Source organism: Mytilus galloprovincialis, chromosome 13, assembly GCF_965363235.1.
Source record: "Mytilus galloprovincialis chromosome 13, xbMytGall1.hap1.1, whole genome shotgun sequence".
NCBI lineage: Eukaryota > Metazoa > Mollusca > Bivalvia > Mytilida > Mytilidae > Mytilus > Mytilus galloprovincialis.
This window is the reverse complement of record NC_134850.1, coordinates 55,047,094-55,119,182: the sequence shown is the minus strand read 5'-3', so window position 1 is coordinate 55,119,182 and position 72,089 is coordinate 55,047,094. Positions and strand designations below refer to the sequence as shown.

At 31.7% G+C, this 72,089-nt stretch overlaps 1 protein-coding gene across 4 annotated transcripts; it reads right to left on the bottom strand.

Annotated features, from left to right (window-relative positions):
• Positions 1-35,775: 35,775 nt before the first annotated feature.
• LOC143057211 (O-acyltransferase like protein-like) lies at positions 35,776-56,612 on the bottom strand. 4 transcript variants are annotated; one of them, XM_076230465.1, is made up of 16 exons: positions 56,545-56,612; positions 48,639-50,774; positions 48,341-48,516; positions 47,107-47,197; positions 46,617-46,710; positions 45,126-45,376; positions 44,151-44,348; positions 43,860-43,953; positions 42,602-42,700; positions 41,488-41,668; positions 40,640-40,719; positions 40,099-40,197; positions 39,326-39,455; positions 38,342-38,534; positions 37,303-37,445; positions 35,776-36,618 (listed from the first exon to the last, which is right to left on the bottom strand). In XM_076230465.1, the coding sequence occupies exons 2-16, from the start codon at positions 50,743-50,745 to the stop codon at positions 36,475-36,477; spliced, it is 4,080 nt and encodes a 1,359-aa protein (XP_076086580.1). In that variant the 5' UTR covers positions 50,746-50,774; positions 56,545-56,612; the 3' UTR covers positions 35,776-36,474. The 4 variants fall into 4 exon arrangements, with proteins under 4 accessions (XP_076086580.1, XP_076086582.1, XP_076086581.1 ...); XM_076230467.1 differs by lacking the exon at positions 56,545-56,612 and adding an exon at positions 56,240-56,346; XM_076230466.1 differs by lacking the exon at positions 56,545-56,612 and adding an exon at positions 52,807-52,826.
• Positions 56,613-72,089: the final 15,477 nt, after the last annotated feature.

Here is a 72,089-nt window from a genome sequence, read left to right as displayed (position 1 = left end):
TTTAAAACGGAACGTGAATCTGTGGGACAAAATATGCATGCTATCTATGATTAGAATTTACAACCACCTACTTCATGCCACTGCTGGTTGATTTTCTGAAACGTTGGCATCACTAGCCTAGAAGTCAAGTCACCTGTGTTGTCATAAAATATAATTAAAACGAGAATGTTCTTTAAAGTTACTGTTTATAAAACGCTGAAATATTCGAAACACTAAGATATTTTTCCTTACTTATGTGTTTTGGCAAAACTGTTTTGAATTTATGTCTTTAATGAACAAATAATCACAGGGCCCCACTACTAGACATGTAGTCCTTGCGTGTATCATCAGGCAACTAGTCGAAACTATTGTGCCAAAATTGCAAAAGTTATAAAACGAACAAGTTTTTGTAATCATTGTTTACAAAATATTTTATTATTTGAATCATTAAAATGCCCCCCCCCCCTTTTTCATTCAGGTAAGTTCCCAAAGCGGTATTTGACACAACGTGTCTCGGATTTGTGTGTTTCAATTGTCGTTTAAGTGCATTAAATACACCATACCTTTTAAGCATTTTATAGAAATGTGTGCCCAACGTACTGAATTATATCCCTTGTATCTTTGATTGGTGTTTAGCTCTTTTAAAGAGTTGAACTTGATCATAAGCTATTTTAGACGGTGGAGGATTGAGGGCATAATATAATGTATAGACACCAGTAAATTGTTAAAAACTATTTAAACCATTACGACATCTCCTGATCAAAGACGAAAATCCTACATTTCGTTTTAGTAATTGAATTTAACTCTTTAAAAGGGGTCAATTTTAACCGACTCACGGTATTTATCCTAGTCACCACCGTATACGGCGCTGCACTTGACACATATAACTATACCAACCTCTGCATACTACTAAATAAGCTTACATGTATACATAAATTTTGATAAAGAAAAAAATGCTTAATTTGAAATCGATTAACTGGAGATAAGTTAGATTATAATTGCGTAATAGCAATTCCTAAGTGGTCACATTTAATAAATGAATATTAGATGAATAACTGATTCTTTCATTACCTGTTTACATCAGTGAAATCCCAAATCTCTTTAAGATTTGATTCATGTAAATACTGCGACTAACTATCTTCATGAAAAAGGTTGGATAAATGTTCGTGGAAAAAGCAATACAGCTATGATAAAATGAAAATGAAAAATTAGGCTATAATGGGAAACAAGGGGTTTAACAGCAAAGAGAAGTAATTTACATGATTTAATATGATATGTGATGAAGATATTTTTATTAGATAACATCTCAATGTACTTTGTAGACTATGAAATGGAAATGTTTCAATAGAATTTACATTTGTGAAGAGAGATGATTTCTGAATGAGAGTCAAGGGATATAATTGTGTGTCTCTATACATTGATATCATTGTTTTAACACATAACTATTTCGTCCTTGCCAACATTCAATTTGTTGTCGATACCTTTTTTATCATAACTGAACTATTGCAATGGTCGGTTATTTTGTCGTGTTTTTTATTTGTTCAAACTTTGTAAATATATACAAACAATTTGTTTGTTTGGAAATAAATAAAATCCGACATTAGCTTGTTTTCGTTTGTCCATGATAAAAAGTTTAACATGCATTTGTGTGTTTCTGAACTCTGTTATGGCAATTAACTCTTCATGGAAGTCATTGCACTCTAATCCTCTCTATAAGATCAGTATTTATCTGAATTTAACGGGTTAACAATGTGCTGTTATTTCCTGAACATATACTTTATAGATTATCTATAGTTCATTCTAATATAAAGTTAAGAGGAAAAAATGGGACAATACTATTAAATAAGTCATTTTATAAGTGATTAACAAGGAACAAAGAGCTTTAATATTAATTCTAAATCAATCCGACATTTTCATGGTTTTGCATACATGTATCCGTCTGACGCAACAGACAACGATATGAAATCGACCAATGCATGTCATTTTCATTGCTTTGTTTTGTGTTTTTTTGGCTTTTTATGTACTGATTTTTTGGATTAAACGGTCACGTCATATCCTTTCTTTTTATTAAGATACACATTATGCGGTCTTTTAAAACACAAAAATCAAATTTATAACGACTAATCAATAAATGTTTTTAGTTTGACACTAGAAAGTTTTTTATGAAACGTTGACCAAAAACATTTCAGGAAAAGAAAACATAAAGATAAAAATTTCGACCCCTCAACCACAACTTGGGTAAAAATAGATGTTCGCTGACGCGCAGTATTTTAGGCTAAAATGATGATACCCGTCAGGTTTATTTTATTGCTACTTTTCTCAATCGAAATGAAGAAAATCCCGTCGGTTTGGTCCATATTGTATATTTTATATCGGTATAGACGTGTTTTATATGGATAAGATATCTCAATTTAGGTATTGCGCAAGGATGTAAACGTGTGACAGGGTCATCTAATCATTAAATGTGTTAACCACGATAATAATATTATCAAATTGTCATTGACAATTATACGACACATTCTTCTCTTTATTCAAAAGGAAAATAATGCTAACATTTACAAACTGAACTGGAAATGAAACATTTGTTTTCCTTTTCACAGAAACCAATAAGACTATTGTCGATCAACAAGTTATACCTATCTAACAAATTAGTGGCAGCTATCTGTCTTTTATAAGATTACTATATTTAGAAAAGTCTCTAGGAAGAAATATTGCGATGGATATCACTTCTTGTAAAATGATTGTAGCATTGATAATTTGTAATTCAAATAGTCTACCCAAGGATACATTTATAAGATAATGGACATTGATAAAAAGTAGCAGATATAAAGTGTCAAATTATTTACTTTTTTTTAATTTTCTTAGCCATGTATCCAATAGATCAGCTAAATAAACACTTTGCGACACATACATGAAGAATATTACTTCACCTCAAGGTAACCAAAATGTGCAAAACAAAGATTATTATTAAATCATGTTGCTTCAACACATTGAATCTATTGACTAGAAAGTGTTTTACACCCATAATTAAAAAGTATAAAATGAAATATGTAGAGTCTACTTCAATGACCTATAACCAAACAACAAGGTTAAAACAAAATATAAAATCTAAATATTCAGACACGATCTTGCAAAAACCCAGGACACTTGACACGATCTTGCAAAAACCCAGGACACTTGTTTGTGCATTATGTTCTAAATTAAGAGAAGCCAATAGAGTCTTTAAAGATTAACTCACAAAAATAAAATTTAATCAATAATGAAGATATTTTTCCCATAATTATAATTTCCATTATTAAATCTACTTTAAGGCTTTCAAAATTGTCGCCTCGTTGAAATATTGAACAAATTTACTTTTTACATATAAACTAAAATCGTCTTCATAAGGATGTGTTCACAACGAAAAAAGGCACATTTTTTGTCTCATAATAATAAAATAAGATAGTAATAGATCATTAAAAGATATTTGCATGAACATAAATTATCGAATTGATAAATATGTCCGTGATCAAAACAATTAATAGATAGGATTTATAATCGATATAAAATCAATATACTACATAATTTAGAACCGATAACACTATATTTTGCTTATGCTGAATCTCAATGTAAGTAGCCATATTATTCCTTAAGTATCATAACGTTCACATGTTCTTAAGATGACAGAAAGAAAACAAAGGACTTATCCACAATGTTGAAATTACAGCTAAGTATAACTGTGCAAAAATGCCAATACAATTTTATTTCTCATATAGATATAAATCAAGCATTTAAAAAACATAAATATACATTGAGTAAATATAGTTTAATATCCATTTGTCCACATTATATATATAATTGCTGAAAGATTACTGTCTATTAATTCCTTATAAAGGCTAATCCAATATAATCCAATTGCCGTTTAATGATTTTCTAATGTCCTGCCATCTTGTACATTTGACAAATTAAATATAAGCTAATCCATGCTATAGAACAAATTAACAAAAAGGAAAAAACAGAACAAGTATTTCAATTCAATGTAAAACTATATATTATTTCTTGATTTGGAACGTTAATTTTGTTATAAAAGACTTTGATTGATATCCTTATATTCTCTGTACAATAACGATCTTTAATGATCTTTGTTTTAATTGCCGTTGCAGAATCTAGATCGTCGGATAATGTCATTGTACCTACTCCAATTAAATTGAACAAATACATCAAAGAACCAAGTACAACATTTTGATAAATAACTGTCAGTAGAAAAATATTGGTAATCAGAAAAAAAAAATAAACCACAGACCAAACGATATAGGTGTAAGAAAACATGTGACAGATTTGTAAATGTTTAATCTTTAATAAATCATTTACAAACCAAAGTTCACACTATATCAGGCAAAGTTGAAACACATTTCAAATTTAAATGTTATCTTTATTTCATAATACATTGTCGAGTTATTAAGAAAACCAGATTGAAAACTTAATCGGTAATAGCCAAATAATAAAAAAAGGGGCGGTGAGATCAAAATTTAGGTTTAGTTTTGACTGAGTCTCTTAGTTTTCGTGCAATCTAGAAAATTTTGGATCTCCATTGTATCTTCTATTTTCCATTTATCAAAACAATGGTTATCCGTATTCCGGTTACTTATTTTATTAATTTGACTATTTATTATAGGTAATTTTGACATATAGCTCTTCAACGGTTTCGGTACTTATCCATTTTCGGATTTCAAACGTTTGTCTTTGAGCGTTCCTGATGAAGGTAAATCCAGAAAAGCGCTTCGGACGCAAGAAATTATTTAACGTGTTGTTTTCAATTTTGTACTTTAATTGTTTTTATAAATGACATCTTTTTGGTATGTCTATCAAATGTGATCAGCCTTTTTAGATACTTTTAATAATTTTTGAATTTTCTACTCATAATTTGGCGATATGCATTTCTATTTTTGTTAATGTCTAAGGGAAAGTTTTTGCGTAATCTCATTTTTATCTGTTATAACTAGCCTTAGTAGAAAATTTTAGTCATAAACGGTCATTTTGAACATAACATCGTAAGAACATTCAATGATGTTGCTTTTGTCAGTTAATTTGACGACATGTCCACTGCGGTCATTTTAGTACTGTTTAGTTAATTCGGTAGCAGTCTATTTAGTACTGTTCAGTTTTTTCTTCATAGAACTCAGCGCTCTGTTGATTAATACTGTTTGATCATACCTTCTGTAAGTACACTGATCTAAAATGTATCTTTAATGGATGATTTGAAAGTGAATTGTCCGAACAGAAATGTATTTACTGCAGTGAATAGGTCTGAAAATAGACTGAAAAACTAAAAATGACCTAACGAAGTAGTGTTCACTCTTTTTTGAACTGTTGGTCAGATCAAATTTATTATTTCAGATAAAATTGAGATACTGGTGTGACCCGAACCAATTTTAGTGTAGAAATCAGTTGCTTCTCCTCCTTTTTGTTTTCAATAAATGTATTGGTGCAAAATTTTTAATGCATGATAAAAAAAACGGTAATAAGGCTTTGAATGTAAGTGACAATAAAGCAGCTTCTTTACGATTGTATCGAGTAAAGCTAATGGCAATTTGTAATGATAAACTTACCATATACAATAGAGCATTTGCATTATTTACGTATGTGGATACGTATACGAATCGACGTAAACGTATCGGGCAAATTTGTAGAAAATAATTATTTAGCCGCGACCTCAATTATAATTAATTGAAATTAAATGCAGTATAAATTGTCTTAATCGGGACCAACTTCACTAAATTTATTCTTTCCTCATATAAGTGTTATACGATACCTCGATATTGATAAGCCAGCAAATACGTGAATAATGCAAATGCTGTGACGTTACGCATGATACTGGTGTCACTTTTGGTAACGTCGTATGTTAACGTCAAAGTCGTGTACTTTATTGACGTGATGTTTTATTGCATTCTAGTAAAGTCTTTATATTTAAACACATTGGGGGTATTTTTGTGAGTAAAAGGAGATAAGGGTTAACACCATGTTCTCTGTAAGACAAAAGAAAGTATAAGGTATACGCAGTGTGTTCTATGAACGAAAAAAGATGTTGGATATACAGTAAATGGACATAAGGATTTGTCGCCTACGATTTGTTGCTATATATTTCATGTAAATCTATGTTTTTTCCAAAAAATATTCAGGGACTATTTCCTATTGGGGGTTTAAATCAAAATTGGTACCAATGGATGCAGAACTCTCAAAGGTTTGTTTAGTTTTTTTTTTTGGTAATATATTTGTTGTGAAGCGTTAATTTCAATTTCTGATGATACACACAAAATTGATTTTAATCATAAGATTTGCGTTATATTCCGAATACGTTAATTAAAAAAATAACAATTACTAAAGAAAAAGTATGACCAAATAAACAAAAATATATTCTTTCAGCACATGGTTGGTAAATGCCGTCAAAATGTAGTTTTGCATAAAATTATAATGATATTTTTATTGGCTGACCGATTTATTTGTATGTTGAGAAAGCCAGGACTATTAGAAATATATGTATATGAACATTGGGGAGGGTGGGTATATCTTAAAGGCAATAGGAAATTAAAGTTCTTCTAGCATTGATCCCGAACACAAACAAGTGTGGAACTATCATGTAGCTATAATGATTGATAAAATGTACGTCACACCAAAGTTCACGGTAACACATTCAGAGTTAATTTTTTATACAGTTTTGTAGAATTTTGAAAAGGTTAAAAGGAAGACTAATATGACGTTTTGAACTTAAACTTTTACGAATTATATGCTTTAGGGAATTTTTCTGTTCTTTTTAATACAATTTTATTGGTTATTAAAGAACAGATTTAGCGTTATGTGATTTTGTCGTTTTAAGTATAGGTTTAGCTAGCTATAAAATCGGGTTTAATCTACAATTTTCTATGTAAGAGATTGTCTGTACCAAGTCAGGAATATGTACAATAAAAGACATTCTATAAGACACCAACAGAAAAATAAAAAAAAAAGAATTGCGTCCAAAATTTGTTTTGTTTGGAGAGGAAGCCGCAATGCACAGAGAAAGCAACCGATCTTCGCCCGGAAACCGGCACTTCCTAGTAAATAAGGTTCATCGAATTTACAAACTTGATGTTGACATCTTAGTGATCAGTATAGATATACTTCTTTGATCGCTCGGATAACAAGGTCTCGGAAATTCTTTAAATAATAGAAAAATATGGATATGATTGCCGATGAGACAATTCTCTACCAAAGAATTTAACTATTCAAAATCACAGTACGGCTCTCAGCAATGAGCAAAATTGATACCGCACAATGAGCTATAAAAGGTAGATATATATAAAAAAAATCTCCGAATTTGATTCATTGCATTTCTGCCAAAGTTTGCGTTAATTTATGCTAATTGATACGAATATTATTGAAGTGATATTTAAATTTCCTCTTTATTCTCCGGAAGATTTGTGTAAATATGTTAAATATTTGTTGTTGAGTTGCTGTCTCGTTGAAATGTACTCAAATCAGATTTTATTGAAATATTATGTTATATTAAAAAGAGAAACGCATTTCAAAAAGATGAAATCCAATATCAATTATAAATTCATATTTTATATATATTCTCTTTGTAAAATAAATACGTTACAAAAACACATTAACGCAAACATACGTCGCCTTACAAGTGAACGTCAAAAACGTCAAATTAGCGATGCTGTGACACATTGGTAGACCACCATGCGACCGCTTTACTTTGATGATTTTTAGATTTGCCTACTTTATATACATCAATATGTTCCTTTTGCAAAAGAATTTGACTTTATAGTGATGTTTTTCGAAACACTTATGTTGTTTACTCTTTTTTGAAGATAAGTAACAACTTGTCCTTAATAATTCTATGAAAAAATGAAAACGCTTTCATTGGGACATTTTGGTAGACACCCTTTCAACGCATCGATATTCGATACTAATCGATAAAAATATTATTTAAAGCATCAAATATTTTCTTTTTTATTTGGAATTTATCATGCTGGCTTCAATTCTCCGATCTCAAATGCAGAACACATTATTTTTCGTTGTTTTCTATAACCAACAACGGAATTACTAACGCAAAACGTTGGTTAAAAGTTTTGTGACGGGAGACCTTTGAGGATTCATGTTCTAAATATTTTTTGTTTAATGCTTTAAATGAGATTACTGTCCGAACAGATGCCGTTCAGATGTAATAGATTAGGAGGAATGTTACATTTCATGACTAGTTAAAAAGTTTTCACACATTTTTAATTAATTTTGATAATTTCTTTATAGAACAAGTTTTTTAAACGTTGTTGTGACAATGTACCTTAGGCTAGGTTTTTGGAAATGATGTCGAAGTTTTCACGGGATTTGCTCATTTACATGGGATTTCTATGTTTTCATAGAATTTTCCAAACTTGTTTTACATAAGGATATGCGCTATCATGAATTTGAGAATATAATCTTCTCGCTATGATTGCATTCTAAACTGTTGTGCTGTAAGAAAGTGATATGTTCCCTTGGTGTCTACAATAAAAATTGACTTCTTTCAAGGCCTACTCGGTCCAAAAATTGCGTTATTTACGTTTTAGACACATGTCAACCAAAGCCCTAACGTTCCTCTTCTCAATGGTGTAGCAATATTATATTTTATATACCTATAAGTACCCGAAAAAAAGAAGGAATACTCGAAGAACAACATTATGATGTTACCCGTCTACACGAAAAATACAAGATGTTCTTTGTTAGTATTAGGTAAACAGATTGACAAAACTGAATAAAAACCGATAAGCCATCTGTAACTTAATTTTTGTAGTGCTTTAAATGTTTTTTACACAAAATAACAATTGATCTTTCCTATATTGTTCTTGTTTACGGCCATTTTTTAGTGTCCGGTTACTTAAACCTGAAAACGTCATCAACATTGTGTGTAACGTCTGTATATAAAGTAAAATGTAGATTGATGTATATATGCATGACTGACAATAAGCTGCAGTACGATGATATCAAATACAAACCATGACTAAACATAAGCTGTAAAACAATTACGCTATAATGATGGTATCTAATGTACTCCTTTTTTAGCATTTGACAGTATATAACTGTAATGATTTAAAATGAAGCATTTTATCGACAAAACATGTAGATGTATGTGAAATAAAGCTGCTATATGATGAAACCAAGGAAAACAGCTTCTTAATTTCCAAAAGCGAAGTCAAAGTGATATCAAACGTTGCCCTTATAATATTGATATTTGCGTGTCGGACATTAATGTACTAATATCCTGTATCATACCACGCAAAAGTATTAACTGACGATTTTTGCTATCCTTTAACAAAATGCAATATGAAGAACTGAGGTGACAAATTCTGTCGATGTGTCTTTGATACATCTAACTAAATTATAAAAGATTACTTCATCATTTATTAATGAAAACTGCTATGACATTCAGTTACAAATTATAAGATAGAACTATGTACTTATTAATTCCCACATAGAGCTGAGAAATATCATTGACTATTTATTGTATCCACCTACAACTAAGGGACATTTGTCTTTCTATTTTTCTATTTTAAATTAATTTCATCATGACAAATTTATGTTCCTTAAAAGTCATTAAAATGTAGTTGATGAACTATTACAAGATTAAGTTTCAAACAACAAATGGTCTCATTGGATTTTCTAGGGCTACGTTAGAGTATTTTTAAATCTCACAATTATTCACTCGGCAGCACAGCAAAGATAATTTTAAAATGAACATTGGAACAGATTATGTCGTTTGTTTTCAGCTTTAAAAATTGTATTTATAGCAAAATGAAATCAGTACCGATGCTACTACTTTTTTACTATCAACATAATTTTGATCAAAGCATTTTGTTTGATATTTTATCTCCAATGAAGAAAGTTCAGCGAAAGTTTGTCTAGCTAAGGTTTTTTTATTTGGTCTTTGGTTTTAAAAAAAAAATATAACATCAAAATTTGTTTTTGTTTCAGTTACGTCATTTAAGAAGAAAATGAAAATAATTTATGTCTTATGATGCCTGTAAAATAAGTTGCTTAGAGATTCAATATTTCATGAGACATTCGTATATTTCATCCTGTGGTTATGATTATCGATTGGAATAATACCTTTTTAGTACACCTCAGTTCAATATCAGTTTGCTATCATTCACCTCTTTCTTATTATTTCAATATGAATTAAAAGTGTGCGACTATTTAAGCGATAACCTTCATTGCTAGTGCAAGTTTACATTTTGCAACGTTTTAGATCTATTTTTTCTAAATATGACTGTCGGAACAACTCAATCAATTTTTCAATAATATTGAACTAAAATGTGTTAATGTGATGCTCCAATCACTACAGATAGCGAAGTTTCGTTACATCAGTTTACTAGCGACATGTTTTCGCGATCTTAGATCATAAAATAACAGTATACCCGTCTGATTTGTAACTGAACAAGGGGGACGAAAGATACCAGAGGGACAGTCAAACTCATAAATCAAAAATAATGTGACATCGCCATGGCTAAAAATGAAAGAAGACAAACAGATAAACAACAGTACACATGACACAACATAGAAAACTAAAGAATAAACAACACGAACCTCTTGTGTCCTATTCCTAGTTTTGACATTTTGACTGCGACATCACATTTCGGATGATGCATGCATATCAGGAGATGCTTACCCTATCGACACTCGCACTTGTACCTGTTCCAGTTCATGTACATCCATCAGATTTTGTTTAATGCCTTGATTTGTCTCTTTCTTATCGATTTACACATCAATATTAATATAGGTAAATGGCATTTTATCTGGTAAATTCACAAATTAGGGCCGAATATTTTTAATGAAACATGATTCAAACATTAAGACATTAATATAATATGTGATTATCTATGATGAAATCTTATACTTCAACGATGCAATCTTTTTAATAAAGCACTATACTGTTTCTAATGAATAATACAAAAACCAGACACGACGATATTCAGATGGATTAAAGGTCTGCAATAGTTCAAATTAGAAGAGCATAGGATGACATTTTTTTTTTGATAAACCCTGTGCGTCCGACATTGTCCGAAGCACTTTCGTGGACCTTTATATGGAAGGCGCTAAACCGAATATCATGAAGCAAAAGATGTTAATTATACCTGAACGCATGGAAAATAAGTTGAATAAAAAGGGACCTAAAATAAACCAAATTCAGCAAACTTTAGGAACTTTCGAACCAGCGTTTCTTGCTTGTTTCTATTTTATGACAATGGAGGTTCCTGAAAAGTATGTTGAATATAATACCAGTACTGAAGCACTTAATACTAACCTGGTGTAACTCGCAGGTACAATCAACCTGTAGACCTTTTGAAGCTGTCTTGTAGTTTTAGATCCCCCTTGTTGTTTCCTCTCTTCTGTATTCAACACAGATCACTGTTCTTGAAGACAAGAAACTAGTGCTTGATTTCATTCAGCAATAAATTTAAACCTCTCACAATATTGACGCATAAGATTGTGCAGCAATTAAAAACTAACGTAATTTTTCAATGTGGTTTATTTTGTTTTCAAATAAAATGATCAATATATTGCTCTATTAATAACTAGCTAACTTGCATCATGAATAAAGCTATAAAATGATTTTAATGCCAGGAAAATTAGATTAAAACAGGAAGCATTAATGATTGCTTTGAATTCAGATATTAGAAATTTGAAATATTTGTTCTTGTTACTAATTATTTGAGTGCAATTGATGTTTCTTTCATGGTCATATTTGTTAGGGTGTTTTATAATATTATTATGAAACACTATATGAAAGAACAGATCACACTTTATAAGATAAAAGTTAACTTTTAAGTTGACTCTTTTTCACAAGGAAACTTTAAGAAAGAATCGCATGCCCTCCATAATGATCAGAATTCAACTCATCACAAAAAGCGTATCAAAAACATGTATTGTTCATGTGATTGAACGTATATGGTATTTTAGCATCTTTGTAGAGTTTGTTTTACAAATATTCGAACGATTATTTATAGTCATTTTTTGGGTGTTAATTTAAGAATGTCGTTCTTGATCTATCTGACAATTTATCTTTTTATTTATTCGGGCAACACTGATTATAGGCACCCGTACGGTCTTCGATACTGAGAAAACAACTACCATATAGTCGGCAATAAAAGAATACCCTCATCGATATATTTATGTTAAACATGTGTAGTAAAATATCTGTTTGCATTACGACTTAGCGCATATATACATACCAGCGACAAGATCTAAAAAAAAAGAGATAATTTCAGGCTTTGCAGTTGGAGATGATATTCTAGACATTTGAACCCCTTGAAGTAAACATATAACACAGTTTAAAAATATGTAGAAGCTGATATTTGAGAGACTATTGTTTTTGTAGCTGATATTGATCAGGGGAATTATCATATCCTGAACATTAACATTCGAAATTAAATGCTTCCGTATTTTTTTCCATCTCTCATTTTTTTCTAGTTGTACAAATTTGATGTATTTAGTATATTCTATCACAGCTGAAAACGATAATTGTGGAGTGGCATGTATAAATCTGTAATAAACTAGTAAAATGGTAGCTAGGGGAAGAGGATTAAATAGTTGTTATGATTTGGATAAAGATTGCTAAGAAAGAGTTATTAGTTTGGTGTTTAATTTTCTCTTAATACGTATTGATTTGTTAATAAAACTCACTTGTCATTTAATTTTACATTTTCTCTGTGATATATATTTGAAAATTAATAGATTGTTATAAAGATAAGGTATATTTGTTTTCAATATATTACTTTTGCTATAATATTATTGCAAATTTGTATTAAAAATCGTAAAATCATCAAATAGCATTTGAGAAATGAGGGTGAATCAGTTCATATTAAAATCAGCATTAGTTCCATGATACATGTTCTTTTCTGTATTTTCCCGTTGTGCAGTTCTTATTAATTAATTGATAATTATTCGAAATGTTATAAATAGGCCATGTAAACTTATTGTTATATGGTAACCAGTTGTTTATTCACATGTTTGTGTCATTGTGCGATGTTTGGAGGTATATAAAAGCAAAATTACCACACATGAATAGAAGAATTTCAAAATTAAGAAAACAGGTTATAAGATTTGTGATCAATATGTTATATGCTAGATTTAGGAAGATGTGGTATAAATGCCAATGAGACAACTCTCAATCCAAGTCACAATTTTTAAAAGTAAACCACAACAGGTCAAAGTACGATCTTCAACACGGAGCCTAAGCTCACACCGAATAGCAAGCTATAAATGACCCCAAAAATTAATAGTTAAAATTAATCAAACGAGAAAACCAACGGTCTAATCTATATGAAATAAAAACGAGAAACGAGAAACACTTATGAACCACAAAACAAACTTAACCACTGGACATCAGATTCCTGCCCGTTTGGTAAAATCACTAACATTTGATAAGATTGCTTACATGGATTTCTATTTTAATTAAGTAAAGTTGAATGAGAGACATTGTATTCAATTAAAAGCTTCTTTCTGAATAAAAAAAAACAACAATTCTTATCATTGTCGCATTTGAATGCATGACTTAAATGTCTCTCTACAACGCCGGACTGATCAATGCATTACATAAACCTTTGTCGACGTCTCTCTACAATGCTGGACTGATCACTGCATTACATAAACCTTTGTCGACGTTTCTCTACAACGCTGGACTGATCAATGCATTACATAAACCTTTGTCGACGTCTCTCTACAATGCTGGACTGATCACTGCATTACATAAACCTTTGTAGACGTCTCTCTACAACGCTGGACTGATCACTACATTACATAAACCTTTGTCGACGTCTCTCTACAACGCTGGACTGATCAATGCATTACATAAACCTTTGTCGACGTCTCTCTACATCGCTGGACTGATCACTGCATTACATAAACCTTTGTCGACGTCTCTCTACAATGCTGGACTGATCAATGCATTACATAAACCTTTGTCGACGTCTCTCTACAATGCTGGACTGATCACTGCATTACATAAACCTTTGTCGACGTTTCTCTACAACGCTGGACTGATCAATGCATTACATAAACCTTTGTCGACGTCTCTCTACAATGCTGGACTGATCACTGCATTACATAAACCTTTGTAGACGTCTCTCTACAACGCTGGACTGATCACTACATTACATAAACCTTTGTCGACGTCTCTCTACAACGCTGGACTGATCAATGCATTACATAAACCTTTGTCGACGTCTCTCTACAACGCTGGACTGATCACTGCATTACATAAACCTTTGTCGACGTCTCTCTACAATGCTGGACTGATCAATGCATTACATAAACCTTTGTCGACGTCTCTCTACAACGCTGGACTGATCACTGCATTACATAAACCTTTGTCGACGTCTCTCTACAACGCTGGACTGATAACTGCATTACATAAACCTTTGTCGACGTCTCTCTACAACGCTGGACTGATCACTGCATTACATAAACCTTTGTCGACGTCTCTCTACAACGCTGGACTGATCACTGCATTACATAAACCTTTGTCGACGTCTCTCTACAACGCTGGACTGATCACTGCATTACATAAACCTTTGTCGACGTCTCTCTACAACGCTGGACTGATCACTGCATTACATAAACCTTTGTCGACGTCTCTCTACAATGCTGGACTGATCACTGCATTACATAAACCTTTGTCGACGTCTCTCTACAACGCTGGACTGATCACTGCATTACATAAACCTTTGTCGACGTCTCTCTACAACGCTGGACTGATCACTGCATTACATAAACCTTTGTCGACGTCTCTCTACAACGCTGGACTGATCACTGCATTACATAAACCTTTGTCGACGCCTCTCTACAACGCTGGACTGATAAAGTGCATTACATAAACCTTCGACGCCGTCTTCCTACGTGTACTGCCTTCTGTTGACCGGCAATAAAAAATGTTATCGAAACGACTTCAAATCGTTAGAACATCATTGGTCTCGTGGACCTTGTAATAAACGTTTAGCAGATTACGTGATCTATTTAAGGGTTTTATGTTACTTATGTCTACTTTGGCCAATTATCATCGATTACATATCAAATCTGTCGTTAAAACATGAATATTTGTGGCTTTGAAATCAATTTGATCGCCCCCTGGTGTTATTAACTATCTCTAACGTATCCGTGTTTCACATCAGTCATGTGTCGCTGATATATTTACATTAACGCTAAAGTCCGTTGAGGGAGAATCGTTTTTGTAGTTACTGTTTTGCACTATGAAGGGCCTTCTGACGTCTTTTATTGTCGTAACCAGACATCGATAATATATTTATCTTTCACACCAAGGGATTTGACGAAAAATGTCAATGCCAGTCGATCTGAATTCTGACCTTTCTCTAACCTAATGGAAATGATTTTATCAATTTAATATCTTTTCAATAAACGATTTTCATTCCCCTGTGTAAATCATTTTACAATTGTTGACAAGATACTGTCTCTCAATTTAAAAAAAATACTATGTATTGATATGTAAGCACAGTTTTTTCTTTTATTTAAAATAAAACTCACTGTACCAAGTCTGAAATATGACAGTTGTTATCCATTCGTTTGATGTGTTTGAGTTTTTGACTTTGCCATTTGATAAGGGACTTTCTTTTTAGAATTTCATCCGTGTTCGGTATATTTGTGATTTACTTTTTTTCAGTTTCTACTTTTTTATTACTATAAAAATTTGTTAAGCGCGAAAGAAAACAGGTTCAATCCACCATTTTCTATATTTGAAAATGCCTGTACCAAGTCAGGAATATGACAGTTGTGGTCCATTCGTTCGTCGTTTGATGTGTTTTATCATTTGATTTTGTATTTTTGTGATAATACTTTGTGATATGCTGTCAGTATGCATGAAACTTATTTCCTTGTCATATGATCCGATAGCACCAGTACATTAACAGTTTTAATAGTGTAAATCTTTAAAAGAGAGATTTGAAAGAATAATTTTAGTTTTTGAACAATTGCATAATCGATCAGTAAACTTAAAATTCAAACAGTAAAAATATTAGCTACTTGTCAACTTAAATTGAATTATAAACCAATATAAAGGCAAACATTCTGTATATTACCTTGATATCACTGTACTAAGTAACGTAAGAGAAAATTATCTTAAAATGTTTTCTGTCCTTTTGGCATTGCATTGTTCAACCACTGCGTGTGTGTATCGGTGGTTAGTCAATGTGCATGCCTCAGGGTTGGGCTAGTTTTATCTGTTATTCACTTCGTTTGTCTTAATTTCAACCATTTTTAAAGCTGACTTGTATCTATATATTTACGACTGATAAAAAGAAAAAAAAATGTTTTGAAAAATCTATTCAATAAACAATAATACTCATCTTTATTAAGAAATGTCAATCTTTAAAAATAGTGAAATGCATGAAAATATGCGAAAGGCTATAAATAAATTTAACTAATGCATTTGTAGTAATTTATTGCAAAACCATAGCAAGATTATCTAAATAAGGTGAATTCGGGTATGATCATTCAGTGTTTTTTTTAAACAAAATAACAGGCTATTGGGTCAAATGTTGTTACATTTATACATATTATATGATAAAGAGTAATGAAATATTGCTCGTGAACTAGATGCAATCAAAATGAATGAAAATCGTCGCAATAAGGTCAACATATTATGATGAAGATAAAGTTGTATGTACTGTTTAGTTCAAATTAATGAGACAACACATCAATACGTATATCTTGGGAACGAAAATGAATAGAAAATATGTTTAAATCATATTGATATCACTTAAATGTCAATAGTTCAGGAAATGGAATAATATTTCCGTTATTAATCGCACAAGCATGTATCTGTTGCATGTCAATTTGATGGTATTACCATGTCTAGTGCATCAAATGCGCATTTTGACAATTAATTTCTCTTTAGAGATACTCGAGATTTCTGAAAATCTAATATCCAATAGTACAAAAGTTTAACGGCAGACATAACAAAAACAAAGGGACAAATGTATGGCTAAAGCCGGTCAAGGTATAAAAGGTATAAGCGCTAAATTTTAAATGATTTCCCTGGTTTTCAAACACTAAATTGTTATTCCTTCACCTATAGATAAGCATAACACACTTTGTTATAAGACTTTACAAAATTGAGGAAAACAAACTTTGAATACACTATGCAATAAATATGTATAACACTACTACCATACAAATTTTGTATACAATTTACATGCATTTTTGATCGAAATCTGCTGAAGATTAAGAATCTAAAAGTATTTTTTTCATACTCAATTAATAAACATGTTTTGCACTCAATGAAATTAACCTTTACCAATATGCTATAATACATTATTCATTGTCATATACAAGGTTGCGTAATGTTTTCGCGAAGTCAGAAAGGTAGGCAAAGGCACAATGCAACTATTTAGAGCAATGCTGCATGAACATACAGATCACAGATTATCAGTCACTATCAGTGTGTAATAACTTCTCTCCGCATAATGTTATCATTGTCAACCGATTTGTCACATATACAACATGTATCCAAATACTTTGTTATTCAATTTGCAACAACAATATACTTTTAAGATTTATCCAATATATACGTTTATAAACTTTTTAGCAAAGAAATATTTTTGACGAAAATAAATGCTTAAAATAATTCTCACACACTGCATTTTATATTGAGTTGATTTTATTATAATATTCTTTAACAAACAAGTTCTTTTTTTATATTCAATTTGCTAAAGAATATATTTAAAATACATTTTAACAATCCCAGTAAAAGCTACGCTAATTCGTTTGTTGATGAAAATGCAAAATTGCAATATGTAGGGCCGTTTAGTCCATATAGAAATATCTATAACCGTAATACTACATCACCAAGCGTTATTATTAAGAAAGTAACGGTTATATTTCCTCTGAATGTAACTTCACGAGTAAATGAAAACATAGTATGCAATCACTTAAATGCTTCAAAGTCAATATTGATTCTAAGCGACAAAAACATTCAGGTCGTACTTAAATACTATCATTGATGGTTCTGTCTGATAAGGGTTAGACTATGGTCAGTAGATTCCATGTAAAGAATTATTATTCAAAACCACTGAGAAATGAAAATCATCAATATTTCATAATTTGCAAATGCTATGTCAATAGAAGAAGATTTGCTCAATCATGCAATATGTGCCGTAAGTACAATATATTTGCAAAAAGGAGCTAAGGATACCGAAATGATATTCAAACTCATGTGTCAAAAACAAATTGAAAATGTCATGGCAAACAAAACAAAAACACTACGAAATGACAAAAAGTACACAAAACACAACAAAGAAAAACTAAAGACTGAGTTACACGATTGTTAAAAGATATATCAGAAATGTACCAGCAATGCTAGATATATCAACAAAAACAAAACCATACGAAAGGACGAAATATTCCAAGAAATTGGTTCATTTTGTCTGTTGACGTTAAGCATGAAACAGTATGCATTTGATAAGAATGCTTTATTGATAAGATTAAACATTAAGTTATTATTACGGATATGGAATAATACATGGAATAATACAGTACTTTTGACTGTTAATCATACCGGATGTGTTAAGTTTTACATTGTAAATGTCAGATTTTCTAAGAAGGTGGTAGAAATAATACAATACTTATATATTTTGCTTTTTTAATTCAAATTCTAAATGAAGTTTTTAAAAGGAGAAAATTTTGAAAAAAATGATTAAATTATCGACCAAACACTTAAAATCTGTCTGGACTGATCAGACAAAAACTGTTTTGTGCATTTACATGGAAAGCCATTAAGCATCAAGTTTTATTTCTTAAAACAAAGTCCATTATCAGAATATGGAATAATGTCAGTAAAAGAATAGATTGCAGACGGTTTGTTTCCTCAGTTAGATATCTTTTTTTCAAATTCATTTTTTTGCGTTGGTGTACGAATATGTACAAACTCAAAGTTTGCATCATAGAAAATTGAAAAAGATACTGTAATGAAATACACGTATTATAGTGTATAACAATACATCCCACATTTTTGTCCCACAATGTAAACACTTAGTATCAAAATCAAACCTTATAAATCAGATTCATGTAAATATTACCCGATTGACTAGACAATACTATAATATTATCTTCTGTTTATTATTGACATGTTTTAAGCTTTTAAGACCATCGTGAAATACCAATCTTAAAAGCTTAAAGATAAAAGCAAATAGGTTCAATTACAGGTGAATCTAAAAATGACGATTAAGACAAACGAGTTCAGATTTTTCATGCTTAAGAATTACAAAGAAAAATTAAATCTATAATAGATTTCCAGTCTATGAATAAAACATAAAAAAAGACGTCCTACATGAACGTTTATATTCCTATATTAAATATAAAAAGGTAACGGGACTTACGACAAAAAAACATTGTGTTAATTGTCAAATCATTTAAAATCATAAATACATAATCTGTATATCGAAGAGAATATGATAACACCATTATTTAAGTAAAATATGTTCAAATATACATATCATTTGTGTTTTTAAAAGATAGGATACGAAACCACAGGGATATTCAATAAAGGCAACAGTAGTATACCGCTGTTCGAAAACTGAGGGAAACGCATTAAATATAAGAGGAGAACAACGACACAACATAAAAACAACATTAAAATGTAACACACATAGAAACGAGCTAAGCATTAGCCAAAATTCGATGAGAATAACAAATATAACATCAAAACTAAATACATGAATTTGGAATAGAAAAGTACCGTGATACGTTTTATAGTAAATATAAGAGGAAACAAACGACACAACAGAAACACAACGTTAAAATGTAACACACACAGAAACGAACTATAATATAACAATGGCCATTTTCCTGACTTGGTACAGGACATTCAAACTCGTATGTCGGCATCAAACTGGAATGATAATTTAGTGACTATCTATATATCTTGTTTACATGGAATGGGAAATTTTACTAGCAGTAAATCGAAGCTAGCCATAAAACCCATTCTACATGAGAAAGTGGCTTTACCAAGCAAGGAATATGACAGCTTGTCTCATTCGTTTCATCTTTTGATTTTGCTATTTAATAAAGAATGTTCTGTTCTGAAGTTGCAGTTTCTTTAATTTGATATTTCATTTTTTTTATATTTTAGAATTCGGAATTTAGATAAAAATGAAAAGTATTTTTTGTATAATGTAATTTTATTTTTTGAACAATCAAAATCTAGGACCTGAGACACGATTATTGATTGATAGATTGAGTTGTGGTTTAATTAACAAGGTCAAAATATTAGTTCACTCACTGCCTACATATTATGTCTAGATCTGAATCGCTTCGAATCCTTACTGTTATTATATAATAAATTGATCACCGGGTTTCTACTTAGAAGAGCAACATGACGGGTTCGACATATAAAGCTGGAAGTGCTCATCAAACTAGCACACATGCAACCCACCCTGGATTTTAGTGTTGTTTTCGTTGCACACTATTTAGATTTTTTATGCGTTGGTTTGTGAAATATGTTTAATCATTCGTTTTTAGCCAAGGTGTTGTCAGGTACGTTTTTTCAATGATAGTTTTTTTGGCATGTTCAGTCTTTGTTTTAAACCCTCCCACTAACAAAGCTTTACCAGAAAGAAAAACAATCAAGATTTGATTACAAATATCTGACCAGGTATCTTGCTGGGGATTGGTACATGTAAATTAGAAGGTTTCATTTCGACATATAAGATGATAATGTATGCAACTGAGTAAAGACATATTGTACAATTCAACCGCGGAAGCTCTTCGGAGAATAACGATAAGGTAATTCAAGAGCAGACATTCAATTAAATAAACCGGAAAAGTGCTACTAAATCTGTTTATGAAATTTGTGTTGAGATTGTGGTTAACATTCAGTCTTCTCTATTTTCAGCAGGCTGTCGAAGACTATAGATTCATGAAATCAATACTGGAAGTATTCTATAAAAGTCAATTAGAGCAGTTTCAAGAGCAGGAAGCCTTTATTCAGCAACAATTGGACATTCTTCACGACCAAAGAGAGGCTGTTCGAACCAAGAAACGAAGCCATGTGCAATGCCTTGTAAATGTTGTTGCTTGTTATAAAAAGCGACGATAAGTATAAAGCCTTAAAAAGCAGAGGACATTCCTTGATTTTTTGGTGTATCTGAAATCAACCATTCCTAGAAGACAATCGTTTAACTATTTGAATGATTATTTTTATTGAAAACACTGTACATACCATCATGATTGCTTTTTTGTTATGATATTGTAAAATGTGGAATATTAAATTAATTTCGGGTACATCAACATGTTATTGACTTATATGTTTGCAGTGTCACATTCAGTCTTGTGTTTCTTTGTCAATACTCTGTGCAAGATGCACTTTATCTGAAACTTATTTCCGTCAGGAGAACACAGTCCTTTTACCTTATATACAGCTTATTAAGGACACACAAATAGTTATGACACGTAATCGCAATTTTTTTTCCGTCAAAAGAACATGTCATTGAGAAGTAGAATGCCATTCATTATGGACTTCCTTTATTGTTGATCCTGTTTTGCTGATCATATTTTTTTTCTGTTAACAGATTATGTCTATAATCTTAAGTTTTTGCCTAAAGCACAAAGGGGGTATACAAAATCGTCATTTATGGTCAATCACTCTTATTAATAGTATGATTTGAATTGTTAGCAAATCCTTTATTGGTGATAATTTGTGTGTGAAAATTTGGTACATTTTATCTATTTGTTAAAGTTTTCAAAATATAAGACAAAAAAAAAACAAAAAACAAATATTGGTAAAAATCACTGTAAAAAGATAAACTCCAACAACAGGGTCAACTAACGATTTCGACACTGGAACGCATTTTCAAATCTCTTCTTTCTGATCGTTTTTGATAGTATAAGTGTAGCTCTATCCATTATCATGAATGTAAAAAACAAAAATGTAAAAATAGCCATTAGAGAGCAATCACTCCAATATTAAGTCCTCTAAAAAAACCAGCAATGTAAACTTATTTGTTTATCCAGTCTTGCTCACAATTTTTGCTAATAAAGTTTCTATCGACTAGTTTATGTTTTTGAAGATATTCAGAAAAACGTAAAACATTTGTTAAAATCGTCATTAAAGTAGTCTTCTGAATATGTCGGCTATGCGTCTTGTTTGAAGATATTGTCATGGTTATATAGTTATCAAAGGTACCAGGATTATAATTTAGTACGCAAGACGCGCGTTTCGTCTACATAAGACTCATCAGTGACGCTCATATCAAAATATTTATAAAGCAAAAATTACAAAGTTGAAGAGCATTGAGGATCCAAAATTCCAAAAAGTTGTGCCAAATACGGCTAAGGTAATCTATGCCTGGGATAAGAAAATCCTTATTTTTTTCGAAAAGTTCAAAGTTTTGTAAAAAGGAAATTTATAAAAGTGAACAACATCTGATAAACAAATTCAATAATACTTTTAGATATTTGGATGATATTTTTGGTTTCAATAATGACGACTTCAGTATGTATATTAAAAAAATTTATCCTGCTGAACTTACTTTAAATAAAGCTAATACTAACAATGACCACTGTCCTTTCCTCGATCTTGATATCTATATCACTAACAAAAAGCTGAATACTAAAATTTATGATAAAAGAGATCGTTAATTATCCATTTTTAGATGGTGACGTTCCCTTGTCACCATCTGACGGTGTTTATATATCTCAACTTGTACGATTCGCTCGTGTATGTAACAACGTTTTAGATTTTAACAAGAGAAATTTATGTATTACTGAAAAATTATAATACCAGGGTTTTCGATATCACAAACTAGTCAAAACATTTACTAAATTTTATCATCGGTATAAGGACATCATTCGTAAATATAGCTCAACATGCAGACTTCTTATACGTTCAGGTATTTCACATCCAATGTTTTATGGAAATATTCTTTATAAAGCACAAAGGTGCCAGTTTGTACCTCAAAGACTAACAAAACCTTTGAATAGACTTATTAAGAAGGGATATAGTTACGATACTGTTGTCAGGTCATTAAAGATTGCATATTTTGGCGTTAATATTGATTCACTTATCACTGAACTAGTATATATTTGTTTAGGGGCCAGCTGAAGAACGCCTCCGGGTGCGGGAATTTCTCGCTACATTGAAGACCTGTTGGTGACCTTCTGCTGTTGTTTTTTTCCTATGATCGGGTTGTTGTCTCTTTGGCACATTCCCCATTTCTATTCCAAAAACAACAATTATATAATTCAACATTTTAAGGAAATCATTCTTATGTTCTTCTTCGCTATACTCATACGAACATAAAAATTGTCTTAATAATACATAAATAAAAACAAAAAGCAATTTGGGATGTGAAATTGTACTGATCAGTTTAATAGAAATAAATTGTGACAACACTGGCCATGTAAATCATGGTCTCTGGATCTCCTAAAAATGGAAGGAAATCTACAAATATAAAAATGTTAAATCAGAAAAAGAGATAACTGCATTAAATTACATATCATGAATGTAAAATATAAGTGTCAATCTGATCAGTAATAAAATTGAGAATGGAAATGGGGAATGTGCCAAAGAGACAACAACCCGACCATAGAAAAAAAAACAACAGCAGAAGGTCACCAACAGGTCTTCAATGGAGCGAGAAATTCCCGCACCCGGAGGCGTCCTTCAGCTGGCCCCTAAACAAATATATACTAGTTCAGTGATAATGAACGCCATTCTAATTTCCAAATTGTACACAAGAAACTAAAATAAAAATAATACAAGACTAACAAAGTAAATTTTTCTGGACAAGAGAAAAGCCGCGAAATATGGATATATATGTGTGAAAACCGAATTACTGAGTTACATTGTAAGCGTATTCGAATATTTATACACCAAATTACGAAATGAATATATAAGAAGCCGTCTGATAATTTTGACTAGAATTTTAAATAAAAAATATATACAGGTAAAATTGTTGACTATTTATAATTGTTTTCAAACTTCAACTTAGTTTTTTCTTATAGCCATTTGGGCCATCTTGGTTTAAATGTGGGGTCATTTTACCGATATGTTTCACTTGCTACTTAACTGATGACTACAGCTAAGTTAGTTTAATTGGGCTGAATAATTTCACTAAAAGTGTAATCAACGTGTGGTTGTCGGTGATATTAGAAGATGATTGGTTTAATTTAAGGGTCATAACTCTTATCAGCTCACTTGATAAATCAAAATATGCTAACAGGTGTTAATGAAATTTGCAACCTTGTGGAATGTGGAAAGCTCTCGCCAAGGCTCGGACTTTTAAATTGCTTATTCAACTATCTGGATGATGGTCTCTATGGTTTTTACAAAATAGAGAATAATAGGTGTATTCTATAGAAGATGAACATGCAATATATAATATTGAAAATTGATATAAGAAATATAGAAAACATGTAAAGGCTAAAATAAAAAGAATAGAGTATTATAATGAAAAAAATCAAATAATACAGAAATAAATACCCAAGTCAGATTACCGCAGTTTCATTAGGATACTTTAAAGCGGTGAAATTTCAAAGTTAGATAATCGACCAGGATTAAATGCTTTGGTGATTTAATTCATCACATAAGTTTCCATTGTTCTATTTTAATTCAATTGAGATAGATATTATATATACATGTACGTCCTAACTCAAAATTAAAAGAAGAAAAAAATGGAAATATCCGACGTCACAAGCCGAATTATTTTAGATAATACAGATAATTGAATTGAATTAAAAATTACCAAAACACAATAAGACAAAGACGGTATAAATAAAGAACCACGTCATATGTAACAAAGAAACAAAAAAGGTATATATACAAAGCACAATAGAAAAAATGAAAGACAAGTAAACAAAACTTTACCAAAAATACAATAACACAATGACAGGTTCTATAAGAACAGAACCACGTTAAATGGATATCAACATAAACAGACTAAACAGTAAAAATAATATTCATAAAGAAAAATAAATGAATACAATACACGTTATTACGATGATAAAAGAAGACATTACCTAAACTCAATACTTCAAGACAAGTGAGTATTATTTGTGAATTTGATACGGAGTATCTATCCACAAGATCTTAGTACCATCTAAGGAACTTTTTTAGATAAAGGACGAGGCGTTCCTGGTTTACAACATTCTACTCTGACACTGGTGATGTATACACATTCTGAGTAGCAGGAACCTCTTATATACCTCAATTTTTTGGAAATTTTTATTCTCAATGCTCTTCAACTTTGTACTAGTACGAGTTTGGCTTTATTACTATTTTGATCTAAGCGTCACTAATGTGTCTTGTGTAGACGAAATGCGCGTCTGGCGTGTTAAATTATAAGCCTGGTACCCTTGATACCTGTAAACACCACTGGGTCTATGTCACTGCTGGTGGACGTTTCTTCCCCGAGGGTATTACCAACCAAGGAGTCAGCACTTCGGTGTTGATATGAATATCAATTGTATGGTCTTTTTTTTTTTTTGATAAATTCCCTGTTTACAAAAGTATGAATTTTTCGAAAAATAGTAAGGATTTTTTTGTCCCAGGCATAGATTACATTAGCCGTATTTTGCACAACTTTTGGGGAAATTTTTGGTCCTCAATGCTCTTAATTTGTACTTGTTAGTCTTTATAAATTTTTTGATCTCAGTGTCACTGATGAGACTTGTGTAGACGAAACGAGGTCGGTCGTATTGAATTATAAGCCCGGTACCTTTGATAACTATTTAAAATGTCTTTAAAAAATCTCCCATTATAACCAAATCCTAAAAAACAAAATATTAAGATGTTCCTTAATTGGGAAAAGGTTGGTGATAATCGATATGAATATAATTTTTAAATTGTTATAAGTTTAGATACAAAAGGTAGATTAAAAAAGTATTTTGAAAAGCCATACAACTTTTCAACGTAAACGACGAAATAGACAAAAATACAGGGATATCTGTTAAATAATAATAAATACCACAATTTTGCAGTAAGTAAATACTTCGAATGATATTGTAAACTCATTTCGTCCTGCGCAGTAACATACGTAAACTGTAGTGAATTGTATGTGAGCAGAGTAACAAACATGGCATGGAGATACGATATTGTACAATGTCCAATATAAATCTACCTTAAATCAAAATGGTTTAACAAAGGCAACAGTTGTATCCCGCTGTTCAAAACTCATAAATCTATGGACACAAAACAAAATCGGGGTAACAAACTAAAACTGAGGGAAACGCATTAAATATTAGAGGAGATCAACGACACAACATTAAAATGTAACACACACAGCAACGGACAAAGCATTAGACAAAATCCGATGAGAATAATCAATATAACATCAAAACCAAATACATGAATTTGGGATAGAAAAGTACCGTGACACGTCTTATAGTAATTTGAATTCACACTCAAATATAGGAGAAAACAAACGACACAACGGAAACACAACGTAATAATGTTACACACACAGAAACGAACTATGATATAACAATGTCCATTTTCCTGACTTGGTACAGGACATTTTAAAAGAATGAAAATGGTGGATTGAACCTGGTTTTGTGGCATGCCAAACCTCGCACTTTGATGGCATTGTTAAATATAACATTAAAAGGACAACATAATAATACAGGACTACAATACAAATAAATAGGAGAACGTATTAGGCAAAGAAACACAAAAGGCATCAGGTTTAAAATTCAATACGTCAAAAACGCGCCTCGTCACACAAGACTTACCAGTGACGCCCAGATATAAAAGTTCGAAAGTCAAAAAAAGGGGGGACAAAGTAGTACAGCTCTGAGGATCAAAAGTTGAAAATGTTGTGCCAAATACGGCTAGGGTTTTTTGCTTGTGATAAGAACATCCTTATTATATAGAACAATTGATGCTATTGCAAACAGAAAATGTTATCAAATGAATATAAAAGATTTACATGATAAAACTAACGTCTTAAATAATTACAGAAAACAAAACCAGAATACATAATACATTGAAGACCAACACAGAAAATAGACACACCCAAACTGTTATTTAGTCACCCTTTCACCTACTATTTAATACACAAAACGCACGAAAAAAGTTGCAAGTACTACACGACAGCTTGTACTTTATCACGGTAGGTATAGTGTCCGCCTAGGATCGTGGTTTTTCGGGTGATTTGATCCGGCTTTTTCGAGTGTGACCACTTTTTTTTTTAATGAATATACACAAAAATGTAAACAAACAGACTTCATTTCTAACAAAACGTGATATAAACGCCTGTGTTTAATATACAAAGTTATATTATATATGATTGTATTTGATATCGAAAGATATTACTAACCCGACATTATTTTTCTTTAAAAAAAGTAAAAATAAGCCTTAAAATGCTTTAATTCTAAAATACAGAATAAAGCCATTTTTATACAAACTACACTGATAATTTTGAAAAAAATACATACATAGAATCTATATATCCTTAGAAATACAGACACTTTACTTTATTTTGAGACTAAATTCATTTGTTTATGTTCGGGTTTTTTCGAGAGCAGTCCGGGCTTTTTCGAGTATGTCCAATTTTTTTCAAGTGATTGTACAAACTGCCTATAGTTAAAAATGCTATATGTTAGTGTATTTACGATTAAAAACAATAAACAAAGTTTCAAATTAAGTACTTTTCCAGCCATGAACCAATGCAATTGCAATGAACATTCGTTCATTTGTATATAACTTTCAAGTACAGTACATATTCGAGATGTCAACAATATAATGTACGCATAAATAATTTGAATTGAGACGTATATACAGATATTTGTCTTTCTGATGAGCTATTCCTTTCATTGTTTATTATGCATAAAATCTAATTCAAATGTTTTTGTCAAATGGAATAAAAATCGAGCGGATTAATTGTGTCTGTGTGTGTTTTTTTTTTTTTTTTTTGTTGGGGATCAGGCCTCCATTAGTAGAAGTGTTTAATTACATAGCATTTTTCTGATTCTTCTTTGCTGTCAAGAACAGAGGTTTCTTACTCCGTTTTTTTTTTAATTAACAGCAATGGTCGCATGATACACATATCCCGTTTTCAAAGTTCATTTCTCTTATGAAGGGTTGTGTCTTATTATCTATTTCTTGCATGAATAGAAAATTCTCGTATCATTACTACACAGAGTGTGATATGAAAATACGAAAATCGGCGTTAATTTTGATCTGCTGGTATCACTCCACCTATTACTCCCTCCACTAAAGTAGCCTTACTCTGACACAAAATAGTGCTTTCGATGTCCTTGTTTACTTGTTTACTTAAACAAGGACCAACAAAATTTCAAAAATCAAACTTTTGGAAAAATATAAATATATTTAGACCATTTCGAGCCATAATTTACTTGTCTATGAGTTAAAATTAAAATTTGAGGATTATTGCGCTCCACGGTATACTAATTAAAAATTTCGAGAAAAAAAAACAGGGATTATTTTTGGAGTACCTCTATTCGAAGGTCAGTTTTTTTTTTGGTAGAAGGCTTTTAGGGTATTGGCATGTAGAAATATGATACATGTACATATCAGGATATACCTGGTTTGTAGGAAGTTAAACTTTGTGTAAGATATTTTGAAAGCTGCGAAAATCGCAAAAGTTGGTAGAACAGATATGGAATTTTAATTGGTGGTCTGACACCTTATCAATCATCATAAGACGATATTACGGCATTTTCACTGGATATTCGTTAGGTCATTGATGACATTCAAATGTTATGACGATGAACATTTCGTGTGCAAAATGCTAGAATAATGATTCTCTGAATTTTTATGTTAAACGTAATGAGAGTGTTGGCCGTATTAAGACAACTAGGTTTAATAACTTGTGAGAATTAGTAGGGTGCCCAATCGACAAATTTGACGGATTTGCCCTAACGGAATAACACACGGCTATATTTTATATCATTGGAAAGAACAAAACATGCCTTATAGAAATATCGTTGTTGACGGTGTCTGCCGTGGTCACGTTTTTTTTAATCAAGGTCAAAGGTCAAAGCAAAAATTCCAGAAAAAAATGCAGAGTCACATTTTGATAGCTTGTTGTTCCTACAAATATGCATTCGGAGCAAAATAAAAACAACTATTTTTTAGAAAAATATCTTTTGTATCTAAATTTAAAATTTATTTTGTATTTTTATCGCCAAAAAAGACTTTAGTTTGATTTTTTTGCATGATGGGTTCAAATTTGAAATTTTCAAACAGTTGTTAAATAACAGTGACCTTGACCTATGTCAATTTCTAAATTTGAAATTTTAGTATTCAATTCATTACAAGTAAGAACTTAAGATGTTTTTTAGATCTTAACTTTGATAATTTGTCAAAAACAAAATGTATTTTTAACGTCGTTTGATAGTAAGGTGTTCGTCAATTTCTAGGTAAATATCAAATTCCTGTTATTGGGTTTGAAAGAGTATATATATATATGATATGTTTCGAAATTTGTGTACCATTATCGCCGAACTTGGTTGAAAATAAAGCTCTGTTCATAGCTTTGCTATACAAAAGTAAAAATTACTGCAAACGGAGATGCATATAAAGTTATGAAAATAAAACTTAGAAACAGGTAACAACAACCCATCCTACATACACAGAAGACTAAATTAGCAACAATTGGCTATAATGTTCATAAGTATTCCAAAAATTTAATAAGGGAGAGGGTTATGTACAGCACCGATATATTTTACAAACAATTACAAATGCAAAAGGCGTGAGAAACCATAGGGACATTAAAAACTTATAAAATGAATACAAGCCGACAACAGCATGGCAAAAACACGAATGATGAAGGTATATCCAGAAAATCGCTTCGGACGCAAGAAATTATTAAACGTGTGGTTTATAATTTTTTATAACCTACTGCATTCTATGGTCTCCTGTAGTTTAAGCCCACCATCCACGTCTAGGTCAGAGACCATATGGTATGTGTTTTTGTTGGGTTTTTTACATATATTTTCCAACTAGATAGATTATTACTATATTTCCCACGATTTTAAAATAGATGCTTTCTTTATTGTTTAGAAAATAGTATGAACTGCTTAATCTTTCAGTAGAAAGCTAATAAACAACGATTCATAAGGTACAAACAGAACAATGAAATCCTATACAGTGTCATTTTCGTCGTCATCAATGTTTTTAACTGCAAACCAGACGAGTATTGATACTTAGACATATGACAGATTTTGTTCCAAGAAAATGCAACCATTTGAAAACACAGATTTCCCTTTCAAGAAAAAAAAGTAAATGATGCTGAAAGATAGACAGGAACAACTCATTCTTCTTTTTCCATCCGAACTGAAAGGAGAATGTAGGGTAGTTTTGCAATATGGGGAGACATCAAATTTATGTCCTGAGTGAAGTTCGTATTAAATATTGTTTAAAAGTAGATTCACAAGGAAGAAGTGTGACAAGGGAGAAATTTAAATTGTAAAATTGAGAATGGAGATGGGGAATGTATCAAAGAGACAACAACCCGACCATAGAACAGAAAATTTTAGCCAATTTTACGCTCAATTTGTTTAGGGCACAATGATGTATTTTACATATTTCGTGGATAGGTATATAGCGGCGCAAATCTTGTGTGCAAGTTATAGTGTCTGTTTGAAACCATAGCTCATTCGTATGCTTTATGGAGGGGAAGTAATGAACGCAAAAGATCAGTATATCTGTATCTTGTGACTTTATTACTAACCTATCCGTGTTCCTTTTACACCGAACTCTTTGACTACACGAATAGCATGTAATATCATGCGAGTATGTACTTCATCGGGCATACAAAATAATTCATAAAAACCTGAATACTCCTTTTGAGCAGAATTAGGTCCTTGGAAATGCTAGCTAGATAAATGACTTCCTCATATATCATAGAAACTGTTGATCTACCATGATGCTAAACAATTAATTCGCCAAGAAATCTGATTATGGTCTACTGGTTCTCACTGACTCAAAGAACTTTTTCCAGTCAGGAATTTGACGACCTTCTATATATGACCGGAAACACTTTTACAAACGAACAAAAACCATATTCAGTTTTAGAATAACTTCAGTTGCGTCTGCTATTGTAAGATTTATAGCAAGACTGATGGTACAATATTTTGGTGGCTTTCTATTTCAGCAGTCAAATGAATTTAAAAAAAAAACACTTTGTAGATATGCAATATGAAACAACATTATGTTATCAATTTTAATATCTTGTTTATCTATTATTTAGACTTTACACACGAAGTGGTAACAACTGGAATCCTTTGAACTTAAGAGAGGCGAGATCAAATGTGTATCACATTTTGAGGTTTCCACAAGTTCGAGATAAGATCTTTCCTTTTTACCAAGTCAGAAAATTAACATCAAATTTAACAAATGCATGCATATCAATGCAGATTTTTCTATTTGAATTAAAAACGGAAATTGCATGATATCCTTTCAATCAAGTTATCACCAAAGGAATTCATTAGCAAGCTCTGAAATATAATATATTAGATCATATAAAGTTGACATTCAATATCAAGTGTTTTGGGCTTTGACATTTGAATTTGTTCAATGTCATATTATATAATAATTTAGATTTCACTTGATTAGGACTTAGTGAAATACTAGTCAGCCTACCCTTCCAGTGCACCTGATAATAACCACTATTTCCGTGGGGTTCATGTTGCTTAGTCTTAAGATTTCTATGTTGTCTTTTGTGTACTATCTTGTGTTTGTTTGTCTGTCTGTTTTCCTTTAAGGCCAGGGTGTTGTCAGTTTATTTTCGACTTTTTGAATGTCCATCTGGCATCTTTGATTCCACTTTTATGATAATAGTACAATAACTTAACATGCAATGTTTACACATCCACTTACTATTTCAAATACCAGAAACATTTTAACAAATACAGATTAATGAAAACATAATTTCACGTACTTTCAATTCATGAAACGTTGTACTTAATTTTTTTTTTACGTCTGTTAGTTAGTTTCAGAGATAAGGAAGACTTGTTCCAAACAAAACAAAAAATACCAGTTGAATTCAGTACAGATACACTGAGATGTACGGTTAATTTCATACGAAAGAATTATTGCAGCTACTCAATGTAATTCCTTAATACCTTATCTCAAATAAAGCATGTCTATTCTACTCATATACAAACTGCAGTCTGTACATTCAGTTTCATATAGTACTTGTTAAGGTATGGACATTTATTCCAAAATTTGCCCAAATATCATATTTTTGCGCCAGTCAAAAAACAGCTTTTTTTAAAGCTTATTTATTATTGTATTCATTATACAATTTCGAAAAAACAAACTTTGTAAAACATCACCGCTGTCTGAGTAGAGTCTGAGCAGTTAGTTGATGAACCAAGTGTATGTCAAAGAATGTCTCGTGATTAAGATTATATTACAATGTTGACGGCTGTATCCCTATTTTTTCGACATGTTTACCTATTATGTCGCTGTTTTATTCACACACCGTTGTCAATACAATGGAAATTTATGCGACTGTCATACAAGTTAGTAGTTTGGCTAGCTATAAGACAAGGTCTATTCAACCATTTTCTATTAAAATAAGAAAATGCCTGTTCCAGGTAAAGAATATGACAGTTGGTATCTATTTGTTTTATATGTTTGAACTTTTGATGTTGCCATTTGCTAATGGAATTTTGGTTTAAAAAATTTCCCGGAGTTGGTTTTTTTTTTGCTTTTTTACTTTTTAAGATTTTCTTCATATTTCTCATTTTATCGCACGACAAAATGAATTGAAATGAAATATATGTGTGATAAACACCAAACAGTTTATCGTTGCTTACTTTGGCATTGCATTGTTTTTACAAATTCACTTCATTCTTCTGTTAGGAAAATAAAGCATTTGTGACATTGGATTATAATACATTATAGAATAAGAATTATTAACCATTGCATTGAAAATATCTTGTGTCCGTTTAAAAATATGGATCTATGAATCGGAAAGAGTAATTAAAAGTACTTTTATTTTTTAATATATTAATTAAATTCTTTTCTTTTCTATCACAATTTATTCCAATACACATTTTTTGCATTTACATGACATTTCTTTCGAGTTAACTCATCCCATCTCATCTTATCTGAGACAATGTAAGGTTGAATATTGCTATGGTGTTTGTTTTCCTTTAGATTTATTTTGGTCCGTGATAAACTATGGAATCTCAATAGAGTAATTTAGCCTTTATTTTGATTGAATTTCCTATTACTCTCATACATTTAGATGAAAGAAGTACATACATTCATACTTTTTAATGGATTTTTTTACCTTAAGCAAACGTTATTAACCGATGCATGTTATTGAAACAATTGACGACTTCCGGATTTCTGAGACGCAATTTCCGTTTGATATTATGACAAATCTTATTCAAAACACGCAGCAAGTGTCCAAAGAAAACAAATAAGATAGCAATAAATAGAAAATAAGTTAATCGTTACAGAAGACTATGTTAAACGTCAAACAATTGTCGGTGTTAGATAGATGTGAAATCAATGCATTGTGTCAATAATGATTGATGTCTAAAGATATAATTTTTGTACGCCAGTAAATGTAAAAAGTTGTCAAAGGTACCAGGCTTATTATTTAAATTTTTTTTAAAATACTCCAGACGCACGTTTTGTCTACATCACTAACTCTGATCAAAGTAATTAGAAAGCCAACACAAGTACAAAGTTGAAGCGCATTTAGGACCCTCAATTCCTAAAAGGTTGTACTAAATACGGTTCTTTATAGAATATATTACAATGATGGGTTTTTTTATAGAATATTACAATGGGATGTTTCTTATCTTAATTTTTTCGAACATATTTTTTAAGAAAAAAAATATTTTATAGGAAGTGATTACGTATCATATAACAGAAATATGCAAGTAATGTGTGTTTATTGCCACTGTTAAGTACGGTGTAGGAGTATCCAATTATAAGTTTGATCACCTTGTCATCTTGTCCCTCATTTGTATTATTATAACAGAGGGAAGACATATTTTACCATGCGTTATCTTTTCTTACCAGATTGTACACTGTGTAACTACAATCAGTCTTAGGTTATGAATTTTAGGAACATTTTGTCAACGATTTTTTTAAAAATTTTCAGCCAGTTTCCATGTTATAATATAATGTCTCGGGACAAAAGTACATGTGGAAATTAAACTCAAGTATAGAGGTTTACTCCGACAAAAATGTGCATGGTCATGGAAAATACAAAATTGGTGTTAACTAGGTGATGAGTGTTCGAGCGGAAATTGAACTCAAGTATAGAGGTTTACTCCGAAAAAAATGTGCATGGCCATGGAAAATACAAAATTTGTGTTAACTAGGTGATGAGTGTTCGAACGTGTTTGTATAATCACATTCAATGATACAAACGTAGCAGGGTATTCATACATTCCTTCCAAAAAGACACCAAGTACAGATCTGAGAGTACTAGCAGTTACAAACATAGTTCAAAGCCATTAACAACAAATAGAAAAAATCATTCACCCATACTAAAAGCTATTTTAAAACTTCTCTTAATCTTTCACTTGAAAACAAGTATTGTCAATATGACACCAGAGATCAAAAGACAAGGATGTTAACAACTGATGAAATACATTCTGAACTTCCAATATTGATATTTTATGGAATCATAAGCGATTTTGACAGCAAGTCATTACTTGAAAGTTTTCATTATGAATCGTAATTCTATGAGAAGATACCAGAACAGAACTCTAAATACTAGCAATTAAAAGTAATAATTTTTATATTTCATCTGCTTATTTCAATATCTGATTGTCTGATTGCATTGATTGTCGATTTGTTTTAGTGAAATGATGAGAAATTGTTTATAATGCACAGCTATTTTAACGTTTTCTGTCTATTTACAATCTTATGAAATGAAATAGTTTGTGTGTTTCAATAGGCCTTTAATTTATTTATTCAGTCCATATACACGTATTTGACATATACTTTATACAAAGGCAATTGTTTGGAAAGCTTTATGAGACCTTAGGGGAAAAGCTTCATCTGCAACGTCAATATTTTATATTTTCAACATAGCATATTTGAAATATGATAACTAAGGGAACCATTTGACTTAGAAATAGCTTTGAAACTCTCTAACTGTGAATAATCTCAATCGGTATGTGTACGTCTTGAATTTATTTAGTAATCTTTATAGTGTAATGAAACACGTCATATTTTTAACGCTGGCTAGTTTTATCTAGCATCCTTGAACATTTCAGGTTTAAATGAATGTTGCTAAGTTTCAAATCAAAAGACAAATGACAAAGTTGTAAATAACCGTAAATATATGATTAAAAGCAAATACCGGTTATACTTTATTAGCAAACAAACATGTTGCTCAGTGGTTGTCGTGTGTAGATGTGGTGTGTAGACGTGGTGTGTAGATGTGGTTCTTTTCGTTTCTCGTTTAATTATAGATTAGAGTTTTCCTATTTGAAATATTTTACAAGTCAGGAATATGACCCTTGTTGTCCATTTGTTTGATGTGTTTTATCATTTGCTTTTGCCATTTGATTAGGAACTCTTTTGAATTTTACTCGGAGTTCAGTATTTTGGTGATTTACTTCTTACACTTGTCATTTTGGGACCCTTTATGGATTACTGTTTGTTTTGAGCCAAATCGCTTTTTACACATTGCGACTTGGATGGAGATTTGTCATATTTGCACTCATATCTCATTTTCTAATTCAATATGCAATAAATAAGATTTGATGTCCGAACCAAAACTAAATTTATTACAAAATTACAAAGAACTACATATTTAGATTCAAGCAAAGAGTTAAACTGTAAAAAATGAAAATAAAATTATTTATCTACGAAAATCACATGCAAACAATACTAGTAATACTAGACATTGCATTAAATGTATTCAGAATGATGAAACTCATAATAATATAAAAAAAATATTTGCTTTGGCGCAATACCTGTCGTTTAAAAAACGGGTTAATGAATTCAACAATATAAGGTGTAATGATAGTTGTTTTGTAGCCTTAAATATAAGCAGACTGTCTTTCGTAAAAAATGAAGTCTAACTTAAGTAACCTTTAACAAACATTAAGTGATAATAATGTTATTATTTCTTAAAATAACCATTATTTTTTAAACATCATTACTGTACAAATCGAATTGTCATATGTTTTAACACGATAACAATGAATAACTTACAATCATTAAATTGTTTTTAATGACTAGAATGGCATTCAATTTAGACTTATTACACACATTAAATGCATGTTGACATCTTACAGTTCTTGTTCATGTTTTGATTTCGTTTTCAACGTATACATATGTCAATAAGTGCTGAACTAGCATGCGACACCAATATGTTCTTTATCAAGGAATTGAATATTAAACAAAGTATCAAATACGGCACATTCATAATTATGAGTTTTTTGGCACATCGCTTGCTTTCTACTTATACAAGTTAAAGTCAGTTATCAGTATTTGTTCATCAAAGTTAAATGGAATGAGAATTGCTAGGATAGTAAGAGTTACACATCTTTGCCTAGTTCAATTTTGGCATTTGAGCTTCGGCTGAATGCCTTCTCTAAAGCAATGAATGGTCTTTCAAAGAACACGGATATCACAGAGGCTCCAATGATTGTGACCACAAAATATCCAACTATAAGGAAAGCCTGAAAAAAAAAACAAATCAATACAGTTTTTGTTCCGAATATGAAAATGAACAAAATCTAAAACGTGTATGCTCTTATATTACAGTGTACAGTCTTAAATTTGTCAATTTTGTAATATTGTTTCTGAAGAGGTAACACATCAAATAAGTTAATGTTACTTGAGGGCATTCTGATACTAATTCTTTATTTTCAACAATTGATAAAACAAGAATGTGTCCCAAGTACACCGATGCCCCATACGCACTATCATTTTCAATGTTCAATGGACCGTGAAAATGGGGGAAAATCTCTAATTTGGAAAGATCATATCATAGAGAACATAATGTACTAAGTTTCAAGTTGAATGGACTTCAACTTCATCAAAGACTACCTAGACAAAAATTTTAACCAAAACTTTAACCTGAAGCGTAAAAATGAAAATAGCAATATCAATGACAAAAATATCAACAAGCAAGAGCTTACGTGTTTCGATCACATGGCAAAGCCAACCCTTCATAGTCTATCAAAGTATCTACTTCAAATGAAACCAACGGTAAACGATTAAAGACACGCGATGGCATACTATAAACCTAATATAAAATTACATAAGTTGAATTATCTCTTGTACAATATGTCGATCGGACTTTTTTCATTTAAAAAACTGAAGATTTTTTACATGTTAAACAAAAAACATTGTCGACTTACCATATCAAGATCATCTACATATAATAAGCTCTTCCTTGACATAATGTATACGGCTATTACAACGGGGTTTAGTAAGTAGATGGTATATGATAATTTGGATAGTGGAATAAATCCTCTCCATGATAACATTGTGTTAATCATTCCTGAAAAATATAAAAAAACAAAACAGGTTGAATTTTATTATTTTAGATAGTTTTGGAAATAGGAAATAATAAACAAACTGTACAGGATTAAACTGCATTCGACATTCCAAAATAATAAAGACTGGTACATTATAAATAGTTTGGGAAGGTAACTAGGATGTAGAATATATTATGCATATCATAAATAGACGACTATCGAATTATTGGACTTTCCCGAAAATCTCCTATATTATCACAATGCATATAGTATTACGTCCCAATTGGAACCGATTGTTCGGTGACGTCGAAACGAATAATAATCCCCATAAAGTTCAAGCGTACATTTTGGTTATAACTGCGTCGCTCTTTTTTTTCTGTTTTCTGTGTCTAGCTTGCGAGTTCCAATTTGTTTAGCCTTTATTATTTGAAAGGGAATATTTTTCTATAATACAAATATTCTTTGTATTTTGTAGTACATTATATTTAAGTATAATTATTTTCAAGAAGTAATTCATCACGTGCTTAACTGTCGCAAACACTTACATAGGAATGCAGGGCTATGATAAGAGGTATATCAAAATATGATATATTAAATCCTAAACAGAGGTATACAGTACATTTGCATTACCATATTCATGAAAACCAAATAGAGCTTTCAAAATTAAGGACAATAAATAAGGGACAATAGTAGTTAAATGTTGTAAGTTCAAAACTCAAAAGATTTTTTGGGCAATTCGATTTATTAGTTTTAACAGTGGATCAGAATGCATTGAACACGTAGTCTTCTTTTAAGGTATTTAACTCGTATTAAAAAACGATTTAAGAGTCAACTAAGAACTAAGCATTTTGAATCGTTTGAGTTTCATACCTTGACCTGTATACTGAATACTACATAGAATTTAAATGGTGTAACTAACCTCCTCTATAATGATGACATGAATAAATAACCCAGGCAATACAGCAGGCCCATGCAAGATGACTTAGTGATTCATAAGCTGCTTGTTCGGGGAATGTCCACGTTGGTGCATTTTCCATATATTTCAGATATGATACAAATAAGATAAATACTCCTAACAATATGGAAACAATCCAACCAATCACAGCTACCAACTACCAAGAAAATAAAGACTGCATTTAATTTTAAATTATTACTTAAAAATGTCATAAAATAAGGATATATGTTATAATTACAAAAAGACAACCATCCTGTATAATCTCAAAAAATAGATTTATATAATATAGGTCATGTTACTGTCTTCAACAATGAGTAAAACACTAATCGTATAATCTGGTAGAAAAGGCTCATCATTACAAAATCTGAAACATTCCAATCTATACACCTTACATGAACAGATTCAGTTGCTGTTTCTATAGGATTTTATTGAAACTTTCTAAACAGAGAACAGAGAATTAGGAAAGGATTGTGCTGTATTTCTGTCACATAGAGTTGTCATTTTAGCGTTATTTGTTGAAATTGTAATTGAGTGGGAGGTATGGATAGCCATTCAATATAGTTCAATCCATCAATCTTTTTTCAATTTGACTTTTTTACACCGCCTTACTACTGATGCGTTTATTTGTCATTGTATCCTGCAGTTTTAAATTGACTACACTTTTTTTTAATTTTGGTTTGATGTCATAAATATAGCATACCGATTAAAATATATCCATCACTTAAGCTTGTAATGCACTGACCACAATTTATTTCGTTATTTATTTCATTTTCATTTTTTATTCTTGTAATAATAATTTTTCTGCTTCTTTCCCACCCACGTTATTTGTTCATACACAATCTTACAGATATATTCGAATATAAAATAGTGTCAAGAGAATTTATACTTGTTATGTAATTCATATCAACATTTTACCATTGAACATTGTTGAGCATTAGATATACAAACCACATCAAGTTTTGCTCGTCGCTTGATGAACATAACATACGCCAGCATAACACCAACACAGTAAGTTCCTACACGGCACCATGGAGCGGTAAATATATAATTCCAGTAGTTCCCATGATCTGTTACAGCACTGTAATACAGTATTTGATTATTGAATAACATAGATGATAATGTAATAGTGCAATTTTTCAATAATCAAATATGGGATACGAAAACAAAAGAGTAGGGGGGGGGGGGGCTTTAATATAACCGATTCCCAGTAAAATTGCAAACATAATTAATGTATGAACATGATTGATTTCGACGACCCATATACATGTACTGTTTTGAAATTGGGTTGCTGCATTTGTATTGCATTTGATACCGTTTATTTTGCTCTAATTTGAAATAAGATCAAAATGCCGATAAACAAACCCTCGTAAATTATTGAAATATTTCCTTTTGCATTAACCGCAATATATGTGTGTAAAGTGGAAACTTATGCGTTAATTCCTTTGACATCAAAATTAAATGCGCAATACAAGATGATTATTGTGTTTTTCGTATTCTTTTATTCTCTCAAATATTTGTATGTTTGATCTATCTGAATAAAGTATAAAACAACCTGTTTCAACAAAATTATACATAAAAAATGATAGGAACAATTTCGAATTAAATCACAACTTCACCAACTACAATCTAACTTCCTGTGGAACTGAGATCTGCAATCTGTAAAAATAGATACACTCTTATAAGAAAAAGACTAACGAAATCTACAAACATCACGTAAATACCTAAGAAGATCTCCGCCGTATCTATGTTCCTTTACACCAGTCGCAGTAATTCCACCTGTCATAAGTAGGATTGCTACGATAAAACCAAGTCGATGCGAGCTGTTGTAAAGTAATTAAAATAAATACTTAAAACAGTATGGAAAATTGGAGAAATGATAGATTTGTCTTATTTTTAGAATGATAATGAAGTTTATTTTTAAAACAAAATTATCATACAATACAAATGAAATTCCGACCGTTGAATTCGTCATCAAGCAACGATATCAATGAGGCTTTACATGATTTTTTTTAATCATCAATTGAATTAGAAATTGTACAAACTTTAAGAAAAACAAAGAATTCATTAATATGCATATAATGATGCTGAGATTTGAATTGAATATTTTGTTTCTACTGTAGCATGAAACAAGCATCATGAAGACGTTTAAAATAATCAATCGATTTGTACACCACAAAAGCAATAAATATTGCATTATACTTCAGTCAAATTACACTACATGTCTGTTTTTAAAAATTTTTTAAAATATAAACTGGAACTTACATGAGGAATAATATGATGAGTATAGGTGTTATAATATTAAGTTGCATAACTACAGCATTAAACCAAGACCATGGCATACACTGTAATAACAGAAAACGGAATGTCAAAAATTTACAATAACATGTCATTATACATACACCATTGTTTGACAATCATAAGCAAAAAGGGAAATGCAGAAAACTATCCAAAAGAAATGTTCTTGCATTTGTAAGAATTATGTTCTATGATCGTCATAATCGTACATAAATTGAACATTGCCGTCAACTCTAACAAATATATGTCATTGCTCGTTTCTTCACTGTGCATTGATTATCTCAACAGGATTGCTTACCCGTCCGGAGCACCTGTCTTTGATTGTGTTTGTGTTGCTCTGTCTTTGGTTTTAAAAATTGAGATCTGTGTTTGTTTATTTCTTCGTCGTTTTTCGTTAATTATTTTGTCATGACATTGTTACTTTGTCTTCGACTAATGAGTGTGAATATCCCTTTAATAACTATTGCCACTCTTTTTATACTTAAAAATGCATATATAGGATTCCGAATAAGAAGATGTGTTATGATTGCCAACCGCAATACAACAGACCACATGACACAAAAAATACACATATATAGGAATAATAAGATGTGTTATGATTGCCAACCGCACTACAAGAGACCAAATGACACAAATATACACATATATATTTGTTTTACCTTTGTTGATCTTTGCTTTATTGTTTTACCCTGTCATAACACTAAACGAATACATGTTCATTCTATTGTAGTTTCAAACTTTTACATGAATCAACCGTTCTATTCTCCTAGTCACTATATTTGTATGGTTTAAACAATATCGATGCACAAACAAACCTGTTGAAAAATTGTGTGTCCATCAACGTCAACTAGATTATTAACATACAGTAAATGATACCACCAACGTTGTCTGCAGCTGTCAGCAAGACCTATATTTTTAGGCCATGTCGGACCATCACCAATGTATGCATATAAAAACGCATAACTCATCAGAATTATTATGTACACGGGTGTTAACCTGAAATCAAAGCCGTTTTTTTTTACATGGAGTACATATGAATACTATGATTTAATAACTCATGAATCCAAATACTTGATATTTTTAATCTGATAAGAGTATTGTTTACTTTTGAATTACGCATTTGATCAGCGATTCATTTATGAATACAAAACAAACATCCCTATAAATGCTTTCTTTAGACTATGTAATTTTTTAGTCTGATGGAATGATAAGATATTAGTAGTCATCAGTTATCAATTGAATATTTATCATGTTTATGTACACCTGTAGAACGATTTGTTACTGTACTCAAATTGTACTGACGTAGAACATTATTGGTACAATAGTTCAAACCATTCACGAAAGCACTTAGAACGTTTATATATATATATCCTCTTTTCTAACATTAAAATATATATTAACGATGTCTTTCTGAACCCTTAAAAAACCTTTTCTAGATTGATAGGTACTTACATTTTGTTTATCCCTGTGAGTTTGAAATTTAAGAAACTACATGTACATGAACAAGTAACAATTCTGGCTTTGACATTAGATTTTGATTTATTCTAAATTGATAAGAAGAAAAACATATTAATAGCGACAGTTTCAGTTTTACTATTTCAAACTTTTATTCATTGTGTAGTTTCGTAACGTTGGTCTCTGCATTTTTCAAGAATCATTGCATCACGATGTTTTCAAAGGAATAAAAATCAACCCTCGCTTTCCGTATGTTAAAAGGTCGTATTATTCTAATATTTTGGAATTAGGCGTGTATACTTTTGTCGATGGGTTGCTGTCTGATTTTGGTATTTCCTACATTTCCTTTTATTCACACCGAAAAGTGTTTAAAAGATAACTGCTGGAAAATCAATATATGATACCCAATGTACAATTTAATCTGTCATAAGTTTGCCCTGTTTAAAATAAGTGTAAAATCTTTAAAGCAAATACCTGATGTATCTTCGGGCGTAGAAACCAAGGATGCCAGTAATCTTCATTTTTTCATCTCTGACCATTGTTGATAATAGTTTGGTAGTAACAATAAATCCACTGCAAACACACAGATTTGTAATACGATTAAGTTAAGTGCAATACAAATATCTTGATATGTTATAAGTAAAGGTACACGAAAGCAAAACTATTTCATGTGAATTTTTAATGTAATAACTCATATTAAGCAAATACGAGTTTTTTAACATACACTTTTTATCACTAAGACAGATATTATTTCAACAAGACCAGAATCCAGAATATCATAAAGGTGGACATTGTAAAAAATCAAGAATATACCTAGATTTAGGTAGACTAATCTTTGTCCGAATCAAATAAAGCGCAAACAAATCATATTAGTAATACTTTTGTTTAAAATTAGTCTGACTTTGCCTTTATGAGGGGTAAATAGGACGACTGGGACGTCAGCATTTTTATTTATTTCTACAATAAACTTTGTTAGCAATGTCAAAGTCATATTATTGAGAGAAACATCGGCCCACAAATAAAGACAAACATAACAAACAAACGTATTCTTCATATACTTACAGAATAGCCTAAATCATCTACGTTATACACAATGTTATGCGACTGTCATGCATGTGAGAGGTTTAGTTAGCTATAAAACCAGGTTTAATTCACCACTTTCTAAATAAGAAAATGTCTGTATCGATTAAGGAATATGACTGTTGTTATCCATTTGTTTGATGTGTTTGAGCATTTGTTTTAAAGACTTTTCGTTTTGAATTTTCCTCGGCGTTCGGTATGTTCGTGATTTAAATTTTTGAACATGTCAGCTGATAGAAAACTTAGTTTAACTTAATGTTTTCAATTTTTAAAAGGTAATTGTATACTGTCCCCACTAAAGTTTCGACTACTTGGCGGTGATACATACAGAATGAACTACATGTACCTTAACTCATCAACAATACAAATTATCTGAGTCTTGTACAAGTCATATGTTTGTAATAGCGTTTAACAACAAAGTTTATCCGATATTCCAATTTTGTTAATTTTGTACACCAGGTGAATATCTCATCTTCACAAGACTCACACAATGCTCTTCAACTTTGCATTTGTTTGGTTTATAACTAGTTTGATATGAGCGTCACTGATGAGTCTTATGTAGACGAAACGCGCGTCTGGCGTACTACATTATAATCTTGGTACCTTTGATAACTATTTTTAAAATTTTCACAAAAATGTCTACGTTTCTCACCTGATCACAAGAAACGTGTCCGTAGCAAATACTCCTGAGAAAACAAACTGGAAGGTAAATCTTTTCAACAAACTAACAGCTGGCATTTGGTTTGCTAAAAACGATAAAACAATGTTTTTTAGTGTTGGTAATACAAAAACTAAATTAAAAGTAACTGAAAATTAAAATAAAATAAGTTTTACTGACGAATATAACTGTAGCATTTAACAAAATGTAACAAACCAATAAAGACCTGCTTTGTTTATGTGAATTTCAAAATAAGTGAATGTAAAGGTTGTATTGCGTACTTACAAATAACAGAACCATCTGATCCGGCTACTCGAGGCCATATGGCATTATATAGGTAAGCATTTCCAATACATATCCATAAAGCTGTTAGGAATCGAATACCGTAAAGACATGATATTTCATCCGGATCTCTATCAAATGATGCTAATGTCCTTACATTACTAGTTATTGAAAATGATCCTAAAATCCGGCTTAAAATACCTGAAAGTACATCAAACGAAAAATTAAAAAAAATATATTCTTCACAATTCATCTTTTTACTGTGTCTTACTGCTTTTTATTGTTGAGTATGCTGAATTTTGAGATAACATTATATGTATGTATGACGCAACTATCAATTTATCAATTTTGACAGGGACACTGGTAGGTCTTTTTAAATATCAATTAAATACTAGTAGATCAATTAAAATCGAAATTCCTGCGTTGCATACGGTTAAAGCTTACAATCTTTAAAAGTTTTTCCTGATTCTTAACATTCTGTAGAAACGCAAATTAAGACGAAAGAAAGTTCTTGTTGTACAAGAAATTGAAATAGTGTAATGCAACATCAGACAAATATATGACTATAATGAATAAGGCTCTATTTCACATCTTTGTCCTATTCAATTACTATTTTTAGAAACACGAATTTGTTGGTATAACTCCTATATTATTCCTTTGAAACAAACAACCTAACCACACTTCTACTACTGAAACCCCAAAATTCCTCTCAAAGGAAAAACGAACGTTTCAACATGTAACAATATTCTTTCATGAACATTATTTTAGTAGTTGCGAGTAAACTTGCAAAGCTAGCTTGACCACAACGGACGACGCGATGACCATTTTGAAGTTGTTTGAAACTCAGAAGCAGCTAGGTACCCTAATGTATTTTTTCAAATTCATTTCAAAAGGTGGACATTCTTGTTCTTTTGATGATTGTGTTTTATGAGCGTTATTTTTATTCATCATTTAAACTGTTTATTTTAAATACCTCACCTACTTCATCATCATCAATGTCAGAAACGTCGTGTGTTTGTTCGTTTTCCTCTAATGACCTTTTAAAAGAACCATTTTTCAGTTCACCTGGCATCAAATGTAAAGCTGTTCCATTTTCACCAAGGAATGAAGGGTTTGTATAAATATTTTTACTGTTCCGTTTCTCCTCAGATTTTTCTGACAACTTTCCATAACATTCATTAAACACTGTTGCTAACACCACGATTCCAACGATAACAACCATGATAGCTCTGAAGTGTCAAAAGATTTATAAAAAATTCAGGTAAAGAGGGGAAAAACTCACTGTTTATTTTATTTTGTGTTGCATTGATCTTATATGGATACAAATTAAATTTTCCTGGAATTAAAAAAAAAATAGTTTGAAATATCATGCATCACAATAATCACAAAAATAGAAAGTTTAAAAATTGGTGCTCATAAAATGCACTTATAAACCATTTAAAAATAACATCGCGGAAACATTTGTAAAGGTTGAAGAAGGGCTTCGAATATGACATATCATACGATCAAAATATTGTTAGAGACATATGTTTGAATCGAAACGTCGAATAATAAAAATGCCGAATTCTAATGAAAATTTTAAATGGAACAGCGCTTAAAAAATGGCAAAATCAAAAGCTCAAACAAAATAAATGAATGGAAGACAACTGTCATATTCATGACTTTTTACAGGCCTTACCGTATGTAGAAAATTGTGGATTAAACCTGGTTGTATAGCTAGCTGAATGTCTCACTTGTATGAATAACTTGTAGGATTGTGATTGACCAAAACAAAAAATTAACAATACTTCAGAAAATATATAATAAAAAGATTGAGAGCATAAATCCATGAGTCAGCCACGCATTCAAGAAAAAAGTAAAAAGTCAACTAGCAGTTGAGAAACAGTTAGGATTAAAGTGGGTCTCGATATATTAACCAGATACTATTTCACCTCAATCTTTGGTACAACAAAAAAACGTAGGCTTACACATATCCACCATTATGATTAAAAAGGGGGATACAGAGAAGCGTGGTTCTTCTCCTATGCTCTACGTGATTCAAAAGGAATAACGAAAATACTGTTCTACACTTCAAATTCAAACAGGTCCATAAATACTAACAAAATCTAGCATTTCCAACCAATGGAATGAGTGAAACCCAACTGTCATCTACATGTTGTGTTTTCCATTGAAAATAGAGGTTTAAACCTGGTTTTATAGCTAACAAAACCTCCTATATAACAGTTGTTTATAGTGCCGTTATATTGACAAAAAAATTGGGTGAGCAACCCCAACAGGCATAAAAGGTTAATGGGACAATCATTGAGATTGAGCAGCCAAAACTGTAAATATATGCATAGTACACCACAGACATACAACGCAACTGACAATTAGAGTTCACTTAGATGACAAACGGCATTAACAATTATATAAGCGATTGCTTTGTGCAATTAACTTATACATACTATTTCTGAAATTATAAAGTCTTACAAAATTGAGATTGCTGGAGTGTCCGTGGAGAAGTCAGGCTTTTCACCACTACAAACAACACTGTCCGGAGTCAAATTGAACATCTGAAGCATGCCTATAAAATATCAACATTATTTATTAAATGTATGATATTTTAAAGTAAAATTGTAACGCATTTATTTTATTTTCAATTTTACTTTCTGATATTGTAATAAACTTACAAGTATCAAAAATAGTTCAGACTGATTTTAACACATTCAAAAAGGTGAAAGAAAAACTTTTGTTTGAAATGTAAGCGTAAGCTGTGTGTTATGCTGTTTTCCACTGAAATAGTTAATGTTTTGAATCTAATTTTCACGATAAAAACTATCTGATTACAGATATGATATCCATACTGTTCTTTCTCGTCCATTTCAATCAGTTTCGTGGTAAATACGATTATAAAAGGAAGTGATATCTTTATATACAAATACATTTTACAAACATATTGCTCTATTATATGTAAACATACCTAGCCTGAATAATACAGGTATATCTTCAGAATGGCATTGGGAATCGAGACACATACCCCAGGTTAAAGCTACGGGTACACCAAATGTTTCCTATAATAGTACAAAACAACAACTGAGCCTAGAATGATCATAAATTCAAAATTCGAATTTAGAAATTAATTCACAATTCAATATATGAAGTTTCAAATTCGTTATTCGAAACTTAAAGTTCGAAATTCAAAATCAGATACTGAATCGAGAATTTTCAATTTCGGATCTCTAACGATCCTTTTATATTAATAAAATTGAGAATGGAAATGGGGAATGTGCAAAGAGACAACAACCCGACTATAGAAAAAAAACAACAGCAGAAGGTCACCAACAGGTCTTCAATGCAGTGAGAAACTCCCGCACCCGGAGGAGTCCCTCAGCCGGCCCCCAAACAAATATATACTAGTTCAGTGATAATGTACGCCATACTAATTTTCAAATTGTACACAAGAAACTAAAATTAAAACAATACAAGACCAACAAAGGCCAGAGGCTCCTGACTTGGGACAGGCGCAAAAATGCGGCGGGGTTAAACATGTTTGTGAGATCTCAACCCTCCCCCTATACCTCTAGCCAATGTGGAAAAGTAAACGCATAACAATAATATTGCACACTGGTGAAATTGGTAATGCGGATTATTTTCGGAATAAATATCCCAAGAAACAAAATTTAATATGCATTAGAATAGAGAATGGAAACGGACATAGTGTGTAAAAAAGACAGCAACCCGACCAAGGAGCAGAAATAGCCCAAGGACATCAATAGATCTTCAACACAACGAGTAAACCAGGATCCATTTGTCATTTGTAATATAGTTGAGTATAGGGCTGATTGAATTTGTATAAGCAGGATATGACTTTAAGCTTAATTTTTGTGCTTATATAAAATAGAAAAATCTGTAAAATAGTTTTACTTCTATTTATTTGTTTTGTATTTATGTTTTAATATTAATTTTCTTCACAATTTTTGTTGTTGTTATTGTGTTATCCTTTTGTTTAAGTTACGTTAATTAGCTACATGTATTTGCTCTTTCACGTGACTTTCGTTCATCCACTTATGCTTTATTGAAATTAAAAAGAATTCCGAAGGTAAAGTTTTATGATCACTGGTATGATTGGGAAATGGATTTTATAAGGACTTAGTTTTAAGGTTTATGATCACTGATATGTCAGAATTATGATCTTAATTCATTATAGAACTTACTATATGTCCCATTGTCTGGTTGATAAGTGTTTCCGGCAGTTTGAATGTGGCTCTGCAGTATCTTGTGGCAGGTGCTGATGGCATCTGACTTACTCCTAAACACTCGTCGTATGAACCAATGAAATGCAGGTTGCCGTCTAATGTACCTGTTGGTGGCTTTCCAAAAGCATCAAACACTAAAACAAAATGATGAACACATAAGTCTTATTTGCGTTTCTTTAAAACTGGTTCCATAATTATTATTATAATAATTTTTCATGATTAATATATTTAATTAAACAATACAATGTGTACTTACTTTTTATGGCGGATTTATTTCCATTCAGTAGATTTTCAATAAAATCAATGAAACCAGTATAACATTTTTGCGTTGACGTAAGTGTGGCATCTGCTGGCAGGGAAAGAATGTCGCTTGGACTGAATGATGAAAGTAAAATCTTTCCAATGTCCAGAGCTATTTGTGGTGATTTTAACAAGGTAGAAACCAAAAAGCCACTAATATGCGGCTGAGCCAGTATTCCAGTTAATATATTTCTCATATTTAATTTTTTAACATATCCTTGAACAAAACTTTTCGGATCTCGTACATCCAAGTCAGTCAAATTTACACGGTTCATTTCAGTTATAAGTATTTTCAATCCGTTTGCTAGATCAGTCTTTGTTACTTGTTCTAGTATTTGCATGACTACAGGAATCATATATGTTGCAACTTCCGGTTTCAGGCCAGACTGCATCGACAGTGGTAAGGCTACTTCCGTTGCAATTCTTCGTATCAGACGAACTGTGTCTAACCCAGATAGCAACTCATTAATGTACATGTCGTCATTTGTTTGGTTAAAACTTGACGTATTCACACTGTTAACTTCAGACACCATTATATCGACAGCATTCTGAAATAATTTGCTATCGAGAAAATCAGGAATGTGCTCTAATGCCCAAGGTACAAGATGCTGCCTAATTTCAGGTTTTAGATGCGAAATCGGAACAAGAATAGGCAGAGCTGATAAAAGAATATCTTCAAGTTGAACAAACAACTGCACATTATGAGACAAAAACCACGTGACTACAGACAGCTTTTGTTGTACTGGAAGAATTTTAACTGCTGCAGACACCAGCGCTTTCCATGTTGGTTTGGAAAGCATATCGGGAAGAACATCCTGTAGAACAAGGTTTTGTAGAAAATTAAAAATAAAGCTTCTTGTATAATTAACTCTTTCTAATTTAGCTATATCAGCTTTATTCATTTCCTCTATTAGTGCTTGCGCTAGTTTCCCTCCGTTCTGTTTAAGTAAATCTGTCAGCTCATTGATTAACTGCGGGATGATACTTGCCGACACGGATGGATGCATACCAACGCTGGTAGACAAAGGAACAGCAAATTCAGACGCAATCTTACCAATTGTATCCCACCAGTCTATCTGGTTGAAAACGCCATTCATGAACTCGTATTCGTTCGAAATATTTAACCCAGTTAAGTTGGCTTGGTTAATTTTCGTCACGAAATAATGGAAACTGTTCTTGAACATTTCACTGTGTAAAAGTTTTTGGATAGTACCAAGACCCCAAGTAAGTAAGACGGGTAATATTTCATCTCGAATAGTCGGGGCTTCGCTGAGTAAAGGGACTGCTGATAGAAGGAGGCGTTCCAATTTCGGAAACATCGCTGAATGATTTGTTATATAATGAAATAATAGTAACTTTTTGTCGTTTCGGGTTATTGTATTGTTATGGAGGAATGCTATTAAAGGCAGTTCAAGGGTTAAGGTAGTATTGGACGCAACCAGAGTCGGCGTAACTGCCGTTGAATCTGCTTCAAACTTATTAAATTCCCTTATTAAGCCCGGTAGTAATGAAGGCAGATAAGTCTTAATTAGAACCTCTCCCTCTTGAAGAATTTTTGGTATGACAGCCTTTACAATGTTCTTATCGACTCCATGTTTTATCAGCCAAGGTTGGACAATTCTTGCTCCAATTTTACCTATTATAGAAAACCAGTCCATTTGTGCAAATATTCCATTCATAATTGTAAATTCGTTTGTCGTATTTAAAATTGTTAGATTCGCTTTGTTCATATCTCCAACAATAATATGCAAACTGTCCTTAAATGTTTGATTCTGCAATAAAAATGGTAGTTCATCTAACGTCCATTCTATAAGATTGGTTAATATATCTGGTTCAAACGTTGGTTCCTTATGAAATAGTTCATAACCGGCAGTAAAAACATTTTCAAGTTTATCGAATAATGGTGGATTTTCTATAAAACTTATTAAAAAACCAGCCTTTTGCTCTATGGTCAAGTTACTGAGTATACCAGCAATGTCGACACCAGCTAGACTCAACTGACTCTTGCAGGGGCTGACACTTAACATACATAGAATTGTTACAATCGGCAAAACAGACTTCATTGTCAAAAATCCAATTCTTCAACAGTCGCCTGTAAAATAAAAATTCTAATAAATATATAAATAACCTCATACGTTATATAATCATTTGAATTAAGTTACTTAGCCATTTTACTCGTTGTCAAAAGCTATTGCAGACATTCGAATATTCAATCACTTTAAAAGCGCTAGACATTATAAAATTCTAGCGATGCAATGGATATAGAACAAATTAAATCAATAAAAAAGGGAAAACAAAACTAAATATAAATGAATAAAAAAGTATATAAACAAATGAATAAATAGAAATATAAATAAATATGTAACTTAATAGAAACACAGAGAAATTAATTAATTAAAGAATTAATTCTCAACATATCTTAAAATAAATGTTAACGATCCGATTAACCGATCTGTTATGTGTGCACGTTGACAACATTCGTATAGTTTCGAAGAATATTTTCAAGGCTATGCACTGAACGCACAACTACATCTTATGGTGTTCTGTATACGTTACTTACGATAATTCATTTTGATAAATAGCTTTATCAATAGGTTCAAGGTAAGGATATGCATTTGTATCGACCTTGAATTATCAAATAGACCTCTTTGAAGTCGACCTTGACTATATAAAAAATAGCCTTCTATGAAGTGCCAAAAGATTTTGTTCATTTTGGATAAGAACAATTGAATCAAGGTACTTTCAAGGTTCAAAGGCGCTTTGGTCGAACAGAAATTTTTTTATTTAGATTAACACTATTCTAGAGAATTTAACATGCCTATACATTTAACATGTTTAACATTAAGATTGTATTTGTTTTTCAGTTAACTTTCAGATACAGTGATAAACCATGTACATGTAATAGCACACATTATACCAATCCCACTTAATTCTGTATGTGCTTGCAGCAAGACATGGCCATATAGTCCCGCGATGTCCTTTGTTGCTTTTTTTCATTAATGCAATTCCCTAAGATAACGGCCTATATTTATCTCATGTTGAAGGCGGAAAAGTTACCGTTCAATGTTAATCCCCTTAATCTCTCAATCTTTGTTGGAATGTTGATCAGTTTATAATCATACCCCACCTCCTAACTTGTTTACGAGGATACTGATCTAAAAACGTTAGGCTTTAGATACCACACCTCCTAACTTGTTTATTTGTCTAAAAACGTTAGGCTTTCGATACTTTTTTATCAAAGAAAAATGACCAAATACAATGTTAGGATTGTTTGTAAACTAACATCTTTTACAATCTGTTGAAATCCCATATTGAGAGATAAGTAATTATCAAGGTTTTTACCGGAAGCACTTGTAAGTTATCTTACTATGATTTCATAGCAAGATATCTGGATTTATCGCTAAAACTTGTTACAACGACTCATATATCATTCATAAAAGTCGTGGTTTGGGTGCAGTGGATTTACATACTTAAATCAAATCTTTAGACGTCCTTGCTTCCTATCTTAATTTGATAATGTATCAATTCATAAACGACTAATACCAATTCTTATGTCGTTTTTTTCTGGTTTTTTTTTTTTTATCATGTGTTGATTGAAGTATAACACTAGGAAGCTTTCAAGAAATTGACAACGATAGACTGAAGTGAGAATAAGTACTAAGAGTTATCATATGGATGCGTATTTTTTAATTTGAGATCGAGGTTATGAAATAAAAAGCCACAAAATAAACAGGCATATATGTCAGAAGCGCGAACACTAAGTAATGTTCTTCAAGAAACGTTGTTACAAGGTTCAGCTTATGAAAATTGAAAAAATAGTCTTTTATATAATAGAAAGTGTAAGAAAAGAAACACTATTTTTTATCATTTGAGATGTACACTTTTGATTGAATTTGGTTAATTTGCATAAAAACCCATATGTTTTTGTTCCTGTTGAACAAACAAAAAACTGATCCTTCTAATCTTTACTAAGCAAATTTTTACTATTTTTCCTTTTTCTCTCCTAATATTTAACAGTCGATATTTCTACGTTCTACTTCTTTTCATGAAAGTAAATGTTTAAAGATAGATGAAAAAATGAGTTTAAGGGGATACACATGAGCGGTATATAAGATATGCGCTACCTTAAACAAACATCTTCAGGTCATCATATTAAGTCCACAATTAACATGCATTAACACCGTGCGAATAGTTCTAAGTCCCTGAATCCAACCGCATTATCAATGAATAGCAGACAAGCAAACATCAGCCCACCAACAATAATCACCCAAATGACGAAAACCTTGAGAAATTATCTTTAAGATTTGTCTTGCCCGAACTTGTTGGGTAACGTATAATTATTCAAATAGATTTGATCAGGTTTAGTCATCATAAATTGTATGCAAATCAAAGTCGTGTATCTCAGGAAGAGAAATGCCATAGAATACTTTCTTATTAAAAAAAATGTACCTATATGTCTAACATTTACATGTGTGCATGCCCATTTAATTTGGATGAGTACAAACAGCTACACCACCGAAGCATTACAACATTAAGGGTATACAAAGGTCTGATGTTGTCTGTCCGACAAAAAACTTGTCAGTTTGACTCTGAGTTCTTATGCATTTACAGAGTTATTGGTTATCCTGATTTCATTTCATTTTGTGTGGACAATCCAAAAGTTTAAAAAAAAAGTTCTGTTTGACTTTACCTTGGATTAAAATTTATTTCAACAATTCGTGTCCTTCTTTTTTTTTTATCAAAGATAAAACTAAAACGTATCACAAATACAAGGCACTTAAAATATACCATAACAATTCAAAAGTGATCTGCTGCAAGTGATCTCTAGAACAATTAAATTATTTCAAACAGTAACGCATCTTAAGATTTTTTTTTAATTCACATGAAATAAATACAGACTTCCAAAACTGAGACATTGACAAACGTAACAAGGCAGCTTAAATAGTACACTTGTTTTTTCAACATAAGTTACTATGTTCACTTTATCAATTAGCAATGTCACGAGCAACTAGTTATCGGGTTATATTCTTAGGTGCTCGGGACGGCTAACCAGACCTTGCGTCATATATGACTTCCGTTTGCAATAAACTCTGAAACTTTTTGAACTAGTGTACAATAATTATAAATAAATATCCCGAAACTTTATATGTGCATATTGAATCTTCCCTTCTTGTGTTATTTCTGCGGTTACTTAATATAACCCTTCAATCAGCAGACTATTGTGTGAATAACAGGTATTTAAGCATGTACAAAAAAATTATCTTACCTCTTATACATTTCTAGGAATATGATTGGTTAAAAGTGTCCGCGTGCAAACCGTGTATATTCAATATTAGGTTAGTAGGGGGCGGGGCTTATTCCATACACGATTAGTAGTGGAGTTACGTCCCTGTCTATAGTAAACATGGCGTCGACGAGAGGTACGAAACATTTTGAAAGCACAACAAATAAAGAAATTGATGCAAAAAGATTGAATGTGAATGCCGAAAATACACTGAAAGCAAACAGAAAGTGTGCAAATATACTCCGGGAATATCTTCAGAAGAAAGAACAAGATGATGACTGAAAAGTTTGATTGTGTCCGACAGAATGAGACTCTGTGTCATTATTTTATGTCGACCTACGGAAAGGGGATGGTGAACAACACAAAGCATCGTCACTGGAGTCCATCAGGCATGGCATTAACAGATACCTTAAGTCTCCTCCGCACAGTAAAACGTTTGATATTGTGAAGGATTCTCCATTTAATGACAGTAACGCAAACTGTAAAGCCGTCTCGGCAGAATCGAAAGACTTTGATGACAACGGGCCGAAACCCATCCAATACAGACAAACAACCACATGTATGCAGTCGACAAAACCTCAGAGTCAGATCTTCTATGGCAATGTAACTGTTATACACAACCTGACCATCAAGAAGTAGTTGTGATGAAATTATCACACTTGTCATGTTGACATTAACATTTATTTTTCAATTTGGTACACAAAATATGTGTTGCATGTTGACTTTGACACTATTTGTCGCCTAAATGTATTGAACATTTTGTAAAGTTGTAGATTTGCATATTTTGATATAAATACCTGGTATAATTGTAAATGAGACAACTCTAGTCGAGATTCAACAAAGAAAGATAGTCGGTAAAATAAATTCGTTACATAATGTGCTGGTAACCTAATACGATAAATACGGGGTAAGTAAATTTCATATGGGGTTCGAGCTTCGCTCTCACTCTATATGGAATTTACTAACCCCGTACAAATATATCGTATTAGGTCACTAACACACTATGTAACTAGTAGTATCCTGTTACCCACTTTCATGTTGATTAAGCGGTAGTATGGATATTCCTTTCTGTTCATGATGGTGTTCTCTTCGTGGTCCGCGTTTCAACTAATGTCAATTTCTTACAAAAATCAAAATTCAATGATTTGGATTTAAAAAAAAACTAACGCCTATGTACCGGGTATAAATTACAGAATTTAAACAATATATGAACATTGTGGGAAATATAAAATGTAATTGTAGTCGCTACGAAACAGGAGGAAGGTCATCGAGCCTGCTTTTTGTCCTGTTTCTAAATCTCGTAGAAATGCATTTTATATATTCCGACAATGTATATAGATATAGGAAGATGTGGTGTGAGTGCCAATGAGACAACTCTCCATCCAAATAACAATTTAAAAAAGTAAACCATTATAGGTCAATGTACGGCCTTCAACACGGAGCCTTGGCTCACACCGAACAACAAGCTATAAAGGCCCCCAAAATTACTAGTGTAAAACCATTCAAACGGGAAAACCAACGGTCTAATTTATATAAGATAAAAAAAACGAGAAACACGTATAAACTACATAAACTAACGACAACTACTGTACATCAGATTCCTGACTTAGGACAGGTGCAAACATTTGCAGCGGCGGGATTAAACGTTTTAATGGACCCAAACCTTCTCCCTTGTTCTGAAACAATAGCATAACATCACAACATAGCAAAACACACGATAAAATATCAATTGGCAGGCCTAACTCAATCAAAAAACGTACATTAATACACTATAAACGAATAAATTTGATCTGCGATATCTGAATGCAAATGCACAGTTAATAAAATATTAGGGACAAACATTCAAGGCCAAAAAGCAAGCAAAGCCATGGCAAGTCACCACTGCAAAATATCTAACCCTTCGAAAATATTCACTTTAGAAAAAAAAACGGTTTTAAAAAGTTACAGGTAAATCTTGAAGTTTATACAAATGTAGTAAGAATTTTAAAAAGTTACAGGTAAATCTTGAAGTTTATACAAATGTAGTAAGAAGTGAAAAGACAATGTACATATTTTGTATACATGTATTTCCAAGAACTTTGTCAAAATACTAAACAAATATAATGATACAAAATATATAATACATTTCCAAGTTATCAATACACATAGATATTCATAATAAAATACCTTTTTTTCGTACCTATATACATGTATAAACAATACTTATCTACTTGTAATAGTATTCCATGATAGCATTTATAGGGATAACTTATTAACGATTGTTTAAAGGTTACCTGCGTTTGCATGCAAGGAATATTACGGCCTATATCAAAAAGATTGCAATATGAAATCAATTATGTCACCAATATGACAAAATCGAACCATTCCTAAATATTCAAATCTACCCATTGATACTTGAACGATTTCGTTGAAAAACAATTACGATAGATAACCGAAAAAGTGTGTCGAGATAACAAACTAAACAACCTTTTACTGTGTGTTGTAGACGGAGAAGGCATCTTACTAACAGTAAGAATTGACTTGATTTGAATTTTGATGATTTTTTTTACAAGAAAAGTTGCAAAACTACACTACATACCTAGATATCTTGTCGTACAACTTACTCCCATGTGTTTGTTTCGTGACCTAAATATAAGAGGGACTTTGTGTTGAACAAAGATTAAGAGTTTAGTTCACAGTGCAAGTGTTTTGTTTGGACTATTAAATCACCTGATTTTCTTTTTAAAAAAATGTTTTGACGATTTACTTTTTCATATATTGGAAACATAACTTATCAATTCTGATTTCTTTGCTTTTTATCGATATGTGTTTATCTTAGAGAGAAAACTAAATTATAAATGGGTTACTAATGCACGAAAGTCAATGTACTACTATATCTACCCGAATTTGACGTTAGTGTGTCAATATTTGGTAGTGATAACAGACTTAAAAGGTTTAATTATGTTATCAGGGCTTTTACTGATAGTGCTTTATTAAGTTGGTGGCCGAAATTAGTCGTTTGCGTCGTGTTCACACTCATATTCTTTCCACATAGACTACCCTCTTCATGTGAAATTTATTATATCATTTATTGTATAAGATGGTGTTTGTAATCATTTTGTTTGTTGTTGTTTTGGTTGTGTTTGTTTTTTAAGGGGGGGGGTGATTATAATTGATACCCATACAATGTATCTTATATACAATGTATCTTATTGTTGATATTTGGATATAAAAAAATATCAGATGCTACATTATTTAGATTTTTTTTTCAGATGAGGGTTTCAATTTTACATTCTTTATTTATAAGCCATTTTTAACCTTTCATTATTAAAAAATATCTCTATTATGTTCAATTCTTTATATTTTAGCGTCCCATTATTCTCTATTCTTTATTTTTAAGGGGTTCATTTTTCACTTTTCTTTATTTTTTGGGGCTGGTTTTTCACTATTCTTTATTTTTGGGGCTGGTTTTTCACTATTCTTTATTTTTTAGGGCTGGTTTTTCACTATTCTTTATTTTTTAGGGCTGGTTTTTCACTATTCTTCATTTTTTGGGGCTGGTTTTTCACTATTCTTTATTTTTTGGGGCTGATTTTTCACTATTCTTTATTTTTTGGGGCTGGTTTTTCACAATTCTTTATTTTTTGGGGCTGGTTTTTCACTATTCTTTATTTTTGGGGCTGGTTTATCACTATTCTTTATTTTTTGGGGCTAGTTTTTCCCTATTCTTTATTTTTTGGGGGCTGGTTTTTCCCTATTCTTTATTTTTTGGGGCTGGTTTTTCCCTATTCTTTATTTTTTGGGGCTGGTTTTTCCCTATTCTTTATTTTTTGGGGCTGGTTTTTCCCTATTCTTTATTTTTTGGGGGCTGGTTTTTAACTATTCTTTATTTTTTACCATTTTTTCTGCTGCATTGGATTACTATTCTTTACTCTGTAAACCCACTGCAGACCCTCTACTCTCTAAACCCACTCCAGACCTTCTACTCTCTAAACCCACTCCAGACCGTCTACTCTCTAAACCCACTGCATACCCTCTACTCTCTAAACCCACTCCAGACCCTCTACTCTCTAAACCAACTGCAGACCCTCTACTCTCTAAACCCACTCCAGACCTTCTACTCTCTAAACCCACTCCAGACCCTCTACTCTCTAAACCCACTCCAGACCTTCTACTCTCTAAACCCACTCCAGACCCTCTACTCTCTAAACCCACTCCAGACCCTCTACTCTCTAAACCCACTCCAGACCCTCTACTCTCTAAACCAACTCCAGACCCTCTACTCTCTAAACCCACTCCAGACCCTCTTAAATACATGTACCAAATAATTATGAGGATCATTATGTTAAAATATAATAGCATAAAAGATGATAATAGCAACTGTCTATAATTCCTAAAAATAATTGAATTGCTATGCAAATTTAAAATAAAGTCTCTAAAATTAAGTTTGGAAGCTGTGACGGCGAAAACGATGTCTATTTCTACGTCTTATCAATCATATGTCAACGGGACATATGACATAAACAATGGTAGAATATATCACTTTTCAAATGTCAAAATATCATAATAACCTATGAAAGCGCAGAAGGCCGATTTTTAACTTTTTATATAAAAATCGAATAACGACATCAAATAATCAAAACAATGAAATCTTCTATAAAGGCATACTAGCCACAGGACAAACATTTTGTCCAAAACATGATTGTGGTTTTTTTTTTTACAATTCACATCTCTGTCAAACCCTGTTAAAAGTGTATATGCAATTGTACTTTAGAATTATCATAAATAAACGGTCGTTTGATTGATAAATGAACTTTGTAGTTTTTTCCTTTTATCTGATGTATAAAGGTGTAATACCACCATTGACTATCACCTTTTACTCTTTGTTAAATTTGCACTTTTTAAATAACTGGGCAGAATTTATCTCTGTTTCAAATAAAAAATTACTTGGGATTAGCAAATTTTTATTCTGTCCAGTACTATAGGCCAAAATTTCACATAACATTTTATTGCATATTAGAAAATAGCGATCACTGGAATTCAACCAATCATTCATTTTTTACATATATATTTGTGTACAAGCATTAATAACCATGTGACCTGACCTCCAAAATAATCTATAGAAACATCCAATAAAAATAATGATAATAATAATAATATTTTACTCAATAAAATATCAAGCATATTTACAATTACAATACACAATATATACGATACATAAAGACAATACTAACACATACATGGTAAAATATTTTGGCATTATTATGAGTGCAGTATCCTTAGGCAGCAACCATTTGATTTTCTGGGGGGGGGGGGGCGGGGGGGGGGGTGGGGGGGGGCTATGGTTTTTTTTTCTGGACAAATTTTTTTTTTCGCCTGCGGCGAAAAACAATCTATTTTTTTCGCGACAAGTCGAAAACATTTTTTTTCTTTCAATTTTAGCATTACATATAGTGGCAGCTGAGGGTGAAACAAACATTTTTTTTTCTCAGAATCAAAAACAAATTATTTTTTTCTTCAAAAAATGGAAACAAACTTTTTTTTCCAAAAAAAACCATAAAAAACATTTTGCCTGTCTGTATAGGAGCTTCAATCTTGAATTTATCTTTTGAATAATATTATTTAAAAAAAATTCTCCTGAAAGAGAATTATCTATGTTAAGGCCTAAATATTTCACACAATTTTGTCAGGAAATTGTGTCATTATTAAAAGTAACATCAAAGTTACGGATTTTAGATAATTTACGTGTGAACCCAAACAAAATAGTCTCTGTTTCCCCAAATGAAGTGATAATTTATTATCAATCAGCCATTTGCTACAAGACTCAAGTTCCTTACCCAGTTTCTCAGATATAACTTCTGGGTTCTAATGAGAGTATAGTATGGTACTATCATCTGCATATAATAACATTTTACAGTCTTTACTAATACATATAGACATGTCATTAACATAATATAAGGAATAAAAGTGGTCCTAAAATACTCCCTTGTGGTACTCTAAGTGTAATATATGTTAAATCAGATTCAGTACCATTTATACTAACTTTTTGTTGTCTATTACATAAATATAAATTCAAACCATTTAGTACGTTTGACACCCATTTTTTGTAGTTTGTTACACAATATAAGATGGTCGACAGTGTCAAAGGCTTTTTGTACATGTAACATTATCATTCCAGTATTAAGTCCCTTAGCAGTTTCATTTTTAATATGATCTAGCAAATAAATAAGACATGTATCTGTAGAATAAGCAGATTTGAAACCAGATTGTAAATTATAAAGTAGATCATTTTCCACCAGATATTTTTCAAGTTGTGAATATACAAATCTTTCATCAATTTTGGATACTACAATTAAAATACTAACTGGTCGATAATTTCCGACATCCAGTCTACTATTTTTCTTAAATATAGTACACACTCTAGCTGTTTTCAACTCCTCAGGTACTTTGCCTGAAGTTATTGACAAGATAGGACACACTTTAGCTGTTTTCATCTCATCAGGTACTATGCCTGAAGTTATTGACAAGTTAACTATATAAGTAATTGGCTTTGCTAAAATACTTGAGCCATCTCTTTTAAACCTTGATGGTATTCCATTCAATCCAGTACTTTTACTTGGATTGAGTTGTTGTAACTGTTTAAAAAAAATATATATTCTTCAGTCACAGGTTTTCATTTAAAACTCAAATCATAACAACAAACAGTGTAATATTTAGTAAGCACACGAGTTTGTGTTAAGATGTACTACAGATTTCAACTCTTGTTTTATTTAGTAACTGTAAATCTTTAATGTGTGTTCCCCCCCCCCCCCCCAAAAAAAAAAAACCCAACACAAATATGTCTTCACTGGGAACTCCAGAGCTGAAACCTACAGACTTCAGTTTAGCAGGGACGTAACTCTATTGACATTTTGCGCATATAATCTTTACAGATACAGTCAGTGTAGCACAGTTGTGCTTCCCATCGACATGTCTACTTAGCTACCGAATGATGCACCTAAATAATGACTGCGCGATACATTCTCAGAAATTTCGCAATCCTTGGTCATAAACCACACCTTTTTGTAGTAAGAGAAAAAAAATCTTTATATAAAGGTGTCGTCCTAAAGTTAAAAACGAACTGACTAGTGTAACTTAAGATATAAGTTGAAACTAAAAGTTCACCACACTAAAATTTGTGATGGACACAAAGACCTTTAACTGCAGGCCCTCTAACTGATGCTGTACCCTTCCTATCTTTATTTTAAGTCTTCTTACACTTCTTAGTCATATACTTGTTTTTAACAAGTATAACCTGACATTAGTAATATGTTTCTCAATAAATCAATTAATACTACAAGGCATTGATGAACAATTTTTATTACATATAGCTGCTTCATGTCCAGTGACAAATATATCAGAGCGGCATTTGAAAAAGATAGTTACATGTATGTGTTGCAAAAGATTGCTTTAGTTCATTAACAAATCTTTAAAGAAAAAACAAGAAATGATATTTGTTTCCTTCAAAAACGACCTGTTTGGTCACTCGTATATTGGTTGTCTATAAATATAGTTCCTGATAGTTTAATGAATGTAAACTATAAGTACTGTGTCTTTTCGGGGAAAATGTTTAGCTTAACATTATAAGTTATGTTGTTTGTTTGATAGTGATGTGTATCATCATTTCTTTAAATTTTAACTTTTTCGATCGGCATTATGGGATGAAGTGTCACAAATGTATGAAAGGCAAATCTGTCTACTTAAACAGCGTCAAAATCGTAGTCTTAAAAGTGCGACTTTTCCCATGTCTCTAATGACTTTATATTTCATGCCATTAAGCAGTTCATATTAAGTAAGCACACGAGTTTGTGTTAAGATGTACTACAGATTTCAACTCTTGTTTTATTTAGTAACTGTAAATCTTTAATGTGTGTTTGCCAAAAAAACCCAAAAAATATGTCTTCACTGGGAACTCCAGAGCTGAAACCTACAGACTTCAGTTTAGCAGGGACGTAACTCTATTGACATTTTGCGCATATAATCTTTACAGATACAGTCAGTGTAGCACAGTTGTGCTTCCCATCGACATGTCTACTTAGCTACCGAATGATGCACCTAAATAATGACTGCGCGATACATTCTCAGAAATTTCGCAATCCTTGGTCATAAACCACACCTTTTTGTAGTAAGAGAAAAAAAATCTTTATATAAAGGTGTCGTCCTAAAGTTAAAAACGAACTGACTAGTGTAACTTAAGATATAAGTTAAAACTGAAAGTTCACCACACTAAAATTTGTGATGGACACAAAGACCTTTAACTGCAGGCCCTCTAACTGATGCTGTACCCTTCCTATCTTTATTTTAAGTCTTCTTACACTTCTTAGTCATATACTTGTTTTTAACAAGTATAACCTGACATTAGTAATATGTTTCTCAATAAATCAATTAATACTACAAGGCATTGATGAACAATTTTTATTACATATAGCTGCTTCATGTCCAGTGACAAATATATCAGAGCGGCATTTGAAAAAGATAGTTACATGTATGTGTTGCAAAAGATTGCTTTAGTTCATTAACAAATCTTTAAAGAAAAAACAAGAAATGATATTTGTTTCCTTCAAAAACGACCTGTTTGGTCACTCGTATATTGGTTGTCTATAAATATAGTTCCTGATAGTTTAATGAATGTAAACTATAAGTACTGTGTCTTTTCGGGGAAAATGTTTAGCTTAACATTATAAGTTATGTTGTTTGTTTGATAGTGATGTGTATCATCATTTCTTTAAATTTTAACTTTTTCGATCGGCATTATGGGATGAAGTGTCACAAATGTATGAAAGGCAAATCTGTCTACTTAAACAGCGTCAAAATCGTAGTCTTAAAAGTGCGACTTTTCCCATGTCTCTAATGACTTTATATTTCATGCCATTAAGCAGTTCATATTAAGTAAGCACACGAGTTTGTGTTAAGATGTACTACAGATTTCAACTCTTGTTTTATTTAGTAACTGTAAATCTTTAATGTGTGTTTGCCAAAAAAACCCAAAAAATATGTCTTCACTGGGAACTCCAGAGCTGAAACCTACAGACTTCAGTTTAGCAGGGACGTAACTCTATTGACATTTTGCGCATATAATCTTTACAGATACAGTCAGTGTAGCACAGTTGTGCTTCCCATCGACATGTCTACTTAGCTACCGAATGATGCACCTAAATAATGACTGCGCGATACATTCTCAGAAATTTCGCAATCCTTGGTCATAAACCACACCTTTTTGTAGTAAGAGAAAAAAAATCTTTATATAAAGGTGTCGTCCTAAAGTTAAAAACGAACTGACTAGTGTAACTTAAGATATAAGTTAAAACTGAAAGTTCACCACACTAAAATTTGTGATGGACACAAAGACCTTTAACTGCAGGCCCTCTAACTGATGCTGTACCCTTCCTATCTTTATTTTAAGTCTTCTTACACTTCTTAGTCATATACTTGTTTTTAACAAGTATAACCTGACATTAGTAATATGTTTCTCAATAAATCAATTAATACTACAAGGCATTGATGAACAATTTTTATTACATATAGCTGCTTCATGTCCAGTGACAAATATATCAGAGCGGCATTTGAAAAAGATAGTTACATGTATGTGTTGCAAAAGATTGCTTTAGTTCATTAACAAATCTTTAAAGAAAAAACAAGAAATGATATTTGTTTCCTTCAAAAACGACCTGTTTGGTCACTCGTATATTGGTTGTCTATAAATATAGTTCCTGATAGTTTAATGAATGTAAACTATAAGTACTGTGTCTTTTCGGGGAAAATGTTTAGCTTAACATTATAAGTTATGTTGTTTGTTTGATAGTGATGTGTATCATCATTTCTTTAAATTTTAACTTTTTCGATCGGCATTATGGGATGAAGTGTCACAAATGTATGAAAGGCAAATCTGTCTACTTAAACAGCGTCAAAATCGTAGTCTTAAAAGTGCGACTTTTCCCATGTCTCTAATGACTTTATATTTCATGCCATTAAGCAGTTCATATTAAGTAAGCACACGAGTTTGTGTTAAGATGTACTACAGATTTCAACTCTTGTTTTATTTAGTAACTGTAAATCTTTAATGTGTGTTTGCCAAAAAAACCCAAAAAATATGTCTTCACTGGGAACTCCAGAGCTGAAACCTACAGACTTCAGTTTAGCAGGGACGTAACTCTATTGACATTTTGCGCATATAATCTTTACAGATACAGTCAGTGTAGCACAGTTGTGCTTCCCATCGACATGTCTACTTAGCTACCGAATGATGCACCTAAATAATGACTGCGCGATACATTCTCAGAAATTTCGCAATCCTTGGTCATAAACCACACCTTTTTGTAGTAAGAGAAAAAAAATCTTTATATAAAGGTGTCGTCCTAAAGTTAAAAACGAACTGACTAGTGTAACTTAAGATATAAGTTAAAACTGAAAGTTCACCACACTAAAATTTGTGATGGACACAAAGACCTTTAACTGCAGGCCCTCTAACTGATGCTGTACCCTTCCTATCTTTATTTTAAGTCTTCTTACACTTCTTAGTCATATACTTGTTTTTAACAAGTATAACCTGACATTAGTAATATGTTTCTCAATAAATCAATTAATACTACAAGGCATTGATGAACAATTTTTATTACATATAGCTGCTTCATGTCCAGTGACAAATATATCAGAGCGGCATTTGAAAAAGATAGTTACATGTATGTGTTGCAAAAGATTGCTTTAGTTCATTAACAAATCTTTAAAGAAAAAACAAGAAATGATATTTGTTTCCTTCAAAAACGACCTGTTTGGTCACTCGTATATTGGTTGTCTATAAATATAGTTCCTGATAGTTTAATGAATGTAAACTATAAGTACTGTGTCTTTTCGGGGAAAATGTTTAGCTTAACATTATAAGTTATGTTGTTTGTTTGATAGTGATGTGTATCATCATTTCTTTAAATTTTAACTTTTTCGATCGGCATTATGGGATGAAGTGTCACAAATGTATGAAAGGCAAATCTGTCTACTTAAACAGCGTCAAAATCGTAGTCTTAAAAGTGCGACTTTTCCCATGTCTCTAATGACTTTATATTTCATGCCATTAAGCAGTTCATATTAAGTAAGCACACGAGTTTGTGTTAAGATGTACTACAGATTTCAACTCTTGTTTTATTTAGTAACTGTAAATCTTTAATGTGTGTTTGCCAAAAAAACCCAAAAAATATGTCTTCACTGGGAACTCCAGAGCTGAAACCTACAGACTTCAGTTTAGCAGGGACGTAACTCTATTGACATTTTGCGCATATAATCTTTACAGATACAGTCAGTGTAGCACAGTTGTGCTTCCCATCGACATGTCTACTTAGCTACCGAATGATGCACCTAAATAATGACTGCGCGATACATTCTCAGAAATTTCGCAATCCTTGGTCATAAACCACACCTTTTTGTAGTAAGAGAAAAAAAATCTTTATATAAAGGTGTCGTCCTAAAGTTAAAAACGAACTGACTAGTGTAACTTAAGATATAAGTTAAAACTGAAAGTTCACCACACTAAAATTTGTGATGGACACAAAGACCTTTAACTGCAGGCCCTCTAACTGATGCTGTACCCTTCCTATCTTTATTTTAAGTCTTCTTACACTTCTTAGTCATATACTTGTTTTTAACAAGTATAACCTGACATTAGTAATATGTTTCTCAATAAATCAATTAATACTACAAGGCATTGATGAACAATTTTTATTACATATAGCTGCTTCATGTCCAGTGACAAATATATCAGAGCGGCATTTGAAAAAGATAGTTACATGTATGTGTTGCAAAAGATTGCTTTAGTTCATTAACAAATCTTTAAAGAAAAAACAAGAAATGATATTTGTTTCCTTCAAAAACGACCTGTTTGGTCACTCGTATATTGGTTGTCTATAAATATAGTTCCTGATAGTTTAATGAATGTAAACTATAAGTACTGTGTCTTTTCGGGGAAAATGTTTAGCTTAACATTATAAGTTATGTTGTTTGTTTGATAGTGATGTGTATCATCATTTCTTTAAATTTAAACTTTTTCGATCGGCATTATGGGATGAAGTGTCACAAATGTATGAAAGGCAAATCTGTCTACTTAAACAGCGTCAAAATCGTAGTCTTAAAAGTGCGACTTTTCCCATGTCTCTAATGACTTTATATTTCATGCCATTAAGCAGTTCATATTAAGTAAGCACACGAGTTTGTGTTAAGATGTACTACAGATTTCAACTCTTGTTTTATTTAGTAACTGTAAATCTTTAATGTGTGTTTGCCAAAAAAACCCAAAAAATATGTCTTCACTGGGAACTCCAGAGCTGAAACCTACAGACTTCAGTTTAGCAGGGACGTAACTCTATTGACATTTTGCGCATATAATCTTTACAGATACAGTCAGTGTAGCACAGTTGTGCTTCCCATCGACATGTCTACTTAGCTACCGAATGATGCACCTAAATAATGACTGCGCGATACATTCTCAGAAATTTCGCAATCCTTGGTCATAAACCACACCTTTTTGTAGTAAGAGAAAAAAAATCTTTATATAAAGGTGTCGTCCTAAAGTTAAAAACGAACTGACTAGTGTAACTTAAGATATAAGTTAAAACTGAAAGTTCACCACACTAAAATTTGTGATGGACACAAAGACCTTTAACTGCAGGCCCTCTAACTGATGCTGTACCCTTCCTATCTTTATTTTAAGTCTTCTTACACTTCTTAGTCATATACTTGTTTTTAACAAGTATAACCTGACATTAGTAATATGTTTCTCAATAAATCAATTAATACTACAAGGCATTGATGAACAATTTTTATTACATATAGCTGCTTCATGTCCAGTGACAAATATATCAGAGCGGCATTTGAAAAAGATAGTTACATGTATGTGTTGCAAAAGATTGCTTTAGTTCATTAACAAATCTTTAAAGAAAAAACAAGAAATGATATTTGTTTCCTTCAAAAACGACCTGTTTGGTCACTCGTATATTGGTTGTCTATAAATATAGTTCCTGATAGTTTAATGAATGTAAACTATAAGTACTGTGTCTTTTCGGGGAAAATGTTTAGCTTAACATTATAAGTTATGTTGTTTGTTTGATAGTGATGTGTATCATCATTTCTTTAAATTTAAACTTTTTCGATCGGCATTATGGGATGAAGTGTCACAAATGTATGAAAGGCAAATCTGTCTACTTAAACAGCGTCAAAATCGTAGTCTTAAAAGTGCGACTTTTCCCATGTCTCTAATGACTTTATATTTCATGCCATTAAGCAGTTCATATTAAGTAAGCACACGAGTTTGTGTTAAGATGTACTACAGATTTCAACTCTTGTTTTATTTAGTAACTGTAAATCTTTAATGTGTGTTTGCCAAAAAAACCCAAAAAATATGTCTTCACTGGGAACTCCAGAGCTGAAACCTACAGACTTCAGTTTAGCAGGGACGTAACTCTATTGACATTTTGCGCATATAATCTTTACAGATACAGTCAGTGTAGCACAGTTGTGCTTCCCATCGACATGTCTACTTAGCTACCGAATGATGCACCTAAATAATGACTGCGCGATACATTCTCAGAAATTTCGCAATCCTTGGTCATAAACCACACCTTTTTGTAGTAAGAGAAAAAAAATCTTTATATAAAGGTGTCGTCCTAAAGTTAAAAACGAACTGACTAGTGTAACTTAAGATATAAGTTAAAACTGAAAGTTCACCACACTAAAATTTGTGATGGACACAAAGACCTTTAACTGCAGGCCCTCTAACTGATGCTGTACCCTTCCTATCTTTATTTTAAGTCTTCTTACACTTCTTAGTCATATACTTGTTTTTAACAAGTATAACCTGACATTAGTAATATGTTTCTCAATAAATCAATTAATACTACAAGGCATTGATGAACAATTTTTATTACATATAGCTGCTTCATGTCCAGTGACAAATATATCAGAGCGGCATTTGAAAAAGATAGTTACATGTATGTGTTGCAAAAGATTGCTTTAGTTCATTAACAAATCTTTAAAGAAAAAACAAGAAATGATATTTGTTTCCTTCAAAAACGACCTGTTTGGTCACTCGTATATTGGTTGTCTATAAATATAGTTCCTGATAGTTTAATGAATGTAAACTATAAGTACTGTGTCTTTTCGGGGAAAATGTTTAGCTTAACATTATAAGTTATGTTGTTTGTTTGATAGTGATGTGTATCATCATTTCTTTAAATTTAAACTTTTTCGATCGGCATTATGGGATGAAGTGTCACAAATGTATGAAAGGCAAATCTGTCTACTTAAACAGCGTCAAAATCGTAGTCTTAAAAGTGCGACTTTTCCCATGTCTCTAATGACTTTATATTTCATGCCATTAAGCAGTTCATATTAAGTAAGCACACGAGTTTGTGTTAAGATGTACTACAGATTTCAACTCTTGTTTTATTTAGTAACTGTAAATCTTTAATGTGTGTTTGCCAAAAAAACCCAAAAAATATGTCTTCACTGGGAACTCCAGAGCTGAAACCTACAGACTTCAGTTTAGCAGGGACGTAACTCTATTGACATTTTGCGCATATAATCTTTACAGATACAGTCAGTGTAGCACAGTTGTGCTTCCCATCGACATGTCTACTTAGCTACCGAATGATGCACCTAAATAATGACTGCGCGATACATTCTCAGAAATTTCGCAATCCTTGGTCATAAACCACACCTTTTTGTAGTAAGAGAAAAAAAATCTTTATATAAAGGTGTCGTCCTAAAGTTAAAAACGAACTGACTAGTGTAACTTAAGATATAAGTTAAAACTGAAAGTTCACCACACTAAAATTTGTGATGGACACAAAGACCTTTAACTGCAGGCCCTCTAACTGATGCTGTACCCTTCCTATCTTTATTTTAAGTCTTCTTACACTTCTTAGTCATATACTTGTTTTTAACAAGTATAACCTGACATTAGTAATATGTTTCTCAATAAATCAATTAATACTACAAGGCATTGATGAACAATTTTTATTACATATAGCTGCTTCATGTCCAGTGACAAATATATCAGAGCGGCATTTGAAAAAGATAGTTACATGTATGTGTTGCAAAAGATTGCTTTAGTTCATTAACAAATCTTTAAAGAAAAAACAAGAAATGATATTTGTTTCCTTCAAAAACGACCTGTTTGGTCACTCGTATATTGGTTGTCTATAAATATAGTTCCTGATAGTTTAATGAATGTAAACTATAAGTACTGTGTCTTTTCGGGGAAAATGTTTAGCTTAACATTATAAGTTATGTTGTTTGTTTGATAGTGATGTGTATCATCATTTCTTTAAATTTAAACTTTTTCGATCGGCATTATGGGATGAAGTGTCACAAATGTATGAAAGGCAAATCTGTCTACTTAAACAGCGTCAAAATCGTAGTCTTAAAAGTGCGACTTTTCCCATGTCTCTAATGACTTTATATTTCATGCCATTAAGCAGTTCATATTAAGTAAGCACACGAGTTTGTGTTAAGATGTACTACAGATTTCAACTCTTGTTTTATTTAGTAACTGTAAATCTTTAATGTGTGTTTGCCAAAAAAACCCAAAAAATATGTCTTCACTGGGAACTCCAGAGCTGAAACCTACAGACTTCAGTTTAGCAGGGACGTAACTCTATTGACATTTTGCGCATATAATCTTTACAGATACAGTCAGTGTAGCACAGTTGTGCTTCCCATCGACATGTCTACTTAGCTACCGAATGATGCACCTAAATAATGACTGCGCGATACATTCTCAGAAATTTCGCAATCCTTGGTCATAAACCACACCTTTTTGTAGTAAGAGAAAAAAAATCTTTATATAAAGGTGTCGTCCTAAAGTTAAAAACGAACTGACTAGTGTAACTTAAGATATAAGTTAAAACTGAAAGTTCACCACACTAAAATTTGTGATGGACACAAAGACCTTTAACTGCAGGCCCTCTAACTGATGCTGTACCCTTCCTATCTTTATTTTAAGTCTTCTTACACTTCTTAGTCATATACTTGTTTTTAACAAGTATAACCTGACATTAGTAATATGTTTCTCAATAAATCAATTAATACTACAAGGCATTGATGAACAATTTTTATTACATATAGCTGCTTCATGTCCAGTGACAAATATATCAGAGCGGCATTTGAAAAAGATAGTTACATGTATGTGTTGCAAAAGATTGCTTTAGTTCATTAACAAATCTTTAAAGAAAAAACAAGAAATGATATTTGTTTCCTTCAAAAACGACCTGTTTGGTCACTCGTATATTGGTTGTCTATAAATATAGTTCCTGATAGTTTAATGAATGTAAACTATAAGTACTGTGTCTTTTCGGGGAAAATGTTTAGCTTAACATTATAAGTTATGTTGTTTGTTTGATAGTGATGTGTATCATCATTTCTTTAAATTTAAACTTTTTCGATCGGCATTATGGGATGAAGTGTCACAAATGTATGAAAGGCAAATCTGTCTACTTAAACAGCGTCAAAATCGTAGTCTTAAAAGTGCGACTTTTCCCATGTCTCTAATGACTTTATATTTCATGCCATTAAGCAGTTCATATTAAGTAAGCACACGAGTTTGTGTTAAGATGTACTACAGATTTCAACTCTTGTTTTATTTAGTAACTGTAAATCTTTAATGTGTGTTTGCCAAAAAAACCCAAAAAATATGTCTTCACTGGGAACTCCAGAGCTGAAACCTACAGACTTCAGTTTAGCAGGGACGTAACTCTATTGACATTTTGCGCATATAATCTTTACAGATACAGTCAGTGTAGCACAGTTGTGCTTCCCATCGACATGTCTACTTAGCTACCGAATGATGCACCTAAATAATGACTGCGCGATACATTCTCAGAAATTTCGCAATCCTTGGTCATAAACCACACCTTTTTGTAGTAAGAGAAAAAAAATCTTTATATAAAGGTGTCGTCCTAAAGTTAAAAACGAACTGACTAGTGTAACTTAAGATATAAGTTAAAACTGAAAGTTCACCACACTAAAATTTGTGATGGACACAAAGACCTTTAACTGCAGGCCCTCTAACTGATGCTGTACCCTTCCTATCTTTATTTTAAGTCTTCTTACACTTCTTAGTCATATACTTGTTTTTAACAAGTATAACCTGACATTAGTAATATGTTTCTCAATAAATCAATTAATACTACAAGGCATTGATGAACAATTTTTATTACATATAGCTGCTTCATGTCCAGTGACAAATATATCAGAGCGGCATTTGAAAAAGATAGTTACATGTATGTGTTGCAAAAGATTGCTTTAGTTCATTAACAAATCTTTAAAGAAAAAACAAGAAATGATATTTGTTTCCTTCAAAAACGACCTGTTTGGTCACTCGTATATTGGTTGTCTATAAATATAGTTCCTGATAGTTTAATGAATGTAAACTATAAGTACTGTGTCTTTTCGGGGAAAATGTTTAGCTTAACATTATAAGTTATGTTGTTTGTTTGATAGTGATGTGTATCATCATTTCTTTAAATTTAAACTTTTTCGATCGGCATTATGGGATGAAGTGTCACAAATGTATGAAAGGCAAATCTGTCTACTTAAACAGCGTCAAAATCGTAGTCTTAAAAGTGCGACTTTTCCCATGTCTCTAATGACTTTATATTTCATGCCATTAAGCAGTTCATATTAAGTAAGCACACGAGTTTGTGTTAAGATGTACTACAGATTTCAACTCTTGTTTTATTTAGTAACTGTAAATCTTTAATGTGTGTTTGCCAAAAAAACCCAAAAAATATGTCTTCACTGGGAACTCCAGAGCTGAAACCTACAGACTTCAGTTTAGCAGGGACGTAACTCTATTGACATTTTGCGCATATAATCTTTACAGATACAGTCAGTGTAGCACAGTTGTGCTTCCCATCGACATGTCTACTTAGCTACCGAATGATGCACCTAAATAATGACTGCGCGATACATTCTCAGAAATTTCGCAATCCTTGGTCATAAACCACACCTTTTTGTAGTAAGAGAAAAAAAATCTTTATATAAAGGTGTCGTCCTAAAGTTAAAAACGAACTGACTAGTGTAACTTAAGATATAAGTTAAAACTGAAAGTTCACCACACTAAAA

Bases quoted from the DNA above. Each gene is read 5' to 3' on its own strand.
- LOC143057211 (XM_076230465.1), bottom strand. From the start codon at position 50,745: ATGAAGTCTGTTTTGCCGATTGTAACAATTCTATGTATGTTAAGTGTC. The intron at 44,349-45,125 runs GTGAGGTATTTA...ATGTACTTTCAG, and splicing joins CATTGATGATGATGAAGTAG to GTATTTTAAGCCGGATTTTA. The intron at 37,446-38,341 runs GTTAGTTACACC...TATATTTTTCAG, and splicing joins ATGTCATCATTATAGAGGAG to GAATGATTAACACAATGTTA.